The sequence below is a fragment of the Chelmon rostratus genome, chromosome 7, assembly GCF_017976325.1.
Source record: "Chelmon rostratus isolate fCheRos1 chromosome 7, fCheRos1.pri, whole genome shotgun sequence".
NCBI classification, from domain to species: domain Eukaryota; kingdom Metazoa; phylum Chordata; class Actinopteri; order Chaetodontiformes; family Chaetodontidae; genus Chelmon; species Chelmon rostratus.
Window position 1 is genome coordinate 6,181,388 of NC_055664.1, and position 71,863 is coordinate 6,253,250.

The 71,863-nt window shown below is 43.4% G+C and overlaps 3 protein-coding genes across 4 annotated transcripts; 2 read left to right on the forward strand and 1 right to left on the reverse strand.

Annotated features, from left to right (window-relative positions):
• The first annotated feature begins 24,234 nt into the window (after positions 1 to 24,234).
• On the forward strand, positions 24,235 to 26,233 carry LOC121609361 (retinol-binding protein 2-like). The gene is made up of 4 exons (XM_041940967.1): positions 24,235 to 24,349; positions 25,482 to 25,660; positions 25,765 to 25,866; positions 26,122 to 26,233. Exons 1-4 carry the CDS (start codon positions 24,277 to 24,279, stop codon positions 26,173 to 26,175), a joined length of 408 nt encoding a protein of 135 aa, XP_041796901.1. The 5' UTR covers positions 24,235 to 24,276; the 3' UTR covers positions 26,176 to 26,233.
• A 1,025-nt stretch (positions 26,234 to 27,258) lies between these two features.
• LOC121608889 (coatomer subunit beta'-like) lies at positions 27,259 to 40,562 on the forward strand. Of its 2 annotated transcripts, none has more exons than XM_041940309.1 (22): positions 27,259 to 27,358; positions 27,997 to 28,134; positions 28,280 to 28,366; positions 28,452 to 28,578; positions 28,714 to 28,862; positions 29,126 to 29,272; positions 31,053 to 31,152; positions 31,279 to 31,421; positions 32,133 to 32,332; positions 32,585 to 32,695; positions 33,059 to 33,147; positions 33,237 to 33,343; positions 33,425 to 33,568; positions 33,831 to 33,961; positions 34,073 to 34,280; positions 34,630 to 34,740; positions 35,590 to 35,804; positions 35,911 to 36,003; positions 36,268 to 36,448; positions 36,647 to 36,718; positions 38,054 to 39,094; positions 39,274 to 40,562. In XM_041940309.1, the coding sequence occupies exons 1-22, from the start codon at positions 27,356 to 27,358 to the stop codon at positions 39,361 to 39,363; spliced, it is 3,687 nt and encodes a 1,228-aa protein (XP_041796243.1). In that variant the 5' UTR covers positions 27,259 to 27,355; the 3' UTR covers positions 39,364 to 40,562. The 2 variants fall into 2 exon arrangements, with proteins under 2 accessions (XP_041796243.1, XP_041796244.1); XM_041940310.1 differs by having other exon boundaries at positions 38,078 to 39,094.
• Positions 40,563 to 40,617: 55 nt separating this feature from the next.
• Positions 40,618 to 44,456, reverse strand: mrps22 (mitochondrial ribosomal protein S22). The gene is made up of 8 exons (XM_041941231.1): positions 44,329 to 44,456; positions 43,631 to 43,788; positions 43,371 to 43,535; positions 42,856 to 42,999; positions 42,406 to 42,489; positions 41,999 to 42,144; positions 41,630 to 41,738; positions 40,618 to 41,029 (listed from the first exon to the last, which is right to left on the reverse strand). The coding sequence occupies exons 1-8, from the start codon at positions 44,453 to 44,455 to the stop codon at positions 40,937 to 40,939; spliced, it is 1,026 nt and encodes a 341-aa protein (XP_041797165.1). The 5' UTR covers position 44,456; the 3' UTR covers positions 40,618 to 40,936.
• Between the last annotated feature and the right edge of the window lie 27,407 nt (positions 44,457 to 71,863).

Below are 71,863 nucleotides of genomic sequence, written 5' to 3' on the forward strand. Positions count from 1 at the left end.
CTAAAAGCAAGGATGCTATTTTTCTGGGGCCTAATATTTAAGAAACTTGAGTGCTTCTCAAGACAGATAATCTTTGTTATTAGTGCTGCAGGTACAAACACAGCTTTAAAATGCTGGAGACGGACAGGGAGAGGCAGGCGTGTGGGTTTGTCTGTGTGTGGCAAGTTTTGTTGTTGTTTTTTTGATTCTTTGCCTTCTTATTTCTCTTCTGCTATTTTTTTCTTTTTCCATTTCATTTGGTCTGCCTGTTGGTTGTTCAGTTATCAGGACAAAATTAGGATTTCATAAAAAGAAAAATCAGTAAGAACAAAAGAGAAACAGGAAGCAATAATAACGGCTCACCCATCTGTGCAGTTGAGTCTCAGCAGCTCTAACCAACTCTAGGATAAAAACCTCAGTTCCCTGTCACTGCTCAAGCTGACAATAAGCTACCTGCTCAGCAAGAAGCACCACAGAGCCAAAGTTAAGGAGTGACCGCCGAGGAAATTTGAAAATCTAGGAGGATGTTTTTCTCATGAGTTGGTGGACCAAACTTTCACCAGTGAAACACCACTAAATAATGGACTAACATTCAACAGGTGGTGAGACACAGAAATCTAATGGAGCCTGTACTGAAGCCGTGCTTCCCCACAGTGGTCAAAAATGACTTGATGGGCTGACATTAAAGCCATTACAAATAAGGCACGTGAGTTAATTAATCAGTCATTTTGGGTAAATAGTGGCTCCCTACTCAAGTAGGTTTTAAAGCCTGCTACTGATTTTGATACTGGATGAAAATGGAAGGAAACCAATGAAAAAAATGTGAAGTATATTTGATTTGTGCAGTTAAGAAATAATAATGAATAGTTTTGTTGTAACAGAGGATCAAATGACTGCGTGATGTGAAAGGGGTCGCTTTAAGTGACAAATGCACAGAAAATTATACCCCAACTCTGCAGTTCCATGTACTCGCCCCACGTTTCAGGGTCTTTCAGGTCGTCGCTTTAGCTTTGTGCCCCCTACTTTAGTCTAACTGCTCTCATCGGCCTTGTTTCCAGGCGCAGGAGGCAGGTCAAATCAGACAGAAAAGAAAACTCTTTCTTTTTGGGTTCAAAACCCAGGGGGGTCCTACAAGTGCAACCCTTGTACCCACTGCACGACTGCACTGGAGACCAAGACATTTCTAGATTTTACATCTCAGAAGGAGTTCACCATTAATCACCTCATTAGCTGTAAAACCTTGTTTGTCATCTATAAGCTCTTTTTCAGGACAGGCTTCACAACACAAATATGTTGTTCGCTAAGGGAATGTAAACCGCCCAATGGTTACACACTATCTGGGCTTCCACAACAGTAACCCATCCACATTTTAAGCCTTTGGCAGTGACCACATCCCATATTCCATACAAAAAGTTGACAGAGGAAGGACACTTGGCCAATAGGAAGCCTTTTGGATTGACAAATTAGAGGCTATTAAACACTCAGTCCTAAATGAGGACCTACATTTGACTGCTTTTTGTACCAGAAGCTCTATTTGTTCCATGAGATTTGTTCAGCTCCCTGACAGAAGCTGCATGCTGAAGTACATCACAGTCTAACACGACCCTGCTCTGACAATAATACCATTTTAATTATTTAAAAAGAGAGTGCAATGGAGTTTTCTTGTGATGTTTATGGCAGCAGGCAGATGTTTCCAGCAAATAGTTCTGATAGTGCCCAGCAACAAACAACAGACAGACAAAGTTAGCAATTAAAGCCAATGAACTTAGTGGAGCATTTCCCTCAGGAGTTAGTGAAGATCAAAACAGAGCTAGAAGGAGAGTAAATATTGGACATCCATACATTCATCAGGTGGTCACAGACTCAAAACAAAATAAATGCTACTGAAGAAATAGATCCAGCAAACCTGTGGATTGGTACGTTGGTATTGAGCTTTGTTAAAGGCCCTACAGCTGAACTGCACATCGTATTTTGGAAACAGCTGCATTATGTTAGGGATTTTCTTGTTAAGCACTGAATTTTTCAGTCAATTTGATACGATTTCATTGGATATATGTGATGCGTTACACTCTATCATCTCTTCCACTCCTTAGTAGTGCTAAGTTGCCCTTGCTGGTGCCCCTTTTGCACGTTCAAGTTACCCATAGTTTCTTGCTGCTGCTCCCTTGCCCTCTCTCTGGGTCTAGGCCTGTTCTGTTGGCAGCAAGAAATCTTTTGCCTTTGTAGTATTTTACAGTTAGATTTTGTTTGTATGTGGCATTGCATTGCTGTTTTGTGATTGATTGCTCATGACTCAGTGCAGATCTACAGGCAGGTCCAATTAGATGCACCCTTCTTTTGAAGATGCATAAACAAACCTTGACCGGCGGCAACTTTTATTGTGACTCTATTTTTACGAGTCCTTTCAAATCAAAGTTTGACGTTTCAAGCCAAATCAAATCACTATCTAAATATTTGCAGGTTTGTATTGGGCCCCTCAGAGAGTGACTCAGCTCTTTGATTAAAGGACTAAACGCAGACGTGCCCTTCTGTGCAGTAACATGACAGAGAGAAGACAGGCAGTCAGAAAAAGAAAAGCAGTGAAAGATAAGTGGCTAAAAGCTGAGCAGGAATGAACAAGGTCAATGAGTTCTTTATTCACTTCTCCCTCTACGTGGCATGTGTACACACAAAGAGGGCTGGGGTTATTAGGGGAGAGGCTGACTGGAGTTGTTGCCTCTATCTCTAATGAAATCACTGGTCCATTTTTGGGCAGTGTGGATAGAGTGTCATTCTCCCGCACCAGGAAGGGTGAGGAGACAACCACTGCTGTGCCCACTTCATTAAAATTTCCATTTCTGCAACGGCAGGAGTCACAATGAGCCGTGCTCTCGTGGCCTGCAGAGCAAGTGTGTGTGTGTGTGCGCGCGTTCACGCCGGCATCAGTATGCAGCTGGCAGCCTGGAAATGACTGAACGGTGACCCATGGGGCCGTGGATGCATTTTTCCGTGTGTGCATGCAGCCAGATAGCAAGTGTTTGACAAGCCCAGATCGTTATGAATATGGGCAAATTAATTTTTCCCCTCGTCCTCTGCAGCTTCAATCAGGTAAATATCACCGTTGTAAACAAGCGGCAAGTCAATACGGCTGTCGAGCGTGAGGCCGCTTTCTGCCTGCCTGTCACTCTCTCTCTCCCCCCTGGCTGTTGAAGGCAGCATTGTGGAAGAGCCACAGATTTGAAAAGATTATATGCTTTTGATGATTTCTCTGCCATTACCAGCTGGGCCAAGGCAATTAACCCGCTTCATATGTTTCATCAGAGGCCAAAAAAAACAACAAGTTAATCTGTCCCAAGCTGCGGGGACCTCACTTTATTAGTCCCACGCAAAGAGAGGAAGTTGGAAATTCAAGCTCAAATGGTGCTTTATTGCCTTCCCTTTTCCAATTAGTGGCTGCCATCTTGAAAGTTAACAGGTTCTGAAAGTATGGGCTGATTACTTATGCAAATGAGTGGAAAGCTATAATAAAGCTGTCAACAGAAACAAACGAGTTTCACAGAGGAGAGCATTGCGGTCTCGAGCATTGCCCGCTGGGCTAAACAAAGAGCAACAGCACTCCTGAGAAACTTAAAAATGGAATGGGACAAAGTGACCCGTGTTCATGGTTGTAGCTTGTGCTGGAATCTGGCAAGACTCATAAGTGTCCTGAAACGTAGCCTGGTTTCTTCTCGTGGAAGTGGAGCAGGATCGGAGCCCAGTTTCCTCTTTGTGTCGATTCCTCAACCGATTATTTGAAGCAGCTCTTTCGCTTAAAAGAAGGAACAGGGTTGCATTAATAATTGATGTCACAATCGATCCATCACTTATGTAGGTGGCATGTGGGCCATAACTAATCACAGATTATGATATGAGTATTTATTGAGTGATTGTAATTACTGACAAAAAGCAAGAATATTAATAAAGAAACCAGCAGAACATTAAACCTGTAATTAAATTTGTTTTTTTTTTTACTCGCCTTTGGCTACTTGTGTTCAGTGGAAACAAGCTGTGAACACAACATCATCTCCTTTTAAAGCTGATGCGGGGAATTCGTTTGGAACAGTTGCTTTTTACACATCAAGCAGATCCAGAGATACATTATCATTAATTTATAAATTTAATTTGGATCAAATAATCACTCTCTTTGAGTTCTGGTTCTGGTTTTCAAAAAACTGACTGAGGGAAGTCTGGCTCTTTAGCTGCTACATGCTCCTCGGTGTTCACCAGCTAGCTGATAACTCTGGACAACCCTGATTCCACAGAATACAACCACAAGCTGTGTTCACCAACAACAGTTCCACGAAGTGTTCCTGAGTCCACGTAGTAACATCCTTCATACAATCATGTGTTCACGAAGTGGTGAACCTCTCTGCATCCTTGCTTGTGAACAACTGAGCCTTTCCTTTCATACCTAATCATGATACTATCACCTGTAACCAATCAACCTGTTCATCTGTGGAATGTTCCAAACAGGTGTATTTCCAGCAGCTGAAAACAATGCTTTGAGAATGAATGAAACATGAATGAAACATGAATGAAACATGAATGAAACATGAATGAAACATGAATGAAAACAGTAAAGTTGCAGCTGGATGACTACAGACTGAGCTGAAAGTCGCTATAAAGCACCATAAAGTCAAGAGGAGCTGCACTATCAGGTGATAATTCTACAGGAGACCCCTCTGATAGGGTCACATTGTTGACCTAATAATTTGTCTTGTAGTAAACAAATCCAAAAGAACAAAACCAACGATCTGATTCAAACCAAAATTGTCTATAGAGAAACATGCATACACTTAAAGTAAATAACTGTAGTAATTTGCGCAGTAACTGTAATAATAATTTACTAATTTAGCTATTAAGATGAAGGAATTCACCTGTATAGCAGCAGTATAGGTGCAAGTTGTGTTTAAGAGCCTTACTGATTATGATGACTATGCTGAATTCTGCCTTTTCCGGCCTTAAAGGTTGTTTATTGCCATATTATCTCCAGAATCAGATGTAAGAAGGATGTTACAGACCGGAACTGAAGTGCGTTCACGTTCTAACCTTTGCTCACAGTGACAGCAGAGACCCTTGTGTTAAAACAGGATGTTTATCACTTGCAGGGTTTGTGGTTTAACTCGCAGGTGGTTGACGTGTCCTTGAGCAAGCCCCGAACCGCTTTTGAAAAGCCGGCACTTTGCATGGCAGCTCTTCTGTCATTTCGCGTGGGTGAATGGGAGACGCTGCGAAGTTGCTTGTACGGCTTTCATGTTAAAAGCGCTATAAAAGTGCAGTCCGTTAATCTGGCCTACTTTTTCAACAATGAAAGGCTTGAGGAGGTGGGCCGCCCATTTTCTATTAACAAAATGAAATGATTTACTGTTGTGTAAATTACTTCCTTCAGTCAAGCTGAGCCAATCACAGAATCGCAGAGGACATGTTGCGAGAACACGAAGGAGAAAAATCGCTTCATATTCAAAAACCAAATAACCTTCTGCAGTCTGCCAGGGGGCAAAGCCTTTTACTTTGGTCTGAAAATTGAACTTATTCGATTAACATGTTTGCTTTCATCAGAAATTTCATTTCTTTCACGTTTGCCTGCCCGTGTGTTTCTGTGTGTGCGTCTGCACGTGCGCTCCGAGAGACACCGCGTCAGTTGATTTGCTGTCAGTGGGTGGCTCATATTAGCGTATTTGCACAGTACATCCACGCCTGCAAGGGAAGTGTTATGCTCAAAATCACATGTAGCTTGTGCCTCGAAGACGTTCAGAAATATGCACGCATAAAGACAAGCTGCACTCAGGCGAAGGCACAAAGCACTCACTTGTCCCTCTAATTTTTATTCCTGTAGGTTGTGCTTCAAAGGGGAGCTTTAATTGCTCACTATATGTAAATGGCTGCATTTGAATGGGTGTAAGCGATGCACCGTCCCTACCTACCTCCACCTGCTCTATTAGCTTCATGCAATTCCCAGAGATGGCAGCACTGTATCTAAAGCACGCCATGATGTGGACCAGCATGGTGCAAAAACAACGCAGCCTTAGCCTAGCAACGTTGTGAAGAGAGAAACAGGTGATGGAGAACAAGTGCAAGCTGAGAGGAGGCTGCTAATGAGAGGTGAGAGAAATTGCAACGCACGGAATAACAAACACAACAAGCGGAGAGAAAGTGAGCCTGGGCAGGTGAGAGGCATGGAGAGGTGGAAAGGTAGAGTGAAGAGAAGAAGACACAGGAGATGGAGAAAGAGAGAATCTTGTTTATCTGCTTGATGTGTCTGGGCCTCTTCGTTTCGCTGGTGTGTCCCGTGGTTTCAGATGAGCCCTGCAGAAAGTAAGAACGACAGCTTGTGTGTGTGTGTGTGTGTGCAGAAATGTTTCTGTCACTTTGTGGGGACTTGCCCTCATTATGCAGACAAAACACAAGTCCCCATAACATAACTCATTAAATTTTAGTATGAAGACTCAGGTTAGGGTTAGGGGTAGACAAGTAGTGGTTATGGTTATGGAAACATGACTGTGTGTGTGTGTGTGTTGGAGCATTGTTGGAATATAGTTCTGTTTTTTTGTTTTTTTTTCTGTTGGAGAGCATGAGTTTGCACGTTTCTGTGTTTGTGTGCATGCACATATGAATCATAATCAACACATGAGAATGACGTGGATGTGATCACACTGTTGGGTTTTACAGGATGAGGTCCTATGAGCTGATTTAAGTGGTGGCCACATTATCGATGGCAGCGGGTTGCAAACTGTGATTGTCATTTTAAAGCACCGTGAGGCAAGATGACTGTGACCCACAGCAGACTCATCTCCACAAAAAGAAAAAACACATGGTGCTGACAAGGTAAAAACAAAAAAGGTAATGAATTCCAGGCATATCCCAGTTTAATTCGACCATGGTTCTCTTTTCATAGTTTGGATGTATTATGAGAACTCAATACAGATGGTGCCCATTTCCAGTCTCCGTTCAAATTAACATATCAAAATGGATCAAACTGGTTTGGTTTTTTTTCAGTGTGAAAACATTTTGCCAATGCTTTGGACTTTCTGACCAACTACAGGAAGTTCTGGCAGGATATTGAGGAAGGAAAAGCAAGGCAACAAAACAAACGGTAGCACGTGGAGAGAGGAGGACAGCAGCTGTTTGATTGACTTTTGCTGCATCAACTTTTGAAAGAGTTGCAAAAATATCACAAAAATCTGACACCTTTCAATTATTTTTCAAGAGGACGAGAGAGAGACAAACTAATCATATAGGGAGACAGAGCTCTCGTAGGTGAGGACATCATTGTGGGATGTCATGTACAGTTCTTTAGTGTGCTTGCAAAACTAACCAGATCAAAACATACAAATAACTAAAGACACAAACCTTGCTCCAGACCTCAGTTCAACTTTCAAGTGTGAAAAGGACCTGAGAGTCACAGCATGCTAACATGACGTGCTCACAGCGACGATTCTAACATGTTGCTGTTTTATCAGATGAAACGCTCACCAGATCTCTCTTCAGCTCTTTGGGGGAAATGTTCTTTGGTCTGCAGAGGCTTTCTGTTGGTTGACAGCGAGGCTTTCATGCAGTTCACTAAATGACTTCCTTGTTCAACTTTGACTTGCCATACTTGTGTGCATGCACACTTTCCCATGTCAGAGTCACTTTACTTTCAATTTCAGATGAAATGGTTTAAGGCAATCAAGCTAAACTGCCAGTCTGTTCCAAAAAATTTAGGTAACTTTGTTTTTTATTGAAAATTTGTCCAATCATCTGACTGATGTGTTTCTTTGTCCATTGCCCTTTGTTGCAGCAACATTGCCAGACCTCAACAATTATTTTAATGCATATTGTGATTAGAACTGTCAGGAATGACAAGCCAAAGCTACAAACAAGACCCAAGTGGTAATAAATCACAGTTTTTCTTTAACACATGCATATGTAAACCCACTAACTTTGCAGCACATCTCCGCTGTGGAGAAAATATATTCAGCAGTGAACCAGCAACACCGAACCCTGGGCACTTTCTCCTCTGTTACTCACTTTCGCTCTCCCTTCCCATCACTCACATCAACACCTATTTAGATCCCACCCACAATACTGAAACAAAATACCCTCGCTGGCTTTGGCACGGTGTCTCTGCACCCCAACGCCTTCCATCCTCACTACTTTTATCAGTGACAGACCTGCTTCTTGGTAAAAGTGCAACACTGAAGGGAAAAAAAAATAATGTCAAGGTTGCCTTGGCATTTTCTCCCCTTCACATTCTCCTTGCCAAGCTTATGCTCTGCTCTGCCATTTCCATCCAAGCCGCCGACTCACAGCCCAGCCCACTACCATCTTCTGCACTGGCCAGGAAAAGTAGATTACAGAGAGAAAATGTCATAAACTCTATGGAGAGGAAGCACGGGTTGTCAATTATACATGCGCCACCGTGCTGCTATCTCCGACTCTCTCTTTCTCCGCCCACTCCAAGCGACTTGGCCGAGGCTGGCCCCCTTTCCTCTTCTCCTCTCCTCTCCTCCATGCTATCTCTGTTTGGGTCTGACATCTGCCTTTTATCGCGTTGCAGCATGCACGCACTCGCACTCAAACACGCGCGCACATACACCATCCCACATGGGTGCCGGAGAGGAGAGACGGTTGTCACAACCGAGCCCAAAATATTCTGACAGGTTGGAATCCAGCATGGTTGCAGCAGCGAGGGGATAGAGAGTCGTGTAGAAGAAGATGGAAGCATGTATGTCTACATGCAGATGGCTCTATAAATAAACAACCTCAGAGGGACCCACAGAAAAAGATGAAACTAGTGCAAAGAGCATGGATTTGCTTCTAATAAAAAGGCAGCTCTGGGTAGGATTTCCCTTCATGCCAAGCGTGTTTGGAGCGTTTTTCTTTTTTTTCCCACCCAAAATCTAGACTGTTTACTGCTTTGGTCTGGTATATCCGTACTGTACAGTCCTTTCAAGCCCACAGTGCTCAAAATAACCACAAGAATATAAAATATGGATCTTCAAATTGATAAGCTTCTCGTGAGTAAAATGAAAAGAATAAAAATGTTTGCACTGCACTTTCACTAAACATCCACTCCTATAAAACCCTGCCAAGGTTGTCGTTAGTGTCACTCCACTTAACAGCCAGCTCGGCCCACTCAGAGCCAACTAAGGGCCAGCTAAGCAAGCTTGAACACTTTAGCAGTGGCTAGGGAAATGGGTTAGCTTGCTGGCTGAATTAAGCGTATCACTGAAAGAGAAATTCATAATGGAAATTTGAAACAGCGGCTCGGTAAAGGAAATCTGTCACATTGTAGGTATGTCAGAAAAACAAAGGCTGTGTAATGGAAACATATTTCATAGGCTATAATAACAGAAATACAGAGAAACCCAGGCCAGACGCTATCATAGATGCAGGAGCATGCAGGTATATATGCCTCCATTTTCACCTAATTTACTTTTGAATAAGCAACTCTGTACCCGCAGCAGTATCACGCTCTTTACATACATATATAAAGAGCTAGAATGTGTACCGTAATTTCCGGACTATAAGCCACGACTTTTGTCACAAGCTTTCAACCCTGCGGCTTATGCAATGATGCAGCTAATTTATGCATTTTTTCTAACGGCCGCCAGGGGCGCCCGAGCAGTAAACATAAGAGTGAGACAGGTGGAATATATGTGTTGAGGAAGACGCAAGTTTAATGTAACTTCGCGCTTTGTGCATGAATAAAATTAGCATGAACAGACCCTCATCATGGAAAATGCAAGAAGAAATGCATATGACGCAGCTTTCAAGTTAAAATTCAATCGAGCTGGCCGATAAAGAAGGAAACAGAGCTGCTGCACGTAAACTTGGCATAAATGAATCGATGGTGAGATGCTGGAAACGGCAGCGGGGATGTTTTTGTAACCAGCCCTGTTAGTGAGTGCTAACGTGTTGCTGCTGTGTTACTGCCGTGTCTCAGTGATTTTAACCGGTATGTTTTTTTAAACCGGCCCTGTTAGTGCTGTGCTACCATGTTGCTGTTGTGTTATTGCCGCGTCACAGGCACTGTTTGGAAAGGAAAGTTAAGGTATATTATTAAAACTTTGAAAACTCTTTCTGTGTACCGTCTTTCTTTGCAAATATCTCATGTTTCAATGTGGGCACATGCGGCTTATAGACAGGTGCGGCTTATGTATGTACAAAATGGTTTTTCCTTTAAAAATGTACTGGGTGAGGCTTATAATCAGGTGCGCTCTATAGTCCGGAAATTACGGTACTTACACCTTCCAGGGGTGAGAAGATGACCGACGTCCATCGAGGATAAACATCCATAAATCCACTTGGAAATCAAATAGAAAGGGAGCTTCTTCGAACTTCAGGCTTGGTTCATAATCAGCGTTTTTTCTAAGGTAGCAAAAGTAATCCAGGTGATTGTTGTGTGTACAGTTCAAATACGAACTGCTAGCAGCAAACTTTGCCTGTGCAGATTTGCAGAAATGTAAACAAAGAGGAGAAAGGGTTAAAACAAATAACGAGGTGTGGAGAGAGTTTTAAGCAGGCAGGCAGAAAGAAGGCTGGCTGGAGGCAAAGACAAAAGCACAATAATGATGTGACAGGAGACACGGGGAAATTGGCCGGTACCTGAGGGGAATGACTTGCAGGTGTGTAGGAAGGTGGAGATCAGGTGACGGAGGAGTGGTGGGAGGAGCTGAGGACATGAGGGGACGGAGAGGTCGAAAGTGTCACGTGCACAGCTAATGGGCAAAATAAGAGTGGGACAGAAACCATGACAACAATTCAGTAAATCTGCACCAGATCTGTCGGTCAGCGCAGGATCAAGTTTGAGTTATGCTGCACAGGTGTTGTTTTGTTTGGTTTTGCTTTTTTTTACCTTACAACCCACTTCGAATTTGATTGTGAGGCTGAAGTTAGGGACTGACTTGGTGCACGCGAAAGGACATAGGCTGCACACAAAGTGAGCTTCTCGAGTTTTTGTTTTTAGTCCTATGCATTTATTTATTGCCATAAACATGTCAAACTTTATCTTTGTCAATGCATGCACAACCAACCTTGTTTGGTTATTTTTGTCAATAGCGTTGTAATCTTTTGTATCACAAACACTGACCAACAGCCTGGCCATCCTCCATTATATTGACTACATGACCTACAGTTTAAAAAAAAAATTGCAATATGCGCTCTACTCTGACTTGCATTTTATCACTGTCAGTACCTGATGCTCTATTTCCATCATTTATTTCACCCGGACCAGATCAGATCATGCATTATTTTGTGTTTATTGTGTGAGCAGCTAAAGCCTTACATGTAAGGAGAACGTAAATGTTTGCTTGAGTACATACAAATGCAACCAACTTGAATAAACTGAAGGTGCGATCACCACAAGAATAGATATTTTTTCTCTTCAAAATGCACAGCATGCAAATGAAGCTGCTTCGCCATATTCCCCTTTGTCTCTCAGAAAAGGTACCAGAGAGGTCTAGTAATTAGCCCTGGGCTCCGAGAAGTCACTTGAACAAGTTTCAGAACGGTGCGATGCTGAATGTGATAATCATTCTGACACCTGTGTAGGCAGGTCGATTGTTGGGAACTGGTACGGAATAAGAACGTGTACTTTTCCATGGCTGACTGTAGGAGTGCAGGGGGGGGATGTGAAAGTGTGTCATGTGAACATGGCGTACCCAAATGCACAGAAGATTCCCTCTCAGGGTTACACTCCAGTATGTTTTTGAATGCCTCTCTGCGCTGAGGCCAATAAACAGAACACCTTCAATTTCAAATTCCACTGACATTCAAGGATTCAGCATTTTCTGTACATTAATTGTTATCAGGCCTGTGTTGTTTACCTGGTAAGGGCTGGGTTGCTGTGAAAGTCACAGAAATAAAGTAAGTAAGTGAAATGTATAAAGCGCCTTTTGAAAGCACAGTTATAAGGTGCAGCACAATGCAAACACTGAAGAAGAAATAGAGTTACAGCAAGAAATAATGACATAAAAAAACAATAAAAACATAAAAACTACACAGACGGCAGACACAGAAGTGAAACACAAACACAATAAAAACTACACAGAAGGCAGACACAGACGTCAAACACAAAAACAATAAATCCAGCAAAAACTACACAGAAGGAAAGAAAACATCACGAAGCAAAGTGCTCAGAAAATAAGTGAGATTTTAACAGCGTCTCAAAACTATGGACTGACTCTGCCTTTTTAAAATCAATCCTGCACTCTCTGGGTGACCGACAGGGCCAGCACTGGTGTAATGTGTGACCTGCGTCATGTATTAGTGAAAGGTCTAGCAGCTGCATTTTGGACCAACTGCAGCCGAGAGACAGACGAGCCAAGAGACAAAAACATCGTTGATTTTTTCCAGATCTTCAAATAATAAGATAATTAAGATCGTCCATGCAGTCAGATACTTTGCACTTTGTAGATAATTTACTTTTTTGCACTTTGCATGTAGATGACCTCAAATGACAGCAAGTTTAACAGATGTGAGTAACCAGAAATCCTGTAACATGACATCAGTGAAGAGTCAGTTTGGGTTTTTCTGCATGGAAAATGTAAAAATGGATTTGGTTGCTGGTCAGAGCGGAAAACACTTTGGTTCTTAGGTTTTGATTTATTAACAGCTGTGGGAAGAAGTGTCTAAAAATCTAATCTAAGGCATTTGTCCAGTCCAGCGGTGTCCATGAACCGTAGTCTCTGCATCTTGTTCCAGCAATTTTCTATTTCACTTTTATAAAAATAATGAGACCAAAGCAGCAGATACCAATACAGCCTGACTTTTTGTCCCTAGTATGGGACAAGCTACAGAAACAACAAATCCTACATTTCTCATTGTGCAACTATAGTATATTTTTGTTAGAGCCTTTCTGTCTGGTCAAAGGCCACATTTTTAAAGTCCACAACTCCAATTTGTCTGTTAAATCAACCATAACAGCAGAAAAGAACATCTACAATGGTTGATTGTGCAAAATTTATTCTGTTATGTTTTTTCAATTCCAGTGTTTTTCAAATTTTCATTTTCTTCAATATCAGCATGTGGCATCTATGTTATGGTTAAGTTTAGGGATAAATTGTGATTATGGTTAGTAAAAAGGCAAATGTTAATGTCAGGTCTGTGTCAAGATGGAAAACATGGTCATCCATCACCCCATCCTCCACACCCGTACATTTAGCCTCTCCACAGTAAAGCACACACTACAAGCTGCACTGGCACTGAACATTGGCTTTGGACTTCAATCGTCAGGTGTGGGATTGTCAGATACGTGGCTGGTTTTACAAAGACTGGCTTTGACTATGGCTCAGATCATCTGATCGTCAGACTTCAGACGGACTGCACAAAACTGTCTATTTCTAGTACGACTAATTGTCTGTGAATTCTGGGTAAATCAATACTTTCTTTTAAACTAAAAGACACGGCGGACTGAGTAACCATGTCTAATTCAAGTCAGAAAATGAAAATATTCAGCTCTCACAAGGACATTTTACTGGGCGACTACAGCAAAGAGTGTGACAATATGAAATCTTGCATTGGCATTAAAATCTTAACCCAGTTCAGACCTGCAGCAGAGCTCAGATGCTGTGGCTGCTTAATGTGGCAGAGCTCAGTGCATCTGCTAACTCGTCAGCAGGCTCAGATACTTTAAAAACAGAAATGACCGGTTCCAGCAGGTTACTGCACTCTCTGAAAACTCCCTCCCTTCTTCTTGCTATCAGTTAAGTTTTTCTCTTTTTTTCAAGCCGACCAAGGTCTTAGCTCTGAGTAACTGTGGCTTTAAATAAGTTTTGATTTTCTTTAAACTGTCAGACTTGCATTAGACTAATCTAAGAGCAATATTAAGAATGGCCTAACACCACAGACCAGTCTGATGCCAGCCCCTGGACCTGATTCCTGCCCATACTGGGCTGGTTGATTCATAGTTTTTAAGCACGACATCATCAGGGTTATTTTCTCAGACTTTAACAAGCTCCACCAGAGCAACAGAAGACATTATACAAGTGTTTTTCACTTGACAAGTAAACTGCTTCGGATTTTTACCCACTATTATCATGATAATAGGGAAGACTCGAGTAGATTCCACTGTTCATGCTGTCCTTTACAACACCAAAGATATAAAGATAACAGCATAAAAACATGTAATGTGAATTTTATTTCTGAATGAAAAATGTGTTCTTGTACAGCGGTCGTGGCTCTGATTCTACAGAATGTGTTCTGCAAAGCAGAACAAAGCAGAGCACTGAAGTTCAGATAGATCTCCATATATTAAATCATTCTTGGGCACAGCCTTCCCTTTATTCGTTTCTCCAGCCTTTCATCTGTCTGCCCACTTCAAGCTACTTTTTTACAGCTCGCATATTACGTCTAAATGTACGGAAATCTTTGATGGAGAGATCTATTGCTGTTCAAGTGCCGGAGCAGGAGCACGAGTGGAGGAAAAACACAGCCAATGACGCAGACGATGAAGACAGACGAGAGGGGGGAAAAGAGGAAGTTAGACGGGGGAGATTGACAGGAGACTAACAAGAAGAGCAAGTCTCTGTATGTAACTCATCAGTGTAGCCATCTCTGTATTTACACCATAGTGTGAGTGCAGGATTCCAGCTGCTGGGGAGTGATACCGGCAGGTTTGCTTTACACAAAGCCCAAGCTCCTGAGCTCTGTCAGTGTGCCATCTTCTCTTCACATCACTCTTACATCTCACCGCTGAGCAAATGCCAGCGCAGCCGGAAGAGTGTACAGAAGCAGACAGTATTTGGCCAAAGTAACTTCTGCAGAAATACTCGATAGTGAGAGATTTCAAATGCTTGTGTTTTACTGAACCCATCCAGTGATTTCACAGTAGAAGGAGCAAGATAACTGCTACGACATGGGGTAAATTGCTCATTATGGCTGGTGCTAGAGTGAATCACACACCTACCTGTGTGTGTGTGTGTGTGTGTGTGTGTCCTACAGTCTATTGGATCCATAGCCTCTGTTCCGCCTGCAGCATGTACACAGTCTAATGATCAGCCATTCGGAAGTTGGATCCAGCCCGTTCAATGGCCTGAGCACGATGACACACTCATGTGGATGATGTACTGTACCTCTCCCCTCCAGCCACACAATACACACTTGTACACACATATGTCCGTGCACACACGTACTTAATAAATTGGACTGCCTCCACAGACACAAAGGCCCAATGTGATAAGCATTGATCGTGGTGTTCGGCTCATATCACTAATAGATGTTCTATGGTCCCGTGTCGTTGTTTCCAAATGATCTCCCTGGTTATGATACTAAAGGGCCAGTCCACCACAGAACCAAAGAGATAAATCCTTAGTCCGCTATCCACTATTGGCCAACGCTGGCATCATCCGTCATGGTGCTGCAGCTACGCCTCTATAATACCCTTCGTACCGTCTGGAATGATTCCAGTTCTTAAAATAGTGTCAGGGACTTGGACGAAGGTACAGCGCACTAAGAGAAAAGGAAACGGAGGGGAAGACAAGAGAGAATATGAGAGGCAGGAAAAATGACTGCGGTAGTGTGGGTAAAGAGGACTCCTATTAGGGCAGTGGAGGGAAAAATATTGGCCAGTGCAGCCCCGTACCATTTGTCCTCGTCAGGATCTTAAATAGAATCAGGATCAATTATTCATAGGGTCTATAACTGGCAATAAATGTTAGCTGAGACAGTGTGGCCTGGGCCAGGGAGAGACAGAAAAGTGAGGTTAGAAGCAGTTACAGAAGGCCAAGTTTAAAAGTCTGTACCGAACAGCTGAATAACCAATTCTAGTCCAGACCCACAAAGTGACACTTAAAAGCCCCTTTTGCTTGTCTGATGTGCCGCTTGAACCGCACGATAATCTATGGAAACACAATGCAGCCTTGAACCCAATAAACCACAACAACACAGAATCAGCCCTGCATGACTAATACTGCTTGAAGATAACAGTACCACGCATGGGCCTCGAAACTCATCGAGTCATTTGGCTCAGGAGCAATGAATCACACAAGGTTCAGATGTAGTCTTTCGTGATTCAATTATTGTGTCGCCTTTTTTATTGCAGCTTCATTTACCGATAAAGAAAAAGAGTACGGGCAGTATATGAGAAGGTACATGAGAAGGTGTCCTTGATGGATTAGCATGGAGTTTACTGTGCTAGCATCAAAGCATGCATGTTGAATGTAACCTCATCCCAGCATTGGCAGTACAGTGGGGTCAATCAGACGGATACTCTGGAATCACACCTAATGTCTTCTGTGCTTCTTCCTCTCTGCACAGACACGGGGAGATATAAACTGTCACCCTGTAAAGTATGGAACTTTGGTCATGTGATAACAGATGGTCATATCTGTACGGGAGATCTTAACGTATGTCTGTAACATGACAGATATATGTAAACAACACAATACAAGAGGTGTTTGCTGTTGGCCCATGGCCCACCATTAAGTCTCGGTTTTGGCCATCCTAGGGGAAAAAAATGGAAAAACCCCTGGATTAGAGAGATATCGTGTTTTTTAAGGATGCTGCAGAGTTTTTGTCAGTATTTCACTGAGACTTTCCCTAACCTCAACCCAGTGATGTGAACACCCAAACAGAACAATAATTATAATAATTAATTATAGTCATGCTTCGGTTACTACAACCGGATGTTGTATTGCCAGAGCAGATGTTGCAAGAAACAAATGGGAATCCACCGCCAATGACCGTTTTACTGATGCCTTCCGTATCAACACTTTGTGACCTGCCAGATACATTACCGTAATCAAGGTTTCCTCAGTATGTGGATAATAACCAAACATGATCCAGGTTGAATTACATTTCCTCCAGAATGCATCTGCTGCAAATTAGTACTATATGAATGCCATATCCAGGAGACAGAGGTTGGATGAATCTCCTTGGCATCCAATTTGTTTGGCAGTGCTGTATACACCAGTGGCTCTTCTCCTGCTGAATTTCTGACAGAGTACCAACTCAAGGAGCGTGTACCCATCGCATGATGCACTTTGTGTCATTTTGAATGGAACTCTGGGACTGCATAATTAATTAGCACTTGCCGTTGCCATTGCACAAATCTTGCCAAATCAACTAGGAGTGAGGTCCTGAGGATTATAACTTACAACCCCAATTTTGGGAGGAATGAATACGAACTGATACTAGCGCTAAAGCTAGTCTTAAAGGATGTGTCGAAGAGTGCCTGCTTAAAATTTGATCGGTTTTTCATTGAAGAATGAAAATACAGCACAATATAGGCCTCCTGCATGGAGGTATTTTATCAGGGGCTGCTACCTGGGAGACTGTGTGCAGCTACAAATCATTACGTAGCAAATAAAAATGTTGTTCTTCCCGGGAAGTAGCACAGCCAAGAAATACTGTAGTGGCTACAACCGTGGTGGGTTAATCTAATATTACCAGTTTGCAGGCTTCACATTTGTACACACATCCCAAATCCCATAAGCAATCTGAAATATCGTGGCACACACACATACACGCACACACAATACAATAACACGCACAAATCAACAGAATAGAAATTTTACTTCAAGTTTTATATGTTTTCTGTTTTTCTTTAAATAAAAAAATGTAGGCACTACAATTAAACCACTTCCTAACTCTGCATTACTTTTATCTTATTCTTTAAATAATGCTACTTGTGTTGTTTCGCCCAGGCTCAAGTGTGAGCGGAGCAGTATTGACTGCATCCCAGGCTGAGTTTTGAAATCTCTACTCAAAACCTCCATCAAAGTGTCCCTTGTATATCCATCCTGGCGCAGAGACACGAGCCTGAGGCGTGAATTATCACACAGAGGCAGTTCTGGAGATAATTGACTGAAGGAATGCCAGGCACTTACTGATGAACATGGAAACACTCCACTGTGAATCTCCAAATGACTTCAGCGGGCTAATGGTGGTGTGGGAAAAAATGAGCTCGCATAAGGCAGAGGAGGTAATGTAGCTTCCAGCTCAGCTCATTTTCTCCAAACGAAAGAGATAATCTGGACCCCCCGAAGGCTTCCGAGATTGAAAGCTTCACAAGCGGAAAGGCCAAATAACTAAGAGAAATTAGACGTGAACCTGGGCCAAAGTTTTCTCATTCCACTCCCACGCCTCACATCAGAGGCAGTGGCTATGCTCACAAGCCCTACAGTGAGGAAGACATGTGATGTAACAGCCTACCTTTTCCTTTATTTTCTTACCTTCATCCACTCTGCCTTCCCTCTCTCTTCTGTGGGAAGATTGCCTTTGCGTCACTTTTTTCCGCCCATTCTTGTCTTCTTTCTGTTTTTTTTCTCTGCATCAGTGTTTGCTGTGGAGGGCACGGGCAGAAATGCTCAGTGTTTGTGACAACTGGAGCGCTTTCCGTCTCTATCCAGATGGACTGGCAACCGACTGTCTCAGCAGAACAGGCGTTCATTCCCACCAACAGCTCGCTCCTCTCCTCGCCTCGCTCAAACCTGCACAACCAGTGTGCTGGAAAGGGTCGGAAAGCAGCAACAAACACAGAATGATACCATTGTACTGTTCAGTATTTGTTGAGAGATGCTAGCAAATACATAAGATTACATTAAATACAGTAGTGACATTATAATACTGTTTGCTGTCTTGATGGTAAAATGATACAACAGAAAACATACGTGTATAATAATGATGTTTAATACGACAGCAGGAGAACATGCACAGGAAAAGAAAATGTACAAACAACATGATAGATTATTACACCCGACCGAGGAGCCGCGCTCAGGTCACATGATAATACCTGAGCCGGCTGCATGCGCTGAAGATGACCGTGAACATCTGTGATGCTACAAGCTATTCTTCATTCCAAAAATGTATTCTACAGCAACACCACACTTCTGTCGAAAGCAGCAGGGTAGCAAAACCTCTGCTACTCAACCAGACCCAGGTACTTCCTGCAGGCGAGGTCGGACGCTTGTTTGTTTGATTCCCTCCTGCAAGAGAAGACAGTGAGGTTTGCCCACAGAGCCTATGTGCGTCTTGAAGCAACATTTCAGTCATTTCTGACTTTGGTTTCACTTATTTTCTTCAAGAAAAACGAAGATATAGCAATGTTGTCTTCGATTGTGTCACCCTGTTAGTGAAAAAATAGCTTGCTACTATCATAAATCATGAAAAACATGATTTTTAAGGCAGCAATATCGCCTAAAAGCTACTCTAGTACCCCTACATGTAGTGTTGCTACTCCCCAATACTGACCTTGAGATGTTGTTGAAAGCTCCACAAGGTAAGTAGATCTTTGAGTTTCTATTATTATTATTTGTCAGATGAATATGTGTAATTGGGAGCCGCAAACATGCCTGTGAAGCTCACACAAACCTCGACACTCCACCTCTAAAATCACCCACTAACAGGGGAAAATAATAGACTATACAACGTAAGTGCGCTTCGTCCTCCTGTTTTTATGAGCACTTTCAAGTTGTGCGTCAAAAAAAACCTGAGTGGGAACACAGGTAATTCAAAAACAATGTAATGAAATATCAGAAAATAGCTTTTACGCTTGGATGAGGTGGGAAAGATGGTATATTGGTAAAAGAAAGACGCGATAAAGTGCAGCAGGAAAAACACTGGCAAGCATGTGATGTAGACGTCCGCCGAAGCGTCCGCTCTATCTAGATAAAAAAAGAGCAGCAGATCTGTGAGGACACACTAACCTTCCTCACATTAATACATGAAGCGAACATAAACGCCGTATAACATAAATACATAAATACGCTGTTCACATTAGAAGACGGAAAGATGCACTCTGGTGAATTGTGCATCCTGTGTGTTAGTGTTTGCCTCTGATGTGCAGGAAAACCAGAATAAAAACAAGTTATAGGAGCATTACAGTAATCTGTACCACTAACACAGAAACACAGGCATGAGTACAGGGCGAAGTAATCTTTTTTCCTCCATCTCCTCTCATTCTTTGACGTGCCCGGCCGTACACTGCAGAATGAGAATGTGGACACCCTTTCCCAGGCTGATCCCTCAGGACCCACAGCCCTTTCCAGCTCCACATAGGAAGCCCCATGCATTATGCATCGCCATCCAGGCCTATTTCAGAGCAGAGAAGCAAAAAATAGAGAGAAACACAGAGCTTCCCGGGCTCCTGCAATCAGACCCACAGTTGCTTATGTTTCTGTGGAAAAACGAGGTCTCATTCCAACCATACGGAATTACCAAGAGGAAAACATGAAATATTTAGCACTGTCACCCCCTTCTTTCCCTTCTCTATTTTCTAGCTCCAACTTCCTGAGGGGAAAAAAAAGTCAAGAAAAAGTGAAGGATGGCAGAGAGACTACGGTATGTTTTCCTCCTATGATTATCTGCACGCTCTTTTCTGGGGGTGGATGGGTGAGGAAGCACCAACATGGATTGGTGGGGGTCAGGACTGCTGAAGGTTCCCCCTCAGGGGACGGGATGACACACGCAGAGGTGGAACATGGGATTTGATTTATGCTCCTCGGGAGTGGTGAGGAGAGTGGGCTCGGGCGCGGGCTGGTACAGGTCGGATCAAAGCGGGCGTGTAGCAGAGCGATGGCGGTCAGGCACAGGGAGGCATTTAGCATGCATAAACGGACAAACAACCACAGGCGAGTGCAAACTGTACATGCATACATTCATGACAGGGTAGAAACGCACACAACACTGAGCTTTTTTGCTTTTTTTTCTTTTTAAGGTCTGGCCGTTTGTATGAAGCAGCACACACCTACGCACAGGGTGACCTCACCACAGAATATGCCTCCACAGGTACCTTGCTCTGCGAATGCGTCTGTGGCACCTGAAAGGGCCTTCTCTATTGACACCAAGGCTGTTCAACCTGCAGACCTATTATTTTCTGCTCTCCAAAAGACTGCACACTATTTGCGAGTGTGTAGACACCATAAAATGCACTGGCAGTCACCTAGCTTTTGTCCTCTGTCTCAAATTGTCAGGTTTTTGGGTATGAAAATGTTCTGTGCATGCGTGTATGTGTGTAGGCACGCATTCCTTCTGTATGTGCAGTCTCCTCTTAACTTGGCTGCTTTTCATCTTGTAGTGATGCATGTAACACCACTGCTGAGCTTCGTCTTCTTTTTTTTTTCCAGAAAGGCTCCCATAAGGATGATAAAAGCAGAAATCATTCAATTGTGTGGGAACACTGGGGCCCTTTCAATTCTCTCTGGGACATCAAAGCACACAGCGAGACACTGCACTATTAGAGTCCATGGGTGGGATGGAAATATATTACAATATCTACTATGCTGAAATCCATGACGAGGGTTTCATAACAAAGAGCAGACTTCTCTCAGTCATTTGTCTCCTCTGAGGATTGTGATTAATCTAACCTTTGATGTTGTGAAACAACAGGGAGGAGGACGAGATGAGGGGGCCGCTGGGGGAGCTGCACGGGGATGTAAAGACTTAGTAATACACTGCTTTGAATGCCAGGCTAATGAAGCAAATTGAATTGAATCACACAGGATATTGAAACTGTATTGCGGAGAGTGACACAGCGTGCAAGCACAATGCACAACAGCTCACTGTTAAAAGATTAGGCTGAGATAGAAGGATGAAAAGCAACTCTCAGAGGGAGAGGGGAGAAATGAAGAGTGGTAGGAAATGGGAGTGCAGGATTACTTCACTACATGTGAGTTTGTGTGTTTAGAATGAGACGCAGCACGTATCATCGTCCACGTCTTCTGCTGTAATGCGCAGAGCTGACATGCTGAAAGGTGTGAATATCAGCCGAGTTGTGCGGAAACGTTGGAGCACGGTCAACACACAGCCGTGCACGGTCGACAGCGCAGGGCGCGCGTGTGCGGGTGTGTGTGCCTCCAAGGTTACGAGGCGCAGGAAGTGCCATTAGGTGTGAATTAGGCAGAATTAAAAATGAATCTGCTGTCATACATTATTAAAACTACCCTAATTGCATTTGCATACGTTTATGAGATGCTGTGTACGTGTGCGAGCATGTGTGTGCATGTGCAAGTGGATCCAGGCCTTTTTTTTTCTATGTTTTCTATGAGTCTTTGTCTGTTTTTCAAATCAGAAAAGTGCAGCTTTCAAATTAAAATTCAATTTTCGTTATCCTGATGTTTGCTGTAAGCCAGTTATTGCCTCTCTTTAACCTGTTCTTACAACTTACAAATTCCTTCCAACTCACCTGACAGAAGCGAAACAAACCACAGAGAACAGATTTCCACCAAGCCAGCCCACGGTTACCAGATGGCTCTGTGTCAGCTTAACTTTGATCACACAATAACATGTGGTACTATTTTGCACAGAGCATACGGCTAAACTAGCTCTTTTCATGAGGAGCTTTGACTCACACTTGTGTGTAGCAATATTGCCCCTGTGTGGCCAAAGGAACAAAATATCCATCCAACCCAGCATTGCATTTTAAGTTACAAATCACAGCAATAATACACTGAAATAATAACACTGAGCTGTGGCACACGAGAGAGTCAAAAGTAAGAAATCTGTGCATTCATGTTGTGCATTCATTGTTTATAGAAAGAAGCTGATAAAGAAAATACATTTTCATGCCCTTTAAAATATGCACAGTATGAAAAGCCTGCCTGCTCTTTTGACTCAGGCATTGTGACATTCAGCATGAACCAAAAATACTGAGGATCACCTCATTCAGCAGCATGTACACCTATAAACTGTTGCTATGCCAAAGAGGAAGAAGCAGTTTTACAGTTTATTTTCAGCACCTACACTGATGTACTACCCGTGGATTTTATTTGCAGGTGTATATTATTTTGCTAGGTTAAAGAAATAACACAGTATTCCTTGTAACTATGCAGTAGCGTGTGCTCATTAGGAGCAATAACCATTCACATGACCTTCTGTTGAGTGGATGACCACTCTGCCTCCTGAGGCACAGCCGTCCCGTTAGCATAGCACAATCAACACTAGCATGTTTCTGTCCAGCTGGAAAATGTAAGTCCAGCACTTCAGTGTCCAAACTTAACTGACATTAAGTTTATAGACAGCAGAAGAGAAAATCTTGCCCAGGGCCCCCTGTTGTCTTGACTGTCACCCACTGTATGTACGTTATGTTTTGGAAAATATGGACTATACCTTCTGCAAACTATACAGGTCATTGTTATAACGCAAAGAAAATGAGGTAAAATGAGGTGAAGGAGTGCCATTGGACGCTGCAATCTGGTTATTGCCGGTGGATGAGAGATAAATGTCACTATAAATCCAGACAACTTATCAGCTCTGATAAATGATGACACACACCGCCCGCCTCACCTTTGACCCTCCACATATTGTACAACCCCATCGCCCCAAGATCAGATTGGTGTCACCGTCAGATGGAGCACCGTGGTGCTGCAGTAAAACCACATCATGGCCATGGCATTCTGAAAGCACTTCAGCTCCTCTCAAACAGATCCAGAGAGCAAACTGTATTGATTATGGCTCCTGTCAAGAGGCAGCCTCTGTCACGTCTCAGATAAAGAACAGAAGGAGGTGTTGGAGAGCAAATCGCGATCAATTTCACATTTCTCACGCGTAAATAACGAGCCGTGGCCTTGCAATAAGACTGTGACCTTCACACAAACCAGGCCGTCACTTTGCATAAACCGATACAAAGACATTGGTATAAATATGTGCACTCATGCTCACACTCTCGTGTTAATAAAGTAGTTGATTCAAGGAGAGTTGTCTTATCTTGAATTAATTCTTAAAGACACCTTTAAGTCAAGACTGGAAAAAAAAAGTTTCAACTTCGGCCTGGTAAACACTGTTGTGGAGCTGCATTTGAGCCAACAAAATTTCTTCACTTGAACTTTGTCCTTTGATATGAAACCAGAGCAGAATCTTTCCACTGCAGGCTCAAAATGTAAAAAAAAAAAACACCCTCGAGACATGAACTCAGTCTTGAGGGTGCCCTCATCTCCGTCCCTGCTCCTATCCATTCGCCCTCCATGCCGCTGCATTAGAAAGTGTAGCTGCTAAAGCCGGCTTGCTGGGAGGAAATGGGGGATTGAAAAAGTGGAGCCGAATCTCTAAGTGCATCCAAGTCAGCGTGCGCACACTTAATGCACAGACGCACACGCATGTGCACAGGCACATGGTTGCATTACATACTGAAGGGGTGTGTTCTCAGTGCACACACGCACACACAATCTCTGTCCTGAGGGAATTATCAGGCGGACTATGTCCTTCGGTCCACACACACACACACACATACACACACACACACACACACACACACACACACACACAGTGTATATAAAGGGTTGAACTCTCTCTTGAAATCTCTCTCAGTGTGACAGACCAACCAGCAAGCAAACTGCTACGCCCACTACACACCAGCCAAAAATGCCTGCAGATTACAATGGACGCTGGGAGATGGTGAGCAATGAGAACTTCGAGGAAGTCATGAAGGCCCTCGGTAAGTTGCCCTCTTACTGCCTGCTTAATGCATAACGGCATCCAGTCGAAGGGGAGACTGTGGCTTGTAACGCTCATTAAAGATGCAGCCAAGTAGGGAGGGAGGCCTGAGCAGAAAATCTGGAGGGAGTGTGACAGGAAGAGTGAGAGACCAGCTATCTGTGTGTGTGTGTGTGTGTGTGTGTGTGTGTGTGTGTGTGTGTGTGTGTGTGTGTGTGTGTGCGTGTGTGTGTGTTGGGAGGTTACTCTGGCACTGCTTCATTTCCTCATTGAGCTGCTGTCGGGCCAGGTTAACCTCCACTCTGTGAGTGGTTGCCGTCTGTTACCACGCCAAATAAATATTGATTCACTCCTTTCTGCATTTTCATCCTCGCGATCCGCAGCAAAGGAAGACAGATTCAGACCCTGGATCAGGCAGCAGGCCAGACGTCATTTAAGAAATAAAAAAAAGAGAGACGGAGAGAGGGAGAGTGAGGGAGAGAGAGAGAGCCCAGCGCTGGGCTCTCCTTCTTTTGCCGTGTCATTGATCAGGCCCGGAAACACTTTCATTTTTCACAGCTCTATCTGCAATTCATAAAACAAGCCCGGTACACTCAGCTCACACAAAAATCCCAGAAATCTTGAGCGCCTGCACCTCATTTCCATCGAGCGGATAGGAAAATGACATCCTTATGGAAATGGGTCAAAAATATTATTTCGATGGGTAAATATAGGGGCCTCATCTGTAAGAGTGATGGGAGGAAATTGAATTCACTTTAAGGCAAATGGGATATGAATATCTAAATGGTCGGGGTGGGTGGTTCTCTTTGGCAGGGCCCGTTGCTGAACGGGGCGGAGGAATTCATTAAGGCCCATTCTGACTCGGAGCAAGGTCATTTTTAAAGGGTAAATGAGACTGTCAAAGCGACCAGCAGGAGAGGAATCATAATAAGTGGCCTGCGCTGTGCTGCCATGTGTGTCCGATGTGTGCTTTTGGTGTGTCTGTGCACATGAGGATTTAGATCATATAAACTACACATCGAACCAGGATGGAAAAATTATTTCCAGAGCTATAAAACTCCTGCCACCCGCATTAAATCCCATTCAATCTTGTGTGTGTGTGTGTGTGTGTGTGGGTGTGTCCGCGCTTGCAGACATTGACTTCGCCACCAGAAAGATAGCCGCCCACCTGCATCAGACAAAAGTGATTGTCCAGAACGGAGACAAGTTTGAGACAAAGACCCTGAGCACCTTCAGAAACTACGAGGTCAACTACACCATCGGAGAGGAGTTTGAGGAGTACACAAAGGGGCTGGACAACCGAAAGGTCAAGGTGAGGCAGCTCTCTGTGTCAAAGCAATGACACTGACAGCAGTTACAAAACACCAGTTTTGAATAACAACCAAGAAATGACTTTTGTGTGTGTGGTGATAATAGACACTGGTTACCTGGGATGGAGACAAGCTGGTGTGTGTCCAGAAGGGCGAGAAGGAAAACCGCGGCTGGAAACACTGGATTGAGGGAGACCTGCTACACCTGGTGAGGGACAAGACTCATTGTTGTTCCGTGATCGCAGCTGCAGCGGCCTGCAAATTCACTCTCTAAAGCTGGACACATTCAACAGCGGACGTAATTAGATCACGCTGATTGGTGTCATATCTCTCAAACAATAAAACAGATAATCAATCACTATCTGAAACACACAGATCTAAGCGCTGCCTGATTACGTAACAAAGAGATATTTGTTGCATCATGCTGGACCCGCAGTCTAAAAGTCTGTGCCTTCTCTTTCAGGAAATCACTGTGCTCGACAAAGTCTGCCACCAAGTATTCAAGAAGGCCCAGTAAGATGGGAAAGACTCTTACCTGCACAAAGCCATCTGTCACGTGTTGCACATTGCTGTCTATTTATAATGTAATTGTGTAGACCTGTAATAAATTGATTTAATACACCTTTTCTTTTCTTTTCTTGTGTTATCTATTAGACTTTGTGCTACAATTACGGAGAAAGCGGTCTTAAATATTTTTATAAATTCATGTGGAGGCTCTGATGACACTACAAAAAAATGTCAAAGCCTCATATCCAGCCTGACATTTTCTGAAAGATTTAAATGACACAAAAAGACCACATGAATGCATGGTCATATTTTGTTGCATATGCTCAGTAAAGTGCAGGGATTCAGTCTCACGACTAAACTTGGTGGGCTGTCTTAGTGTCGCCTGTGTTTTTTTTTTTTTTTTTACAGTGTAGCACAAGCTCGCAGGTACAACATGTTCTGCCGGATCTCCAGCTGCTCCTACAGGAAGCGCTGGAGGATCCACGTCGCCAAAAGAAGGCAATTAGTGTCTACCGGAAAGTGGGCGTGTTGTCTTCAAAATAAAAGCGTTCCATTTTAGTCAACGAAAATGTTCAGATATTAAAATGAAAACAGAGTCAACACTTATTCGTTTGTGGTCGCCGCAAAATTACAGCTTTGGGAGAGCACTACTTAAAAATTACGTATATTACAATTTAACATGCACATTTTGCAATAGCATGTTCTTATTATTGATTATTGTCAAATGCAAATCAAAGCAGGGTGTATATACTACATGTAGACAAGCATGCATGCATATACTCATATACATAAAGCACTAAGTTGCTTTTTACATTGCCAATACAACATTCAGTGCAGGGTTTCCATGCATGCTTGCAATATTTAGACCCCCTGTTATAGCTGTTTGTCCTTTATGTAGAAAACATATTTTTGTTTCTTTGTTTTTATTATATTTGGGCTATTAGATGACAAATTGTGTGCAGTCCTTCTGTATAGTTTTAGTTTTTATGCAGCTTGTTTCACTACTCTGAGAGCCCCGACAGCTTCGAGATTTATTATGAAAACCACTACCGGAAGTGGTTTTGTTTTAATTCCTGGACGCTTGCTTCCTAAACTTTGAGAGTGAGCTCCGCAGCAGAAGCGCGGCTCCAGCAGCAGGGAGGCCGGTCTCATCAGTGAACAGCGCCGCAGAGACTCACTGACGTGGAAACATGGTAGGCGGAACAGACAAACATACTTTTCCATTACTTTGTTGGTGCGTTTGTCGCTGTTGCGCTTCAGCATCAGAATCGGAAACATGCAAAACATACAGCAGACGCTCCGCAGCCGTATGCAACAAGTGAATCCAAAAATGGGAGCTTTACTTTATGGTCATCAAAGTAAGAGCCAGCACAGAAAAGTATCAATTTTATGTAGAATTAAGTTTTTACATTTGCTTAAAGGGACATTTTAAACATACATTCATCCCAATATTAGTAGATAAGTGAAAGGCTGCGAATCTTTATTGACATGACACGACTTGAAAGACTCGGCCAGCCTGGAGCGGTCATGCTTGTAAAATGTGGAATGGCAAGTAGCAACAGACACACCCCCTGCACAACCTCCTGCAGAAGCTGAAAGAATAGACCACGTGATGGAAAATGCTTCTGCCTCACAAGATGCAAGCCTCTGAATTAAAAGTGTCTGCAATGCATTACATGCCACGTATATAATATTCCAGATGCAGGCTGCTGATATTCTTCTGAATGAGTGTTTTTACAATCTGATGGCAGAGACCATCACCTGCTGTCAAGACAAGCTGATTAGTCGCCTTAGTTACCTTATCTTTCTTTTATTATACCATATGTTGTAGCCTCTGCGGTTGGACATCAAGCGGAAGCTGACAGCCCGGTCAGACCGGGTGAAGAGTGCGGATCTGCACCCCACTGAGCCGTGGATGATGGTCAGCCTCTACAGCGGCACCGTGGTGGTCTGGAATCACGAGACACAGGTCACTATCAGCCAGTCATGCTGTCCTCCAATCACTCAGATCGCCTTTGGGTCTTGCCTTCACATGCAATCCCTTCATATCTCTTCATCTGAGCTTTTGATTGAGTGTGTGTACTGATAATCAGGTTTGGATCCTGTGTGTGTAGATGATGGTGAAAACCTTCGAGCTGTGCGACCTGCCTGTCAGAGTGGCCAAGTTTGTAGCCAGGAAACACTGGGTCATTGCTGGAGCAGTAAGTATCTTAACTTACAGTACATTTGCAATTGTTTTTTTTTGTTTTTTTTGCTGCACTCGTGAAACTCTCGGTATGTCCCCAGGATGACATGGTGATCCGTGTGTTCAATTACAACACCCTGGAGCGCGTTCACATGTTTGAGGCTCACGCTGACTACATCCGCTGTATCGCTGTCCACCCTACGCAGCCCTACATCCTCACCAGCAGCGGTAGGGGAGAAGCACTCACACAAACACCCAGAGTTCACCTGTCACATGTTACACCAAACTAAAACTTACAAGTAGAAAAGTATGGCGTATTCAGCGCATACTCATCATCATTGTGGTTTATTTGCGTGCTTCCAGATGACATGCTGATCAAGTTGTGGGACTGGGACAGGAAGTGGTTGTGCAGTCAAGTGTTTGAGGGGCACACTCACTATGTCATGGCGATCGTCATCAACCCCAAAGACAACAACCAGTTTGCCAGCGCCTCCCTGGACAGAACCGTTAAGGTAAACAGAGGACCCAGATGAAGACACTAAGCCAAAAAACAGATAAATAAGTTGCAGAAAGTCTACCACTACCAACACCGCTTCTGCAAGATAGAGGCTTCCAGTCATCTGGAACAAGGCCGCAGTTGCTTATACTGTTTACAAAATGACAATGATATACTGATATTTACAAATCTCCACAAAATCTTAAAATCAGTCTGTTGTCGTTGTCTCCCATTCACACTCTCCTTCTGCATGTTTCAACTCTGCCTGTTGGTCTGCAGGTGTGGCAGCTGGGCTCCAAGACTCCCAACTTCACTCTGGAGGGCCACGAGAAGGGGGTCAACTGTGTTGATTACTACAAAGGAGGAGACAAGCCCTACCTCATATCAGGGGCTGACGACCGCCTGGTCAAGATCTGGGATTATCAGGTAGCAAAGTGAACTGCACGCCTAAAAGAGCTGCCACAAACCTGCAGTTTATCCTGATGAAGGGCTTTTTTTTCTCACCTCCCACACTTTCTCCAAGTAACTGTCTACTTGAAAGGTTTCAGAAATGAACAGCCAGCTCAGGCTGTGTGCTTCACCTATAGGTTATTATCTAGCTGAACAAGTATTGCACAGTTCCAGCCTGTTCTCATTCCCAGTGCCTCGAACACTGATGCTTTGTCACGCCTCTTGGCATCTCGTACACACACACACACACACACGCACACACACACCTTTAGCATCTGTAGGAGGTGCACCGGGCTTTCAGCGATGGCCGAAGCAGTTGCTCTGGGCACAAAGCCTTTCTGACACCTGGTTAATGTTGTGGAACGGTCGCACTTCGGTTTGCTTTAGGCACCGAAACTACTCGGTTTGGTTTAGGGAAAGATCGTTCACTGTCGGTTTCACTTTTGGTTTCTCACGCGATGCAAACCCTGGTCTCCTGGGTGGATGTCGTCTGTTTGTCTGACCCATCCAACCCCCCACCTTCCTCCATTTGCAAAACTCTCTTCCCCTTTATACTACGTCACCTTGCTCTGAGTGTGTAATATAGCACCGGATGGGTTTACAGTAGCATTGCTAGTTGATGCCCTGGGATGGGGGCAGGCTGACTATTGGCAGTAAAATGGAGAATAGAAAACATAATGGAACTCAAATAAATGAAATATGTAGCTTCTGGTCTTAACATGAAGTGGTAAAATAACAGCACATTAAGATCTTGTGCAAGTGACTAATGGGGGCACCAATTTTTGAAATTGATTCAGTATTCGGCAGTAATATCATCCCTCTGTGTGTTTTCCCACCTTCAATGTACGTCCACTAAAAGTGTTTGTTTTTTTGCCACTGACAGGCTCAGATTGTTATTCTAAGTGTCTGACAACATTATGGAAAGGATCCTGATTTGTTCAAGAGTAAGATCCTTTTTGTTTAACCAGAAACGGCTGCTATAGTGCTCTGTCCAAAGCCACCAGACTCCATTCACAGAAACGCTCATTTTATCATCATAAAACACACTTTGTTCAAGCTCCACAGAAACAAGATAAAACTCACCAAAACCTTTTTGGTTCGTCTTTTAGGTGTTGGTTGAAATAAAATCTTAATTCACTGAATTGGGAGATAAACGAGAGAAAGGACGGACATCAGAGAAGCCTCGGAAGAAAACAGCTAACGAGCCGGAATATTTTCACCAGACATTGTGACTGGAGAGACTTAAATATACTTATATATTACTTATATATGTACTTAGTACTTACGGGATAACAGAAACCCTGTCATGTATTTTGAACACATTATCCTGTAATTTAAATGGGTTTGATAAAAACATAATAATAGTAAGTCTGACCTACTATACTGTATATTTGGTCTCGAGGCGAGGCTAGCGAGGGTAGTAACGTTTAGTCGACTAGTCATCTAGATGCACGCTCCAGAATTCAATTACAGAGGGCCTCATCAAAGCCATAGTTGTAAAACAATGTACACGTATTTTGACCCAGAGCCAATAATTGGCTTATCTCAAATAGATGTCTTTCTTGGCAGCCTGCTTTCTTCAGTATTTAAGTAGATGTTCCCAAAACGAAGCTATACAGCGAACCTCACATGAGAACCATATACTGTATATAAGAGCTGCAGAAATGTATTGTTATATCTGAACATCCATGTATTTTGTATTGTCATGTGACATTATGTGATGAGTGTGTGTGTGCTGTGTGTTTTTATCTACCAGAACAAAACCTGTGTCCAGACCCTGGAGGGTCACGCCCAGAATGTGACCTGCGTCAGTTTCCATCCCGAGCTGCCAATCATCCTCACAGGCTCTGAGGATGGTAGGTTCTGTATTTTCATTTATATTATCATGTATCAGATATTCTGAACCATTTCACAGCTACACAAACGCAGCAAATAGAGAGTCCAAAACCTTGGTTCAGTTTGACCTCTTTTTCCTTCCTTAGGCACTGTTCGAGTGTGGCACTCCAACACCTACCGACTCGAAAACACACTCAACTATGGCATGGAGAGGGTGTGGTGCATATGTGGCCAGCCTGGCTCCAACAGTGTGGCCATGGGCTATGATGAAGGCAGCATCATCATCAAGGTATACTGAGCTGTTTCATATAAAGCTGTCAGAAGTTTGATGTTTTCATACATTACATTTTAAGCACCACCGACTAACTGTGGATTATGTGGATCACGTGGATTATTATTCCTAATGACAGATTCTAGAGGATATAAAGATTTTGCCATATTTAGAGGGAAATGACAAGTGTAAACATGTAGGATTGGGCTGGTATGAGCCACTCATCTCAGAAAATGCTCCAATTTAATGCATTTTTAGAGCAATTGTCATGTAGTTAGTACAGTTTTTCCCAGTATCAGTCCTCAGCCAAGGTCGAATTGGAGGGCTCCTGGAAGCCCCTCTTTGTCGATGGCGCCCTGACGACAGCGGCTGGGAACTACACAAGATAGGAAATAATGTCAGTAATCTCTTGTGAACGGAAAATTGAACATTAACATACATCGTAAACAACATCAGGTTCTTAAGACACACGAATCTCCAGAGAAAATAGAGGCTATGACCTGCGTATTCTCAACAGCAGCTATGGGCAGTCATATATTACACCCTTATGTGGAGTTTGTTATGTAGCAGATTGTGTAGGATGAAGGAACATTTGTTGATGTGTTGTTAATCTGAAAGTGATGCCTTCTCCTCTCCACCAGCAGTTTCCCATCACTGCATTCCTCTGCGCCCCTTTTCTTCTCTTTTTCCTTACTTTGCACCTCACCCTCCTCTCTCTCCGTGTCTCAGCTCGGTCGGGAGGAGCCAGCCATATCCATGGACTCCAGCGGGAAGGTCATGTGGGCTCGCCACTCCGAGGTGCAGCAGGCCAACCTGAAGGCCATGGGAGAGGCTGAGATCGGGGACGGAGAGAGGCTGCCGCTGGGTGTCAAAGACATGGGCAGCTGTGAGATTTACCCCCAGACCATCCAGCACAGCCCCAATGGGAGGTGAGGCGGCAGTACGCTGTAGGTGGAGAGGGCGGTGATGTTAAAATCTGAGGAGTACACAGTAAAAAATGTTTAAAAACAGGTTGTTTGACTGTGTTGAGACTGCACACATCAGCCCTATAACACTGTACATGCAAAGCAAATCATATTACTATTATTTTGACAGATGCAGACTGCAATTGCGCCATGACTAAAAAAGGTGGTGCGTCACTGCCTACCTACATGCTGAGTTGTGTCTTTGTGTATCTGCAGATTTGTTGTGGTGTGTGGAGATGGGGAGTATATCATCTACACGGCCATGGCCCTGAGGAACAAGAGCTTCGGCTCAGCCCTGGAGTTTGTCTGGGCGCATGACTCCTCGCAGTAAGTCCTGAACACCTGAAACGAGGAGTTCAGCATGTTGGGAAATACGCTTATTCACTTTCTCGCCAAGAGTTAGGTGAGAAGATCGATTCGACTCTAGGTCTGTATCCTGAATGTGATGCCGGAGCCAGTGGGCCATTAGCTTAGCTTAGCATAAAGACTGGAAACAGGAGGGAACAGCTAGCCTGGCTCAGTGCCACATAGCCAGGCCAGCTGTTAAGCTGTTAAGCTAAGATAACAGCTCTTAAGCGAATAATGTATATCCCAAAAAGCTGAGGTATTCCTTTCACTGATGTGGTCATGTACATTATATTTAAATATAATATATATACATACAATAATATATATACATTATTTCCATAGGTATGCCGTCAGGGAAGGCAACAGTATGGTCAAGATATTTAAGAACTTTAAAGAGAAGAAGGCTTTTAAACCAGACTTTGGGGCTGAAGGTGAGCTTCATTTCCTATTTTGTTTGACCTGACAGTTTTTGTGTGTGTATGTGTGTGTGTGTAATGCTCAGCATCCGTCTGTCCCGCAGGTATCTTTGGTGGTTTCTTACTGGGAGTGAGGTCAAACAGTGGTCTGGCCTTCTGTGACTGGGAGAGCACAGGACTGATCCGCCGTATCGAGATCCAGCCTAAACATGTGAGTCATGCGGCTGTGGCATGCACATGTCCAGCAGTCTTTCCATTGCCCTCTTGTAACGTCTCGTCTTCCTGCCGTCAGATCTTCTGGTCGGACTCCGGTGAGCTTGTGTGCATCGCTACAGATGAGTCTTTCTTCGTGCTGCGCTATCTGCCAGAGAGAGTTGCAGCAGCTCAGGAGTCCAAGGAAGAGATGACAGAAGACGGGATTGAGGACGCCTTCGAGGTCGGAAAACTTTCCCTCCACAGACACATGACGACAAGCAGAAAAAAAAGTTTATTAACTACTGCATGTTCATTTTTAGAGACATTTTGCCAGCTGCTAGTGTCTTTATTTTTAACAATTAGCAGTTGATTTTCAGTAACATGGAAAAGCTGTAAGAAAAGCCGTAAGATGCAGATAGTCTTATATTTTAAGAAATTAATACAGTTTAACTTGTAGCTTCAATGATTATTTGTGTCTTTCTCTTTATTTCCGGACCAACCAGGTGCTGGGGGAGATCCCAGAAGTGGTGAAGACAGGCGTTTGGGTGGGAGACTGCTTCATCTACACCAGCTCTCTTAACAGACTGAACTACTACGTTGGAGGGGAGATCATCACCATTGCTCACCTGGACAGGTACGGTGCATGCATGCATGTAAATGTACAAAGATGTACCAGCAAAGCTACAAATATGGCAGCAGGACAAAACAAATGTGACTCAGCGCAATTGGTCTTTCTCATGTGTAGGACCGCATATCTGCTGGGCTACATCCCAAAGGATGATCGTCTGTACCTGGGAGACAAGGAGCTGAATGTCATCAGCTACTCCCTGCTGCTTTCAGTGCTGGAATACCAGACGGCTGTCATGAGGAGGGACTTCAGCACGGCCGACAAGATCCTACCCACAATTCCCAAGGAGCAAAGGATCAGGGTAGCCCACTTTTTGGAGAAACAGGTAAGTTTGCTCTGCAACGTTTGCGCACCTCCTTGCTTTTCTTTCTGTTTGAACTGACGGTAAATTCAGGATTTGGATGAATGCATAATTTATAGAACATCAGGCCTCCAGATGGAGTAAACATCTGGGCAGAGTTCTTGTGTGTTTCTTTTAAAAGGTTTTTAGAATGGGAATGGCTTTGCTTCTCACGCAGCCTCTTTAACCATTTCACTTTTTCACATTCACATAGTTTCTCATATCCATTCTTCCACTGTTGGTCACTGTTTGTCTTTTACATTAAAAACAGATGACAGAGCAGGATATGTGGAATAAAACTGTTAATAACTGTTTTTTTGTGTGTGTTGCGCAGGGCTTCAGACAGCAGGCCCTGGCTGTCTCCACTGACCCAGAACACAGGTTTGACCTGGCCCTGCAGCTGGGAGAGGTCAACGTAGCCTACCAACTGGCCTTGGAGGCAGAGGTCAGAGCACACACACATACACACACAAACGATCTGAATCCAGACACGTTATCTGAATAGGGAGAAACAGAAATGCGTAAATGCATGATAAACACAATCCATACAACATGCTGGCACCAGTAGACTACACAACATACAGATATTTGTTTTAGCCAACAAATGATGTTGTTCAAATTTAGAGAGCCTCTAATAACTGATTATACATCTATTCAACAGAAATGTGTGGAAACTGAAGGCATTACAGGTGAGAAATGAATGAAATACAGTAAGAAATAACTGTGTTTGCAACTCAGTGCAGCTGATCTGCTGTTAACAAGGAATATAATTTATCTGGTCACAGACACACCAAGACAAACTGACAAAATATTTTTTATACAAAGAAAAGATTAACTTATTGTATTACATTTGCAGAATTTACAAGAGGGAACAAATGTTAAGAATTTCTCATAGACAGTATATCACAAAGTTTATAAAGTTTCCCCTAACTCAGCAACTCACAAAACTCTGTGATTTCACGAGGAAGACTGGGGCTGATCTCCCACCACCTCAAATTAGTCACACGCACGTTCTGCTCTGAAGGACAGAGATCTGATCTCAATGAGGACAATGAGAAGGAGTTACAAATACTGATTGTAAACACTAAGGCAAGATCAGATCACTTATTATCCAGATAATGTATCTGGATACAGATCCCATTTTAATACCAGGTGTAACTGGGGTGTGTGAGTCACAACCCTGGCCTCCCAGACCCAGTAAGTGCTTCTCACTGTATTGTTGAGGTTCATGCTTTTCCTCCTGTGATAATCCTCTCTCCTGTCTCTTTGGCACCTTGGCGTGGGGGGGCTCCAGTCAGAGCAGAAATGGAAGCAGTTGGCAGAGCTCGCGACGACAAAGTGCCAGTTTAGCTTGGCCCAGGAGTGTCTGCACCAAGCTCAGGATTATGGGGGATTATTGCTGTTGGCCACCGCCTCGGGCAACGCCGACATGGTGGGCAGATTGGCTGAGGGTGCAGAGAGGGATGGCAAGACCAATGTGGCCTTTCTCACCTACTTCCTGCAGGGAAGGTGAGGGGGAGAGGGGAGAGAGCTATGTTTGAATCCAAATTTCATGAAACTTGTTTATATATATTTATTTTATTTGTGTCGTCCCCACTTTTTTGTGTTTGCCCAGATTGGAAAAATGTCTGGACCTTCTCATCAAAACAGATCGGTTGCCAGAAGCTGCATTTCTGGCAAGAACATATCTGCCCAGCCATGTGTCAAGGTAAAGTTGTTTCTTTTGAGTGCACAGCATACGCCTCAGTGTTGCGCTCCAGTGTGCTGGCTGTGACTGTGTGCATACATTAATCTTTATATCCATACACGTCCCGCAGAACATTGCATATACCAGTATGCCTGTAATTTATAATAAATTGGTGTTTTTGCTTCCCATAGGGCAAAAAAATTTACAAAGTTCAATATAGGAATAAGAACAAGTCTATATCTGTGTGTATCTTTACGTGAGCTGCATATGCTTTCCTTCCTCCAGGGTGGTGAGGCTGTGGAAGGAGAGTTTGTCCAAGGTCAACCAGAAGGCAGCAGATGCTCTGGCTGACCCCACCCAGTACAGCAACCTGTTCCCTGGCCTCCAGCAAGCCCTGCTGGCTGAGCAGTACCTGAAGGAGACTCACACCAGGGTCAGGCCTGCCGCAGAATACCCACTCATCATGGTCAGTGGAGGAAAACTACTCGATCGAGGAGTGATTTTATCCTAAAAGTTGCACTGAACCAGGTCCATGGTTGCAAACGTTGTAAAATGTTCAGTGTTTCAGTCAGTTGTTAAATTGGTTTTGTTAATTCATCATTATTGAATTGTATTTTGAGCATCATGCCTGAGATTTCATTTTGCCTGTCTCTTAACTCTTCAGCCCAATGAGGACCGCAATGTTCTGGAGGAATCTGCAGGTTTTGGGCCTAAAGGAGAGCTCAGTGAGCCAGAGGTGAGGACCAGGACTTGCATCTATACATGATTTGTTATATCAAGATATCACTTAACTTACCCTGTGAGCAAATATATCTATATGACAGCCCTGAATGAATATCTGAATGAAAAACAGCTACTGGGAGCTTTTTTTCTGCTTTCAATGGCAGCTGGAAAAAAGTCTCATATCTACATTCCAACAATTCTCAGTCACGGTTGTTGTTCCTGGAGTCCGCACTGGCTTTGAAGGGATCCCTTCCGAGCATGGTTATATTGTGCAAAGATGGGAGACAAAAGAAGAGTTCAGCCAAAGCTAATATGAGGCCTCAGCAGTCTGAGCTAGACAAATGAAGTGGGGATCTATCTGAAGTTTTAGTCTGTTCATTCCTGTGCTGCGGCTACATCTCACCAGGGCGGTACCGTCTGGGAAAACACATAGAAGGCATTTTGCTGGAAAAAGGCTGTTACTGTGGAAGCTCCCCTTTTGATTTTTCTACCTCAGACTGCTGAAGCATCATATTAGTTACTGCTGAACTTCAGAATGAATGTTTGCATGAAAAGAGGACTGTGGATTTTTGTCTCCCAAAACTTAATGTTTGGGAGAAATTGTTTAGAACTTTATCTCCTCACACCCAAAATGGTCAGGAGGAATACTTCTGTACTTTTACTTGACCTGTAAAACCAGTTTGCAAGATCTAGGCAGAATATGGCAGACATAGAACATCAACAAGAAGAATCATTTTCTTTTTGTTACCATAGAATGAGCTCTTTATTTCTACAGAGGGAGCTTTTCTATGTTTTTTGAGTTTCGCTGCCATTGTAGGTTCTCCTGCACACTTGGAAAGGGAGGAGTGAGGCGAAGGGTGTTCAGTTGGTTGCAATGTGCAACCTCACCACGAGATGCCACAAAACCCTACACAGTGGTCCTCTAAGTGGAATTTGCAGGACTGTTGCTTCACTCAAAAAATCACTGGGTTAAAAATTGGATGGATCAGGATGGATCAACATAGCACATGACACAATGATGGGTTAACTTTACCTAGTATCCACCCAAGAAAGGGGTTGTTTGATACAGTGAAACACCTAACATTGGGTCAAAACAACAAACTCAGCAATACTGTTGCTGAGGGTACTAAGTAACCCAGTATTGCACCAGTGCTATGTTGACCTGTGCTGGTTCCATTTTTAACCCAGATTTTTAGTGTGTAGTGATGAAGCATTTTTCCATTCTTGTACGTGTACTTTTACTGAAGTAAAATATCCAAATGCTGCTTCCACCATTGGCAGTGTCAGTCTACATGTGGGCGTATGAGTGTTGGTAAAGATAGACCTCTGAATTTGTCCTTTAAAACAGAATATAATCCTGCTTGGTCTACAGGAAGTGATGAAGAGCATGGATGAACCAGTCATAGGAGCAGCAGTGACAGAGGCTGTATCTGCAGCGACAGTGGTGGAAGAACTCATTCCAGTAAATCAGATTAGTGATCCTGTTTCAGCAATAGAAGAAGAACTCATCCCAGCAGCAGCATCCCCTCTGCCTGCCACAGTAACACAAGTGCATGTTGAAGCAGACTCAGTGTCTTCTGAGGAGGACACCATCACTAAAGCTGAGGAGGCTTCAGTCTCTGTAGAGGAAGACATTTTGGAGTCCACCACAAAGATCTCCCCCACAGAGTCAGGGATGGTACAGTCCAGTCCCTTGGAAGATGTCGGATCATCAGCTGAGACAGATGTTCTGGACAGTTCTCCAGCAACTGATGCTGTACCTGCTGCTTCTGAAACATCCCCAAGTGAGACAACCACCACGGCAACAGAGGAAACACCAAGTGAGACAAAAACCATAGCAACAGAGGATGTCATAGTCAGCACTGGTCTGACAGTTGATACAGATATAACAGAATCTATAACAACTGGGGAAATTCCTGTTTATGAAGAAGTGGAGGCAGGTATCATCTCCTCAGAAGCACCAACCATCATAGATACAGCAGCAGAGGAGACTCGTGTTATTGAGGAACTTGTATCAGAAACAGCACCTTTACCTGTTGCAGTGGAGGAGCTCATCTCATTTGAAGACACAGCCAGTCCAGCACTGGATGTGCCTGTTCAGGTCCAGGCTTTTCCAGATATGGTCCTTGATCCACTGCTAGACCCACTTGGAGATGCAGAGCCAGTATTGACACCAGTAACAGTACAAGCACCAGAACAAGGGGAACAAACCACGGCTCTCCCAGTAAAGCCCGACGACACCCTGGAGCCTGCTGTGGCTCTGCAGGCTGAGCCAGAGGTTTTATCCCCAGCAGCAGCTCCTGCAGAGGGCACTGTAGCAGAGCAGGAGGCAGGTCCTGGGGGAGCTGAGGAGCCAGCAGAGGACCTGGAGGCAGAGCTGAATGACGAGGTAAACATCAGTTTTTAATCCATCGGCAGAAAAATATCTTAATCACTAAAAAAATAATGATGCATGATTATGGACTCAGATTTATTGTGTAATAAAGTAAATAATTGTATGTAGTCAAGAATTCTTCCTTTAATGCAACACCTTTTGTTTTTCACCCACACATTTTTTTCTACATGCAGGTCCTGAATGATCTGGACCTGGACAGTTTCGACCTGGAAGATATCGACACCACAGATGTCAACCTGGATGAGGATTTCTTGAATGAATAGGAAGAGAAATCTTTCACAAGCCAAACTTTTCAGTTTTTTCTTGGACCAAAGAACACAAAGGGCTGTTTCCCAGGACAGTGATAAGCTGCAAGTGCCTTGTCTGCTTTGTGTACTTTTGCGGTAGTGTAGGAATAAATAGACTAATGGTGTATCTCCAGGAAAGCAGGTTTAACCTCAACTTCAGCCACAGCCTTGATCAACAGGCTGCGTGTAAGCCCTACCAGACCAAACCCACGGCCCAGTGGCCTTCTGTGGTTAATCAAGGGTAGATTCAAAGGACAAAAATATGTTAAAGGGGAAACTGGGATAAGACATAAAGTAGCATGTGAGTGCAGGGTACACTCCAGCCAAAGTATCCAGCTCAGACTATTGTCGATGAACGTTTGCTATTCAATCATTACTGCAACAGTCACGACAGTTTGTGTTTTTGAGTTCTTTCACATCGCTAATTTAAGTGTCATCAGTCTACAGTAAAAATCCATGTAGTGGTGCAGTGCTTCACCAGCTGACTGCTATATGCAGAAGGGTTGCAATAGTATGAGATTTCCACGGTACGATAGTCACAGAAAACATCAGTTTCACAGTATACAGTATATCAGTTATAATGTCTCTTAAAGGAGTGAAAACAGTTGGTTTTTCACACAATATGTCCTGACAGACGTGAAACTCAATGTAAACTAATACTAATGTACACGGTATTGTAATACCATGTTACAACATTACACTGTCATACCGCTGCAACCCTAATGTGCACTGTCATGGGAAATAATGAAGAATTACTCTCAGTACCTCTTCTTCCTCATACCTCGTAACACCACTGTAGATCAGGGTGTTATCCAAACCACTGAGAAATGCTCTAAGATTAAACATTGCTTTGATTCTTGAAGTGAAATTTAACCATTCATTTAACATTCCTGCTCCGTCTTACCTCATTGGAACAATAGTTTTGAATTTCTATGGAGGACTGAGGAGGAGTGTCTTTATTACCTGTCTCTTGTTGATGTTGTTATAGTTTGGCGCGTATTTACTTCTCAAAGCTTGTATCAACTCATCCTGCTGCTTTTCGTTTATAAGATAAACTGATAGGAAATCTACAGCATGTTTCTGTTAGAGGTGTCACATGTATGTTTTTTAAGATTGAGTTTGGGTGGTACTGTGTGTCTGGACTTGAAAAGTGCATTATATCAATAAAGTCTTCCATGTTACCCAGGCCTCCAGTCATTCTACTCCAACAACACGTCACAAGTACAAAGATCTTTATTTTGTTTTGTACATTACATGACTTCCATCAGGTTTGACTCAAATAAAATACACATAGACAATAAGAGCATTTTACTAGAATTTCTCCCCATGGATAAATAACAAACCTTGTACATCTTACAAGCCGTTTTAAGGTTAACTCTTCAAGTCCATGGCCGTGAAATGTACACTATGTCTTCCCTTTCAGTTGAGGAGAACATATTACTCTTCAACCGAAAAGAAAGAACAGAAAGCTGTTGTTCTATTTTCAGTCTGTTCCTCTGGTTTCCTCATTGTGGATGAATTTGAATACTTCTATCTAGGAGTGATACAGTCAGACAGCAGAGCTCTTAGCAGCCATCTGCTCATACGCCTGCAGGGCCAGCTCGATGTAGCCCGCCCTCTGGGACTCCTTCTGGGCATAGATCTGCAGGGACAAAGGTCAGAGGTCAGCATAATAGAGGAGAGAAAGGTCACCCCAATTACTTAGAGGTCGGGGCTATGTGGGGAAAAAAAGATGTTCTAGAGGTACAATGGCAGCATTAATTTTTTTGGTGGCAGACTAATAAAATACAGCTAAGTATGTGCTCCACAATCAAGCGTGACTAAATGAGAGGCCTTGCATGATAATGACTGCAACAGACAGACACACACCCGTGTCTCCTGCCGCTAACTTTTCACATTAAATGGCTGTCATTCTCAATGTCCCTCCCCACTGCTTCAAGGCTGAGGGGACGCGAGGGCTAATAAGACCTGATGTGTCCCGGACTTGGCCCCACAGTTCCCACGCTGGAGACATACCCAAACCTCTCACACGGGAAACCTTAGATGAGTTACCCTTGACTTGACCTCTCAAGAGCTACACTGACTCCTGATTTACTCAAATACCTGAGGGACACAATTTATATGACCTGGACAATATCTGGATCAAATGGCAATACATAACATACACAGAGCAAAGTGAATAGAAGTGTAAAATAGAGGCAAGAGTCAGCAGATATTTCCTGTCAAGGTTGAGTGTTCTGACCTTCAGCAGGTCGGTGCCAGTGGCCTGCTGGCCGGCAGCTTCCTGGGCTGACTCACTGTGTGGGTGGACCATGTGGAACAGAGACACTAGGCTCACAGCATCATGGAACCTGGAAACACACACACACACACACACACACACACACACACACACACACACACACACACACACACACACACACACACACACACACACACACACACACAGAGGGTTTGGGTCACAGCTCTTTGCTGGCAGGTATAGTGGCCGGTGTGACCTAATTTAAAATCGGGCTAAAGTACCAACAAAGATAGATATTCATAGATTAAATAAAGTAGTGTCTCATTTCTTGATTAACCACACATACATTCACCACACACACAAACTCACAGCTCTTTCTTCAGCATGTCCACTATGAGCCCATCCACCCTGCGAGCGTTGAGCAGGTACCAGGCCATGCCTCCAAAATGTCTGGTGGAGCGCAGCAGCTCATATTTTTCTTGCTTGTCCAGGTCCTCATAGGTGGCTGCATGTACCTAAACACAAGGCGCACACCGTGGATATGATCCTAATGTCACTGGATGCTGTAGATACTCAGCACAACGCTCTTCACATTAAATTCAGAAACTTCCAATCAACACTCTCGTTCCCATTTTTCACTCCACATCAAGTAACCGAAGGAAAATACAGAAACTGACTGTGGAAATTTCATGGTTTAACAGGATATATACAGTCTGCAGAGTTCAGCGCAGTTGGTGAGCAGGTCAAAATAACAGCAAAAATCAATGCCATCTTACTCTGATGTATTCTGAAGAGTCTGGTTCAAACTGGACCAGACACAGGTCCAACACATCCTCATGACGGTCCTGGGAAAACACCATCTAACAGAGAGACACGTATAAATGAGAAAAGCCTCTACACGCTCACTGGACACCCCCCACAGGTGTTTTCACTTAATTTGACTGATTAGACTTTTCTGCACTTTCTAAAACTACTTGGCAGGTACTTGGTTGAACCGTCTTTTTATCACCATTTATCACAAGCCAACTCCAACCAATCTGAGCAATGAAGAGCGAAGAGTGAGTCTTGCTGCATGATCTTGCGAATCCAGCTGCCTCCAAGGTCATATTTTACCTCCAAATATAGGCATCGGTATCAACTCCACAAATCATCTGGGCTCTAGGTCTTCTCTCAGATCTGCTCAGTATAAATGAAGGAGGAGATAGCAGGGATGAGACTTTTCCCACCTTGAGGTTCTCCTCCTTGAAGATGAGAGGTGGTGAGATTTTGCGTCCATCCTTGGGGAAGTAGACCTGAATTAACCGGTCTCTCTCGTCCCAGGTAGCCTTCCTAAGGGTCCCGTTGGGCTCCCGTATCACAATGAACCTCTCCTAGAGGAAAAACAGGCAAATACAGGGTAAATAAGGACATATATGAGCACAGTCACAAGTCTCAAGTCCACTAACTTGATTTTCCAATTATTTTGTAATAAAATCCTAAAATTACTCTCCAACTGACTGTTTTTACTTGACTCAGAACAAGTAAACAATGCAAGATATATAAGGGGCTACAAAGCTTTATAACAACATTAAGTGTTGAGCGTGAACTGTCATTATTCGGCAAACATCTTTTAGTCTTGTAATCTTTGGCTTATGTTAATGCTATTAAAGCTACACCTATTCATTAATTGTACTGAGGCATGTGACAAGAAATATCCCATTCAAGCCTCAGTTACGCACAAAACAAAACACCATGCGCCTACCCTGTGTGGGGTGCTGTAGGTGATGTCTGTGAAGACGTATTTGGCGGTGTCCATGCCATCCAGGATCTTGTCCTCAGCCAGAACATCGCTGATGGGCTTCCTCTCCGGCAGGACGGGGGGCATCTGAAGCAGCTTCTTAGCCTGCTGCTTGGCTAACTCTGTCGCCTGGCAACACACACATGAGATTCGATAAGAAACAGGTGTTGTGTGTGTGTGTGTGTGTGTGTTTGAGATGTTATTATGGTCTGTTCAAAGGGTACCTCCTCCAGTTGTTCATCAGTCATGAGTGTATATGTGGGCGGCTTCAGCTCCTGTTTAAGGGGTCGGAACACCTTCTGCAGGTCCAGGCCTGTTATCCTGCTGAGGATGTCCTGAACAGCTGGATCTGTGAACTGGGGCTGTGCTTTGTCCGAGAGAGCTGGATAACAAGTTACACTAGTTAATCACAAAGTACAGGTCCATAAACAAAAGCACTCAAAGCTACCTACCTAACGTTAGTTACCTACAGTGTATGGTCATACTATAATTATAACAAGTTAGCTTTACAAAAGATCTAATACATCTTTGTTTCTTTCCTATTTTCCAGTAAAAGTGCGCAGGCCAGACTCGTGGTTTATAATTGCACCTTTTAATACTGATACAGCGTTTGCCTTCAATGCGACATGCAATCTATACTTGCACCTTTCAAAGATGGAGACACTTCATTAGCTACCCTAACTACTGTTGCCGGAATGCCGAATTTATACAACTAAACCATTTTTTTTAAAAATGTATAAAACATTCTTCTATATGATCTATACATTTGTCAGTAGGTAAGGCAATCTTAAACTGGACGATTTGTTCACAGAGTTTGACACCAGCACGGGAAGTGTCGAGGCTAGCGAAACATGGTACAAGGTCAGCTTTGTAGTTAAGAAGTTAAGACAATAACAACGAAATGCCTCGCATAAAAACATACCGTCATTTTGTGCTCCACTACAAAGCGTCCTGACGCTACATCTGACCAACATTTGCTGGCTCTTTTGAACATTTTTCACCCGAGAGTAGCTCCGAAATAAGCACCGTGCTGTACCGAGCGCCGCCATGTTTGTTATTACCTCAGCGAGGCGACCTGACCTTTGAACTTACAGCCGAGCGGTCATGGGATATGTAGTGTGTTTTCGTGTGCACGCACAGCCAATACATTTCATTTACTTATTTTCCTTTGCCACGGCCTGTCACGGGACATTTTACCAACACAGTCACATACAAAACAAGCAGAGCAAAAAGCAAAAGATGTTGGGTTTTCAGTGCTGCTTTGCTGTCTTAACTGCAGCCTTTTTTAAGACAAGGCACTTTAAAAACATAAGAACATTTTTTTCTTATGTAATGAAATAAAAGAAATTATACAACGACACTTAACACAGAAGAAGAACAGATGGTAACTGCAAAATAACATAAAACAACAGAAATGTATTATGAAATGTAATTGTATGTATTATGACATTTGATCTTTCAAAACTACTTTATTTGTTTAAGTGTGATCCTGGACGGGTTCCTGTACTGTTTGATATTTGCAACTCACTTAAACTGAGATAATAGTTTGGTATAACAATTTAAAATTGCAAAAGCTGAAACGTGGTTTTGATCACCAGGTGGCACTATACTACCAAATATCCTGACAGCCTGCAATGTCTGCAAAGGAGGCTCACCAGAGAGGCTATTGACTCTTGCTCTGGGTGAGGACAGTTTGAGATAATGTTCATTTCTACATATTGTGTGTTCATATCGGGGTCTGACAGCCTCTTTTGTCTATCTCCTCCCTGGCTCAGCTCTGCGTAGCCTACACACATTACTTGTCATTACATCGTGTTCTAGAATCGGCTGATAACTTTAAAAACTGTCTGGACGATAAAAGAACTGTGCTGCGAAGTCAAACACTCCAGAAACACTCAACATGCACTCAGAAATGTACCCTCTCGACCTAAACAGCTCTAGCTGCCCTCTTATTTATTCTAAACTCTGATCTGATTTATTTGCGTAAAATAATGTTGTACAATTATCCATCATCATAGCAATCTGTAGATCATTTATGTTGTGTAGCTTCTAATATATTTTAATGATGGGTGAATTTTGCATTTTAACAACAGAGTCATTCAGAAAAACATATTTTATTTGGTTAAAATAATCAATAGATTTTTCTACTGATTTATAAAATAAAGACATGCTTTTAAATAATGAGGACATAAGAAGGATGCAAACATGCATGTTTGCACACATGCACACACACACACACTGTTTGGTCTGGTCTGACCTGACAGCATTGCAGGTAAAGCAAAATAAAATGTCCCTGCTTTGCTGTAGTGCTTCATGTAGTCCAGCAAGTCCCTTGAACAGTAGAGATGCTGCCAACTGCTTTGCAGCTTTGTGGTCATTATGTGCTCTCAAAGCTTCAGTAGTGAGTCAGTCATTGACTCATAAAACTGAAATATGCTTTATAGTCACATCCAGCCTTGACTAAAAACCAAGCGATGTTCATCAGCAGATGAAGCAAAGCTGAGGATTTGATTTTGTTGCTGAAGCAGATTTTTCTCATTAATACAGAGAGGTTCATATACCGAGCATCAAAGTGGAAGAAAAGTACGTTTCAAACCTTGTTTGTCTTAACGTTAGCATTAAAGTCGTAACACTAAATGACAGCAGCGGCTCCACATCTCCCTCTCAGCTAACTGCTGGAGATGCAAACAGTGGTTGAAACTTTTTTCTGGCTTTAAGCATTAAAAGACATCTGTCAACCAGAGTTGGTGGAATTTCGGCACAGCGTGATTTTAGAAGAGCAATTTTAGTTTAGATTTACCCCCCAAAAATGATTTTTTATTTGTCTTAGAAATCAAATCATTACCTATCAGTATGTTTTTAATTCAACTAAGGGGAAATTATGGTGAAACTGTTTTGTGAAGTACTATTATTATTATTTATATATATAGATGTAGACATTCACAGGAGGGTCAACACGACTAAAATTTACTCTTCCAGTGACATTTAAATAAGTGGTCAAATAGTCAAATTAGTGGGATCATCTGTTACATATGGTCACAGTGGAGGGAACAAAAAAATCTACTTCAGTCAAAGCAAACATGATTTTACTTTGGTCTTGCATGTTCTAAAATGTAATCTAGCAATATTACATATTTTATTATTGAATATCATTAATTATTATACAATATGATATACAGTATAATATACTTTAGTCCAGAAGTCCCATGAAAGCCAACACCAACAGACTGTCTGACTTCCAGAGACAGTCTGTAGCTCTGTGCCCCAAACCCATTTAAAAAGGGGTCTGAAAAAATATACACTTTACGTTTTACCTTTTTAAAAAACTCAGTCATTTTCTACAACAGCTGCTTTATTTCTCAAAGAGGACTGACTTCTGTATTTATCAGGGACTATTTTCAGTCATGATTTGGTGTGCTGGCATTTACAACAGCAGGACAGTGTGTGTGTTCATAGTGATGAGACACAGGTCAGCAAAGGCAGCGCTGTGACTTGCTGATTTTTTTTTTTTTTTTTTTTTTTGCTCCCCGGCACAGAACAGTAAAATATGTTGGGCTTTGATACACAGAGAACTTGTATGTAGGATTGACTCATTGTTGGTTTTTGTCTTTTCAATGGGATTTATTGACAGTATGACTGAAAATATATGTCACCAGACTTCAAAAGGGGAAAAAAAGCATGCATGAAGACAAGCATGTAGAGGAGTATTCCCAAGCAGCTGACCTTCACTAATGTTGTGAAGATGAGAAACTTTAGAATAAAGCCTTTTTCTCGTTTTAGGTCATCACAGAGGGATTATGAGCTCACATGACGCCATCTCTCTCTGTTCCTGTCTGGTCTCGCTCTCTCTCCCTCAGCACACATGCACACAGTACAGTAACGGTCACGAGCCCCCAACATGCGACCGCCATCCGCAAACCCAAAAAGCAGCCGTCACCACACAAGCCTAGAGATCATTAATAAAACCTCACGCACAAACCCTTCCTCCAGGATCCTGTTTCCCCTCTCCACCAACCTCCCCTCTCCTCCTCCTCCTCCTCCTCCCCCACTAAACTGCAGTAGGATTTAGATATTAAGCGGACAGATGGAGGTGTGGCTCTGTTGGTAATGAGGTGAGCAGTGGCAGCGAGTCCGGAGGCCCAGACACCGGCGAAACGACGTGTGGATTGAGCTGTAAGAGGCCCCTGCACAACCAGATGTACACAGCTGTCACACTGCTGACAGAAAGTAATCCTGCGACCCCAACCCACTGCCAGAGAGAGAGAGGGCCGGGATTGGTATCTCTCCTGCAGAGGTTTGAATGACTGCAAGTAGATTTTGTTTCTAGATTAAAGGAGAAAAGATGAATCCATCTATCCGTCTATCCGTCTACCTATCTATCTATGAAAGGTTTTGCAGGAGGGGGAACATAAACCTTCAGTGTGACTCTAAGTGATCCTAAAGTGGCACTTAGCTTCAGCTCTCAGGTATGAAATGAGAAATGCTCGCTGCTGAATTGGAATTTCCGTTCACCTCCTGAACCGAGATTGAATTGACCCTGAAATAGAAGGCATGGAGTGGATCCACATGGACGTGGCCGCTTTTGCACACACACACACACACGCACACACACACTGCAAAAAAATGCTGCTCACTTCACACTGACACCGGTACCGGCTCACAAAGTCAGACAAAAACAGTAAGAAAAAAAAGACAATCATGGTTATATTATTTGACTCCTAATTTATGGGAGTTTGCATTAGAAAATTTGCACTTACTTGCTTAAAAAACATCCCGAGACTTTTAAAGACTGAAGAACCGTCTGGAAACGGGAGAGTAACTGAAAACATTTCAGATGGAAACTTTTTACTCCACTATATTTATCTGACAGCGACATTTTCATCATCGTTTTCAAACATTTCATACTGTCATCTTATAGAACATGATGCACTGTTACAGATGAAAATGTCCATCATTTTATGAAGTCATTAAAATGCAATTTACATGTTAAAGCATCAATGATTATCACGATGTAATAAAATAATACACAATAAGATAAACCTCTCAAAAGGATAACTGTGCATATGAGTATTTTCACTGTTTTGCAGCCAATACTCTAGTACTTTTACTTAAGTAGAATTTTGAATGCAGGAATTTTACTTGTAATAAATTTTCAAATATGTTTTTTAAAGTATCGCTACTGTTACTTGAGTGAAGAATAATAGTACTTCCACCATTGCTGCTATGACAGACCAGACAGTCCAATGGCTTGACTGTAAGAGTGAGTGTCAGCGTGACTGGGAGCAGCAGGAAGCTGAGAGGTGAAACCTGAGTGTAGAAGAGGGACTGGATGTGGGTGGGGGGAGATCATGGAAAGTGGATGCAGGGGGTGCAAAGGGTGGTGGGCCGGTAGGTGGGCGAGTGGCGGTGGTGGCGGGGCACTCTGGGAATGACTCGCCGCATATGTTTATTAAGCTTTCTGCACAGTGGACGGAGAACGGGTTCACAGCAGGGTGAAGCGGAAAGGTGTGTGTGTGTGTGTGTGTGTGTGTGTGTGCGCGCAGAGAGCGAGAGAGAAAATGTGAAGAGGATGTCTATCCTCAAACAACTGAAGCGTGAAATATGTGGGACTCTGAAAGGAGATGATGGAACAAATAGCTTCATCCGAAACTTCATTGTCATCGTGGATGTGGCACATTGTTTCCAGTTCTGACATATGGGATTTATGACACAATGGCCGACATGTGCGTCTCTGTCGAGTGGTTTGCAAAGAGGGCACAGTCAGTAGTTCATTAGAACACTGAAACTGCTCTCAGCTTATAATATTAGTACTACGTACGAGTCTTATTTTTGCTCCTATTTTGCTGACATTTGCTTTATTTCTTCTTTCATTGTTTGGGGTCCCTCAGTCCTCACTGCTGTATGTGTGATAAAAGCCACTAATTTGATTCTTTAAAATATGTTTTGTATTTCCTTCTGACCTTATTGAAAATCAAAGTGTACACAGGTATTGAAGCCTTAACCCTTCCCTTGGCCTATAAACTGGGTCTACATATTTGATTATGGTGACAGAATAGAGAAATGACCATAAAGTGTTGCTATTACACCAAAAAAGGAAATAGTTCATGTTTAATATGTTATATGGACTATGCATGAACAGACATATAGAGACAAAAAAAATGTACATTATCCATTATCCTACACTGACGTGACCCTCTGTATGTTTGGGGTCAGTTAGACCCCAGAGAGGTCAAACTGCTGTAAAACTCCAAAAACAGAAATCTAAAAAAGCTGCTAACAAGTTTGTTAAAAGACCTTGTAAAAAGTACAGAAATTGAATAAATCCACTCTAATTGATCACGTTTTACAGCTGCAGTCTCTGACAGCAACATGTCATGTCATCAGTTGAAAATCATATTGATGAGCAATTAGTAAGTCATGAAGCACGAAGCTGACGAGACGATGTTAAGAGTGAAACCTGTGACTTTAGCCATATGTGTTTTATCTTCAGTTTAGGTAGTTTGATCGTTGCACATTCTTTCTATTTTGACTGTAGGCTGACGATATTGTGGCTTGGCAGTGAGCACTCAAGGCCAGTCTTCTTCTCCTTCTCCTCTTCCTCCTCCTGTTCTTTGAAGAGGAATGAGGATGGGAGAGAGGGCAGATTGAAGGCCAGGGGAGACACACTGATAGAAGCAGTGAGGGGGAGACAGAAGGGAGGAGAGAGGGAGGGGGGCAGAGGGCATAGTGACATTACCTCCTCTGACCTCCCTCTGAAGCTGATTTAATCATTCATTGACTGAGAGATTCAGACACAAGAAGAAAGTGTGTGTGTTTGTTCATTAATTAACTCAGACTACGGCTTTTTTCACCCAAACTAACACATATGCTGCATTTTACTCTTCTTCCTCTTCTTCTTCTCTTATTCTCTCCCTGTTTCAGGACTAAAGCTTACTCATCTTGATACACATAAAGTAAAATACATGAAATAGTTTCATGATGCTGCAGTGTCAAGCAATAATGAGTGCTGGAATAAAGTAGCACTGGCATTTTCACAGTATTTGAAAGTGACAGTAGAGATGGAACCAGGAAATGAGAGGAGAGAGAGAGATGGGCATGACAGGCAATGAAGGGCCCCCTGCTGGAACCGAAGCGGGGACATTGCGGTCATATGGTATGTGTCTTAACCGCCATGCCACCAGGACATCTCAAGTGGAATAATTTTAACCAGCTGACTAAATGTTTCTCTTGTTTTGGAAGGAAAAAATATGATAGGGCTTCTGACTTTGACATTCACTGCCGTTTGAGACGCAGAAATGGAGAATAAAAGTCAGAGAGAGTGCGGACATTGAGTATTTGTGTGTGAGAAAGAGTGTGTGTGCGTGTGTTTCAGAGAGGGGCTGTGAAGAGGGTCAAAGTCAGGGATGCAGGAGGTATGAGCGCTGATGGCAGCAGAGTTCACTCTGTTCAATGACCTTCTCTGACCTCCATCCATCTGTTTATATTCAGTGATTCCATGCCTCCCAGAAAACACACACACACACACACACACACATACACACACACACACACACACACACACACACACACACACGCATATTATTACATTTGATGAAGCAGGTGACATTTGGCCTATAATTCTGGTTATTAAGCTCAACTAACTTCATACTCGTATATTGCCACATTTCTTTCATTTGTTAAAAACAGAATTAAGCTTTATGTGTGCCGTTGACTCCAACTAGATTTTTATGGTGTCGGTTGAATATATTTATTACATATTTTTGCCCATATTTTTCCACAATAAAGTGAAACAGAACAGATATATCAGTTCACAGAGAGAGGAAACATAAAGGGGAAAAACACATGTACAGAGGTTATTCATCATTCTGTTATGCATACGCTCCATTTCTTCATCAGAAAGTACAGAGTTGGTTCGGTAACTTGGTTTCCAGGTAGTGCATAAAGCGCGTCTGTAGCTGGCCTTTAGTTGCATGCATCAGCTTTTATAAGAAACACAAAATAAACTTATCAGGAAGAGAGATTTCAGCTTTGATCAAGCGTACCGCAGCTGTGCATGTACGCAGGTCTGCGCAATTATTACTTTCGGTTTCACCTCCAAAGAAAGTGGCCCAACGGCTGGTTTAAAACCTGTCCGATTGCATGTGGTTGTTGCCTTGTGTTGTCATGCTGTCACACTCCCAGATCTCAGTAATCACTTCTCTGAGTATGTTGTGATAGTCAGCAGTAATTATCTTTTCAGTTAGTGCTGGTAGGAGGGGCTTAATACATGTGTGCATTGTTACACACATAAAAACATGCATATGCGCGCACTAACCTGACTTCAGTCTCACCTTCATCCCCCGAAACCCCCCGCCAGCTCGAGCTGAAAGGCAAACCGACAGCGACACACACACACACACCTCCATAGGACCTCAGCACTGCATTTGTTTCCAACTAAACCCCCGGCCGGCCGGGTTTACGGGGTTTACATGCAATGCGAGAAGCAGCAAATGCTCCTGCACCCCCCCACCCCCCCTCACTTGTACTTTGTTATTTTTATAATTCAAGATCGGGGTGGGTAAGAGATGGGGTGACAGGGGGAGCGTGGCACTGATAAGGTAGCTAATACCCAGCTTTTTAAAAGGTCAAAGGTCACCTCTGCTTGACTGGGTGGTGGTTGGGGTGTTTTCTGCGTATGGGAGGGGGGCTGGGATTTTGGGGAATCAGTGAATGGATGTCAGAGGAAGTGGGGGTTGTCTTTTATCGTTTGATATTTAGCAAGAAACGAGCATAAAGCTGCAGAAGGAGAAGGAGAGTGGTTTTCCTTGGCGATGGTGAGCAGAGTCAGTGTCCCACAGGAACAGGAAATCCAGTGGGATCAGTCTTCTGATCTGCCCCGGCACTCAGACAACACACACACACACTCACACTCCCACACTTGCTACCATTAAATCAGGCTGTTGATTGAGCCGGCCTCTAAATTTAGCCGCAGACCCCCGGCTTCCAACCAGCAGCCCTTCGCGTCCCAGGTCCGGTTGGGAAGAGGCGGAAGAAAAGGCGATTAATAACTGTCATGTCTGTCACGGCAGAGTGGCGCACGAGAGGGGAGGGTCCGAGGCGCTGACGCTGTGGGGGGAAATGGAGTTACACGCGAGATGCTAACAGCTGCTGTTGTTGTTGCCTGGGGAGGAGAATGAGTGTCTGCGTGTTTCTGCGTTTGTCGCAGTACAGCCATGCACAAAACCCTCACTCAAACAGGTTTCTGTTTATGCAACATACAGAAGATATGACAGACGATTTAGATTACTGTAGTTGCTCAGATTAGACTTCAGTGAGTCAACTGATCATTGTAGCAACAGGGTGAAGCTCATTGATAGATAAGATTAGAACCATCATGAATTTGGAGAGTTTAGAAATATTTGGATACAAACTCACAAGATAAATCCTTGCTTTCGTGATGACACATTTGCACTTGATCAGTAATCAGAGTATTCTCTTTGTATTTATGTATTTATTACTCTCATGTCCTTTTACCTGCCTCTTTTTATCTCACTGCTCTATTCCAACTTTAACTTTTAAGCTTGACACACCAAACGACCATGTTTAAAAACAGCTCCACAGTGACAGCAAGCAGCGCTCACTAGGTCATATAGAGGACGGACCACTAGAGGGCGATAGGTCAGAGCACTGCTGTGATAACAGCACCAACATCAGATTCCCTCCAATACTCAAAACCTGTACAGGCCACAGACATATTATGGAATGTAAGTGTGTGTGTATTATTCCTCCAAAGTCAGTTAAAGGTATATAACTTCATAGACCCATGAGCTGCAAAGGTTTATCCAATTAAGTCCTTCTACCACTTGATCACCAGTTGTGATCCAGTATGTCCTACTGTCATAGTGCCTGTGACCAGTTCAAGCAAAGACTGATCTGATTGATTTATCTGGATAATTTTCAGGAAACAAAACAAAGATCTTACAGGTGAATAAATGTTACTGTCACAGCTTTAGAAAGAAATGCAACATTTGCAATAATCATCGTGAGGAAGGCTGTGACTGGACACTGCCAGGAGCAGCGTGTTTGAAGGTTTTCTACATGAAAGTACTAAATGTTTAAGATGTTCCATGGCTGAGTCTTGATGTTAAAGTGTAATGTCACAGGATATTTCACACTCTTTCACTCTGACCTCTGAAGCACACATTGTGCACTCTTTCTCTCTCTCACACACACACTTGCACACACGCACCCAGACACACTACACCCTTATAGTATATTGCCCGTCAGTGCCGCGTAGAAGGGTTTAATCTTAATTAGCAGCCAACATTAGAGATGTTTAGACGTGTCTGTCGGCACCAATCACTTAGAGCCGAGCTGGTTTCGGACAAATCAGCTGTGGTTGACCTTGCTCCTTTGATGATTACCCAGTTAGCACCTGTTCTGTCTGCCACAGGTAAACTCTTGCCTTGACTGTATCTGATGAGCGTGGAGAAAATGTTGCAGAGTCACAGAATGGTACTGCAGGAGTGTAAACTTTGAAATGTGCATATCAGAACAAGGCTAAAACATTTGGCAAGCTGAGCCGCGGTGCACAGTGTGCATGCACTGAAGCATGCACGTGGGTGTGTGTGTCCATCTGTGTGAGTGACCTCAGTCCGTCCACCATACTTATCTCCGGCCCTGCAGACTGCGTATCCCCTCGTGAGTGGGAGGCTCCAGGCGTTTGATGTGGCTGACGGTCGCCTCCTCTTTCCCTCTGGCCTCAGATCAGTGGCCCGGGCCCGCGTGGGCAGGCCCGGTTGAGATGACCGCAGCGGTGACGGTCAGCTGCCAAACCCACTGGTTAGGTCCTCCTCGGTCACATGACCCTGGTCACGTGACCCGGTGGGGGCAGCCAATAGTGTTGCTGCCCTTGCCTTTTCATGCAGTGGGAAAACATTCCAACAGCTGGCCTCGGACGGTTCCAGAAACATCTGCAACGTCCGCCGCTGGTGAGAATCTCCCCCCCTGCAGCTTCAGAACATAACCTTATGATAATAGAGTCGGTGGATTAGGAATTATATTGAAATGGTGTTATTTTTTTCTTCGGTACCCCTTGCTCTTGTGTCCCATGGTGCATTTTGCGAGGCTGTGGGAGAGCATCAAGTTTTTCAGAGCCCCTCATCATATCAGCCTGACACAGAGTGGACCTATCTGTAGAGGTGGTGGGGTTATTCCTTATCACAAAGCAGATCTGAGTGTGTGTGCGCATGTGTGTGTGTCGGAGAGCACTCCATAGCCTTTGACATATTGTTAATTTGAAGAATGTTTGAAGTATGATGCAACATCAGCTGCTCTCACTTAGCTTTGAGCCGCTTTCCTCTGAAAAGTCCCCTCCGGTCTCAAATTACCACCGAGACAGCACTAGTACCACACTGAGCGTGTGTGTGTGTGTGTGTGTGTGTGTGTGAATTGTTGAAAGAACAATACTTTAAATGCCTTGTTAATGGGGTTAATACTGTAACGTGCATTCCATATGAGATTAATTTGACTTTTTTTTAAGTCGTTTCCTCAAACTGACAAAAATTTTGGGGCATTCCAAATTTCTAAATCCATAATGTGGAATAGATAAGATCCATATCTGTTTTGGAAATTTGTGCTTGGCCCGTGCACAGCTGAAGCACAGTCTCCAGTTAGGGACTGTTATGAATAATATTCAGCTGAGTTTTGTGCATAGCTTCTTTGTTGTGATGTGGATGTTAGCGAAAGTGGGTTGAGTAAAACAGTGTTTTCCAAATTTTTCCAAAATCTGCCGGTGGAAGTGTGCGGTAGAGATAATTTTGTTTCCATTGGGTTCCATTTGTTTCTGTTCCTTGTAACCTGGAGGATGGTGTTTGACCAAACCTCGTCTTCCTCTTGTCATGATGTAATTTTAAAGGTTTCTGTTATCTCTGACTGCAACCAGTGCCCCTTGTTAAGATGAAGTCATGATAGCCAGGCACAGAAATGTGTTTGTGCTCGCTCAAAACTTGACATTATTTGACCCACGGTAGACATTTCTTCCTCATTCACTCTCTCTTCCCTCTACATGCTGCACACATGAGCTCATTTGTTCATTTACCTTTTGGATTGGCCTCTCCACATCCTTATCTTCCCAACAGTTCCTGCTGGTGCGCTGCCAGGGCTTTTACACAGGTCCCATGGATTGGTACTTTAGGATCAGTGGGAATTTCAACTACTGTTGATGCTGGAGTTTGACAAACAAGAGAGGACAGGACTTGCAGCGGCTCGCTAACCTGGCAACAGCTGTGAATAACACTCACCTGGATACTGATTTTTAAAAGGTGATTTTGCATCAAACTAACTCCATACATGTCCATGTTAACTGACGGCATCTGTTAAAATAGCAAGACGAACTTGATGTGTCAGTTAATAAGAATAAGAAAAAGAAAAATGAGAATAATAGTGTATAGTAGTAGTAGTAGTAGTAATAATAATAATAATAATAATAATAATAATAATAATAATTCGTCCTAATACTGAGCATTAGTGAGTGAGAACAGTTACACAAAGATAATGTACATTTTTGCAGCTCTGTACGTGCCCATAATATCAGGCAGCATCAGATAATTAATGTAAAAAATAACTTGCATGAATAGCTGTGGGTTATAAAGATGAATAATTTAAGTTTGTTTTTTTATAAAGATTTGATGACAAAATGTAGTAACCGTATTATTTTTCCAGTCACATCTTGTCTCCATGGCACCCAGAATTAGCTGATATGCTGCTTGACTTTTACATGTGATGGCGGATGCATCACCACGCATCTGTCTGCTGCATCAAGCAATGTACAACACACCAGTACAGCTATAATTTACACCGGCGTCGTCTTTGACCTCTCACCTACATGAAGTAACCTCAGGGTCTGCCCTTGTCTTTCAACTGTGAGCGCAGGCGCGGGCCCTCGAGCTGCTAGCCTCTAGGTCAGCGTGGATAAAAGCTGTCCATTATAGGAAAAGGAAGCAGCACATGTTGAGTTTGTTTTACATGGGGCTTAATGGATTCCCGCTTATGCATGCATGTGTGAACGTCCGCTTCCCCTCACCGCTGGCCCGGCAGCGCAGACACACGTGACCACGCACACGCATCACGCCTGGGGACAGGATGGGCACCCACACATGCGCCCACGTCGTCGGGGCTCGGGAGGCACGACGCAGGGGCAGACGGTTGCCAAGGCGGGTAAGGCGGGCACAATGGAAGGATGTGGCGTATTGTTTTAGCCCGAGGGGCAGCGGGGCGAGGGCTGCCAGAGGCGAATGTCACGGCTTGACACATGTGATGAGGCCGATGACTGATGGTAGTAAGAGCCGAACCAGCGCACGTGGAAATAGACCCAAACCGTGAACTTGAACTTTTCACTGCGGTCGATATAATGGAGGTAATCTGTGACATAACAAGGTCAGGAAGGGAAGGAGAAAAGGCTGTGAAAATGACTAATATTGAGCAGGTGCTGCCAAAATATGTTTAACCAAGGTGCTTTTTTTGCCAGCTTTGCAGCCACACAGTTTGTAAGCCAGAGCGTTAAAACAAATTTAGCACATCAACTGCCTTTAGCAGCCATGTACAGTTTGATCGGGCGACATCAATGGGAATGTAAATTGGAGTGGGTTAGAATGAGGAATGTGCCACAGCCAATCAGGCGCCTCAATCTCAGGCTGACAGCCAATCAGGTCATGGCACTTCAGGTCCCCGAGAGACCACTGAACTCCACGCAGACATTTCTGAGGAGATCATGAACTTTTCGCTCCAGGAGATCTCTGCTTCCTTTCTCCATCCATAAATTGCATTTTTTTCTGTCTTAGAGAAGAATGACTCTCTGGTATTTGTATTTTGCCTCATGCCAAAAAAATGTTTCCTCTCTCACCACTCCTGATCTCTCTCTCTTTAATTCTGTCTCTCTGTCCGTCTCCTCAAGCCCCCCCCCCCAACCTCCCCCACCTCCCCGTCTCACTCGAGTGATGGGAAAAGAGCCCGAGCAGGAATTTTTGTGTCTGTGAGTGCTGTTTGGTTAGACAGAGTCATATAACACGGCTATGGCGCGTTCACATGTGCCTGAGCGTTGGGGCAGCAACAGCTATTTACATTAAAGAGCCCAGAGCGGGCAGCACTGGGGCTCCCAGCCCTCCATGGTTACATTAAGTGAAATAGAATCAGTCTAACCCTCAACACTCTCTGTCTCTGTCTTCTATTCTGTCTCAGCACTTTGTCTCTTTCTCTCGCACTCTTTCCACGATCAGACTTCATCAAGCTCTCCGAGGTATCCTGGTCACTTTAGCGCTGCTCTTTTCTTGGCGGATGCTAGCAATGTCATCGCCCTCAACGCCCGGGCAGAGCAGCAGCATTGGGCCGCTGTGCAAACTTTTGGGTCCATGTGGAGCCAGCTTTCAAAACAATGGAAGTGTTTTAGACACCATCACATCTGTCACTGGTAAGATCGGCGGCCATTCTCTGGCACATTGCCACCTTCCCCTGTAGTTTGCGCCCCGTACTGCAACATCTGGCACCTCAGCTCTACCTTTACTTCCTCACCTCCGCTATCTGGCCGTGTTGGTGGAAAACAAATCAGTGGGCACATAACTCCTGTGTTCACTTTCCAACTCACGTGCACTGATGTAGGCGATCCTGTTTTCACACACACTTTAAAGAACTAGTTCATTTAGAGAGAAGCTGTTCACTTTCTAGCTGAGAGTGAGATCAGAAGACTGATGTGACGCTGTGAATTCTGTGGTTATTGTGCTTGTTAAATGCAGATTGTCAGTAAAGCGCAGCCTGTCTACAAGTGTTAAATAGAGAATATGCGAGGCGTCAGTCTGGAGGCTCAACCAATGCTGTTCTGCGTTGTACACATTCCTGCCATGGATGATTGGCCCTCATCCTGTCACGTCTTCCTCAGAGTTTGTCTTTTGATCATTTCATTTCTGTGTTTACACCTCCACTGATTCCCATGATCTGGAGAAGCAGACAGGTATTGGCTTTGGCTGCTCTTGAAGGAGGCTAAGCTGCAGCCAAATATCTCCCTCACACACACACACACACAAACACACACACACACACACACACACACACACACACACACACAAGCGCACCTTATATTCACTTGCACTCATACACACCAAGTTGCCATGACTAATATCGTTCCTCTTGGCAGGCACAGGCCGGGTTCAAAGGTCAGCTCTGTGTCAATAAACAGGGGGCCATGTGATTGGCTCTGCAGTAATTCTGGAAAGATATCTCACTGAGTGATATTTAGAAAGAAGTCTTATGTTTCGATTTGATTCGATCGGTTTGCTAATTTGCCCAAGCGATGGAGGTGTATATCACTAAGACACACACTCGCATAATTGATGAGAGGAATAAGTAGATGAAGGTGAATCAAATTAAGCAGCATCTGAAGCAGCTAATAACAATCTGTCTCAGAAACTTCCAGATTGATCGAGTGCTGAATATTTTCCAGTGTTACTCAGATTTGTCCCCTGATGTGAGTTGAGTCTTGACTTTGACCCTCCTGAGATCCAGTCCTTCAGTTTTTAACCTGTCGATGGCTCTACCTCCAGCCTGCTCCAAAGAGACAGGTATAGTGTTTCTCCCTGAGCTTTACACTCTACTTGACCCCACCGCATAGAAAACATGTTAGATAATGGGCCCGGGCCGGCCGGCGGGGCCAACTCACAGCGTTTGATCAGGAAATCCTGCATGCGGCTGTTACTGGATGGAAATCTGATTAGTAACCTTGGTGATGAAGCGATGGGATCCACGAGGCTTTGCCTCAATCAGATGTGACAGGTCAGGTTTTTGTCCACGGCTCTAGCGCAGCGGGATCACCTCCGCCTGCAGAGGTGAGCTAGAGCATTAGAAAAAGTGCCTAAATGAATGCATCAGCCGGGGGCAGTTGACGGGCCTCTGATTGTGCGCTGATAACCCGCACCATTTACCTGATTTAACTGCTCCCAGTGCCCTACATGCCATGTAACGCCTCATTTTTACAAAAGCACTGGACGGTTCTCTGGCTCCAGATATCAAACAAGAGTTCTCGAGCTGTTTGTGTACCTTTCAAGGGTCTAGAAGGAGCAGGGCCAAGACGATGCAGTGGCCAGGAAAAATCAGCAACCTGAAGGGTGAAAGTAGATTCCAGTAGTCAGGAATTTCTAAGCATAACAAACATGTCAGACCTATTTAGCAGGCAACGGCAGGTCACTAGCCGGAGCTGTGAGGTGTATATTGTTTCTGATTAAGCTTTTCTGTGCTCATGTTGCTGCACTTTGTAACAATTTACTTTAAATTCATTAGCGCTTCAAACATTTTGCTTTGCCATATCCACAGAAAATAAATCAGCCGTGCGGAAGGAATGAAGCTGCGTGCTGATTAGCAGCAGCGTTCTCTGATCTGTCCTCCATTTTCCGCAGCAGAGGTGAATTTCCCTGGATCCGGAAAGCATGCAGATAAAAAAAAGTGTTCTTTTCACTTTTGCCAAAATTATACTCTCTGCAAGCCATCCAATTTACTATTTCCTTTTCTATCTATACATTGATCAAACACAGATTCCTATCGCTGTTTCTTAATACTCAGACACTCAAAATAAATCATCTCCTGGAGTTCTCGATCTATTTTTTCCCCCGAGGTCATGGATACTGATATCAAACGGGAACATTTCACACCAAAACACCTCATCCGCTCTCTCTGCGCGTGTCCCCCGGGGATGTTGAACAAAAGGGATGAATGGGGGGTGACCATAAAAAGCCAGCGCTGATAATTTCCCAGACATCTGCGAAAAATGTAACCTTTCCGTCGCTCTCATGATGTCAGCGGGCCGCTGTGTTCAGCGGGGGATTGGGCTAAAACGCTTGCGACGGAGCCAAGGTAAACCGTTCCAAATGGAGCGCGGCGCGGGAAAAGGGACACCATCGCAACAAAAGGAGTTAGATATGGATCGTTGGGTCTGCGCACCGGCCCCAGCTTGAGCCAATTATTGGTGTCATCTTGATCCAATTTAATCAATCTGAGGGGGGACTGAGGGAGGAGGGGTGGGGAGTGTGGGCGGGTGCAAACGTTGGTCAAATATCCTGAGCTGACTGAGGAGCTGTCGACCCCCCCACCCACCCACCAACATACACACAAAAAAAAACCTTCCACCCTCACACTATAACAGATATTTTTCTCCAAATCATTTGACTTGGGACCAATATTTGATCGATTCCATGTAGCTCGCTTCAATTTGCATTGACCACAGTCTACAAACACTGCTTTTAGCTCCAGAGAGTGGATTACGAGGAAATGAATATAAACATAACGTACGAGGGAGGATTTCATAATATTCAAATTTTAGGTAAATGCGTCCACACCGACTTTTCCTCCGTGTGCCAGCAAGATCGACTCACCCCGTTTCTTCCTCTGACAGTGTAACAGGAGATACGACTTAGCGCTCACTGCCTTCAGGCATTGGATCCCTCTGCTTAGCGTGGCTTTCCTGTTTTCTAAGGTGGTCCAGCTACACTGTTGTTTCAACACTTTTTTATAAATCTTTCTTTTCCCTGTATTTGCCACGAGTAAAGCATGAATACTGAGCATGTTTGCTCTTAGCAGAAATGCCCTTGCTCACACTTTGAAGCAGCCCAATATAAACAAACAGCCATAGGAACTTACCTGTGTTTCAACCGGAGTAACCAAGACCTAAATTTAGCTCCTCAGGCACGGATCCTGGTGCCAAAGCAGACCTGGTCTGAGGGTAGTATTTTCCAAAGGTTTAGGAACTATCGCTGCAGATTTTGCTGTGCTGAACACTCCACACCCGTGTACAGCTTCATTTCACTCAGTAAGCAAGTTCTGGTTGCCACCAGCCAAACGCATTTCTGGAGATTCATATTTAAAACAAATAATGACCGAGCCAGATAAAGGGAGAGATGAGTAAAGAGCACGAGCGAACAAGCAAGAGAGGGAAGTGTGATTAAGAGCTACTGAGCGACTAACGGCACAAACCTTACAGCTGCCTGTGGCGTACCCTTCTAACCAAACACAACTCAACAAAACACATTGCAACACGCAGGCTGAGTGCATTTCCTTCCTCACAAAATATTCGCAAAGACGACTTTAAAAATATTCCAAATTGTACATTATTTACATCCATGTTTACCTGCTGGCAGATTTCCTCTTCGCGGTCTTCTCCAATTTATACGACAAAACACACTGTTTGCCCATCGCCACCACAAAGACTCATAAAAGCAGTTCCTGACTTGACCTTCCCGGTGTCTGTGCCTTACAAAACGATAACAAATCACTGTTGAGGGATAATTCCATCCTATGATGTGACGACTTAAAGGTTTGTTAGCTTTAGGCACCAAAAATGTCTTATTTTATGTTTAGGGAAACATCGTGGTTTGGGTTCAAGTGAAACAGCAGTTTCCCACATTAAAGTCAGATATTTTGTTGACCCATCCGTTCCTCGCTCTATAACAGCATCGTCACGAGAGGTCTCTGTCGCTTGAACGTAAACATGTTGTTGTTGGGGGCGCTTGCTGAAAAGACTAATGCTGCTGTTCTTCTCTGGAGGACAGTGTCTGCCACCAACTGTTGATCAGCAGAATACAATGAGGCCAACAGCAGGAATGGTTTTATGAGTAGCACCCATTCATAACAGCATTGCTCCATAGTGCTGCTAGTGGTCAAAAACTCGATAGGATGCCTTTAACTTGCTGAAAGTTTCCAATGCACCAAAGCAGAAATGAATAACCACAGAACGGTCAGCAGATCGCTGCTACATTTTCTACTCTTGATGGGAGCTTTGTAAAATGTTCAGCCACTGAGCAGCCGCACCGCAGCAGTTAAGGGCCAAACGCCTTGCTCGAGAGCATCTCATGCACAAATGCTTACAGATATGAGCATATACTCAACCGACCGACACACACACACACACACGCAGTGTGTAACAGCTCTCATCTAATCAGTCTTTCAATCTCCAGAAGTCTGTTGAAATAATTAAGGCTTGAGTAAAACAATACACATGACTGGCTGTTATTTTTCATCTAAAGCCAGGTCACGTTCCCAATTACTTTAAAATGTTGTGATGACATGCTCTCTGTTTTCACTGATAATATTGATATTATTCCGGGTAATGTGTCTCGGTATGGGCAGTGGAGGAGATGGCCACTCTTTACAGGAGTTTACATTTTTGACACAACCAAACCAAAACCTATGTAGGAAACGTTTGATTTGTTTAGTCCCTCTAATATTCTCCTCATCATGCAGGATCCCTGACGCTTGAGCCAAAACGCTCTATGATTCGTTCTTTCCATTTTTGATTCTTTCTGTTCTATTCACACGTTGTTGTTTCATTCAAGCTTCTGATTAATTCTACATTTTGTGCGTGTATTTCTGTTGATGTCAGTCTCTCGGTCTTTGTCACAGTTGTCACAGTAATTTGCTTCACATCAGCCCTGTGATGTTGTGGCAACCCTGGAAGCCAGTCAGTGCATCCACAGGATGGTAGCCAATTATTTGGAGCCCGCTTCAGTTTTCCAAATTAAAAATGGCCTCCTTCCACTGTTGACCTTGGATCAGCTTTCCGTTTCTTATTATTATTAGGTTATTAACACAAACCCCTGAAAGTATCTTTTTAAAGTCTAAAACAAATTCGATTAGGCCTCTTTACTCGCACCGGTGCAGACATATCGCTGTCTAACTCCTGTCTGCTCCCTATTACCTTCGACACTGAAGTCAGTGAGAGAGTCCGGACCTGAAAGCCTATATCCCCCTGCTCACTGGTCAAGGCAGGGGGGTGCCGGGTTTGCAGCACATTACCGCTTTATTGAATTAATTACGATAAGGATCATAACTTTAAACGCGGGGTGAGGCGCGGGGCGTTTTTCGGCGCAGATCGCTCGGAGCAATTTCTCCCCTGAACGACGGTGGAGGGGTTATTGGATCTGTCAGGCCTGAACTCTGTGGCATCGTAACGAGCTCCATAAGGTAAGCTGAGGTTGGGCACAGTTCGCCGCACTGATCCCTATATGCCTGCAACACGGGGAAATTTGTACTACATACTGAACAAATAACAAGAGAAGAGAGAGAGGAGAGAAGCGACTGGTGAGGCCTTGTTTTGATGGCGCCTCAGTCCGAAGGCCCAGAGGGTCATGCGGGGTTATCCTGAGGTCTCGTTCCATATACAGTTCCAGTAGATGCAATGAAGTGTGTCATTGTGTTATGATGTTGCTTGGATGTTGCAAAGACTCTGTTTTTTTTCCTGCATACTGAGCTCTCACTGCTCCCAGAGGGCTGTGTGTTCGTGGTTTATACGAGATTTATATTTTTTTATTCTTCCGTGGGGTCCAAGCATCCCCATGAACTAGAAAGTGGTCAATTATGGTGAATTTTGGTGAGACCACACCAGTAAAGGAGCTATTTTTAGGAATTGCAGACAAATTTAGGTTAAAATAGAGGGCAAAAGAAAGGGTTAAGGTCAGCGCTGGCATGTTGTCATGTCAAATTTAGGGGCTAAAGAGACAATATATGCCAACAGACGGTCCTTACATGTCTAACAATTCAAGGATGTGTGCCTGTGTCTGTGTGTGTGTGTGTGTGCGTGTGCACTTCAAAGAATCCCTGGCTCACTGGTCTCTTCTTGTTTCCACCATTCGTACCCGCCAGCAACACTGAGAGTGGTATTGGACGCTGAGCGAGAAACATTTGTCGTTTTGTTTTGGGATAACAAAAGGCTTCAACGCGCGTGTGTGTGCGAGGAGGAAAGGCTGAGTCGAGGAAGGAAGGAAATCACCACGGGTTAGTCCGTTTCGGATTAACCACCGTATTGATCAACAGGCCTCCCCTGTGGGCTGACGGGCCGCTGATGATGTGCAGATAGGGTTTTTATTGCTTCGAGCCCCCACCAATATTTGAGCACATCTGACCGCTCTCAAAGGCCTCCGCTCTTTGACTTTTCAGAGGTGTGTTTTTTGATGTTGGGGTGTGTGTGTGTGTTCTACGTCTGCACAGGTTTGCGTCTGTGTGAGTGTGTGTATAACTGCGAGCTAAATATGTGCAGATGTATCATAATATTTTCACTGTAAGAAAGCGTCTTTGAGGGACAATAACCTGCAGCTGAATCAGCGTGCTGCCCCGCCACGCGAGTGCCTTTCATATGAGCCACCCAGCTATCTGGAGAATGTGTTAGCTCGTTCGGGGTGAAAGTTGGCGCTCTCTTTTTCTCTTTCATGCACTATTATGGCCTGTGTGTGTGTGTGCAGTGAGCCGCTCTGACATCAGCCTGCATCTCTGCTGTGTGTCTTTCTTTATCTCAACACACACCCATGCTTTGACCGCACCACCCTCTCTGCACACCGTTTCGTCCGAAAATATGGTTTTTGGCACCCGCACACAAGCGCTACTGATATCACACACACCTATGCAGCTCAGAAAGCAAACCGAGACACCACTGTTTGAGTGCACACAGACCCGTTCACATTTGCTGATGAAGGGAGTAACAGGTCTGCTGCGGGGGGTATTTGGGGCAAACAGTGGGGAGATGGGATGTAATCACAGGCTTGTACAGCTGGGTCTTGTTTAGCTGGTGGACACTGTCGAAGGGGGAGGAAAACTAATTCCCAATCAAAATACATCAGCATCAAAGAGCCTCCAATGTAAGTGTAAGTCTGGGTGATCTCTACATACGGAGCTGAATTAAGTCTGAAAAGACTTTTTTGTGATCTGTGAATTTTCATTTTTGCCTTCTTGTGATTGACAGCGTGCATCACACTGATATGTCAAATAAATGAGCATACGTAGTGAAACCATAGCAGCAGCCTGTAGAGCTGTGGAGCTTGTGGATTTGCTTTGGTGGTGTGTGGGAAAAAAGTGCAGCTTCATGAACAATGCCAGCCACAAGTCATTTTGGTTTCTCCACAAGCGACTGATTTTCTCACTAACATCTCTGCGAACACTGTCCTGTTACCATAGTTCAGATGAGAGAAGATCTGAGCTGATAAAATATATTGATTTACCCATTTGAGTCAAGTCAAAAACAAGTGCTTTCCAGGCTTTTTTTGACCTGGATTTTGCCTCTCAGGTTACATAGAGACTGCCCTAGTTTATTGGTGAAGGCTGCTGGGGCTGAATGCAGCCTGAAAGGAATACCACTGACACTACGTGAACAAGAACAAATGGAAAGAAAAAGGTACTGCAAATGTCATTTTCTGTGTTAAAAAATCATATAATGTTGTCCTAAATATGCTAGAATTAAACATTAGCTAAAAACAACAGTTAAATACAGAGCTTTTTGTTTTAGTTTGCATTAAACTTATCACAAATACATCACTTTATATAGCTTTTTTGTTGTTTCACTGGCATTATTATGCACTGCAATCAACTTCATCATAATTTGTTGTTTGCTCAATTTATGTTTTATTGTAAAAAAAAAAAAAGTATGTTATAGGGACAGAGGAATGACTGCAGACACACCTCAAAGAGACATAATGCCCCTGGATGCTTTCCCATTCAACAGTTTCTTTTTTTTCCATCTTTTGCTCTTTATCTTGCAAAGTAGGAGAAAAAGGAAGACAGCAGTTATATTTTACTTTCTCTGCCAAAAGAGCAAATGTACAGAATACTGAACCCTTGGCAGTCATGCTCATATTCAGACACCCAGACAGCAAGTAGAAGGAAGAAACCGTGCATCGCACCCTCTCTCCTCCAACCCGCTATATCTTCAGGGCACAACATGTGCTCACACCGTGCCCGCTGATGCACAGTGTAACCACAACTTCTGCACAGGCAATATCCAAAAAAATGAACATGAGTATTTGCATTCTGTATTTTCTGTGCAGTTATTTCTGTATTGAGGTTTTGTATTGGTACATATACACAGGTGGAAGCGTTCACTTGAATATTCCACGTAAGCATGCTGAAGGATTGCATTAACTAGGATTGCTGTAACCACAACCGCAGGTTGTTTTTCTACTCATTCCCCGACCCGAATCTCCTAAACCCCTCACACATCCTCAGTGCAGAGCCAAACAAATAATAACAATAAATATATGCATGTACTGTATCTCCCAGAATCCACAGATTTACCCACACTTAAACTTAAAGACTTATATACAGTATGCCTACAGAGGTGCATGCACCGAAGCACTCATGAGGACCTACGCATGATGCTGTACATCCACGTATTTATGGTGTCTGTTGACAAGAAAATAGCTAGAGGTAACTCTCTTTGCATGCATGCATGGAAAGCAACCGCAAAGTCCACAGTGTCCACAAATACAATACAAAACAGTGCCTTACAAAAATAGGGACATAAATAAATAAGTCAATAAATATAAGCAAAGACAGACACGTTGTATAGTGTATTTATAATGATTTTTGAGGTTTGCTATACTGTGAAAATCATTGTAGTAATGATTGATAATACAAGTGGCACAACTCCAGATAATTGCACCTTACTTTGTGTCTTACTTTTGAGTTTTTGAACATTAAGTTTAGTTTTATTAGTTGAGAAAACACTGTTACAAGTTAATAGCTAAGATGCAGCTTTGCTGGGCAATGAGGATATTATTACCAACTCTAAAACCTCACTTTAGTTTTACTTTAGTTTACCCTAAATGAAGTGGTTTGGATAACACTGACTTGTTTACAACCAGTCTTATCACTTGGCTGCGTGTGTTTTCCGTCCCTGCAGGTGAAACAATGTCGCAGTGTTCCCAGATCTCTGCAGCAACTTTGGTGTGTACAATAACATATTTTCACCGCTGATAGAAATGATGGCCATAGCTACACAAGTAAGACCCAAGCTGGAATAAACGGGAATTTTGATCTGATGTGTGCACATGTGCAAATGCTTTATACCCAGAATGTAGACACGAGGGCCCATACGCTTTTATCAGTATGCCAAATGTCAACTCCATCCTCACACTCATTTGAAAAACATAAGACACGTAGGTAAACTTAAATGAAGGTTTTTATTCCAGCTTTTATTGTGAAACAACCACAAGCACTGACATACAAAAATTAAACAAGATATTGCTTCAATAAAGCTGATCTGAAATGGAGATTTTTGTATTTTTTATCAACAGGTGGGACGGAGGTTCCCATAAATTATGCAGAATATTATCATCTATAAACTTGAAATTTTCCTTATATTGTGCAGCCCTCACATACATATATATATGGAAGTTTCCCTCTATCCGCGCAGTCCATCCCTCCTCTCTCCCCTCCCTCGTTTTATTCTATTTGCTGAATAAATATTCTGTTGGATCGCGGTCTCCTCTGGATTGACAGCCTCTCTGAACTCCACAGAAAAGCCTCTTTCTTTCGCACTCTGGACCTTATTGGCTGAGCTATCTCTCCATCTCTGGCCCAGCCGAACCTCTCCACTTTCTGGCCTGCTCTCTATCTTTACATCTCCGTCTCTTTGCCTCTCTTTCTCCCCTGTCCGCATGTGTCTGTCCTCATCTATCCCCTCCGCTTTTTTTTCTTTACAAGAAACGTCTCGTTTTATTACCTTTTCCTACATTTCTCTCTCGGCCAAAACACATATTTGCACAAAATTATTTAGCCGCGGAGCTATGAGGGCTCATGGGAAAGACATATTTTCCTCAGCTGATCTCTTTATTGCTGTGTTGGCCTGCTTTTGCATCATTTTTCTTTTGTCTCCCTCTCTTTGTCTTCTTTGTGGGTCCACAGCAGCATTATTTATGTTTTACTCACTTGTCACCTCATTATTTGTTGTGCCACGGTACAGTAAATGTTTCTGATAGAGATAGGAGCCGCTGGAAAAGCACTCCTTCGTTTGTTTCGTGTTTATTTTGTTATCCTTCCCTCACTCTCTTTCTCTTCATCTCGGGGAGGCGAGCAGGGCCCAGTCTTTATCTGGTAGCCAAGTTTACACACTGGAAGGGGAGAAAGGCTTCAAACAAACAGCTTCGCTACTCTTAACGTAAACACCAGCACTTTAACTAGACCAAATATTTACCTTTCGCCCCCGTTCATCCCTCTGTTCAGCTTCTCTTTCACCTCGCAGTGCCACACGCCGGCAGATGGATATCACACACGCCATAATTTGGCTTGAATATAAGGAGCTCCTAGTGTTTTGGATTGTGCTTTAGTGTGTGAGCATGTGTGAGCGAATGGATGAATGACTTGCGCTTTTATTTTTACTGCAAACAGGAAGTATTGAAAGTATGTAAAAACATGTATGACAAATAGGCACACACGCAGCAGGGGTGGGCAGTAACGCATGCACATGGGTAAAAACGCAGCTTTTTGAAGGAACGAGTGCTTTTCATGTTCCTTTTGTGAAACGGTACTTCTCCTCTTTACTGAGCCAGTAATCGACTTTTTACTTTGCTACATTTGCTGTTCATACCTTCGTTACCACAAATCTGCATCAAGCTGCGGGGATTGAGTGTCGGGGGGGGGGGGCACCGCATGAGGAGCACCAGCTGCCTGGCAGAAAAAGAAGCACCACCTGTCTCTTGACCAATGTGATGATGACGGTACACAACCCGGAACAAGCGACAACCCCTGGCCACATCTGGCCACATTCTTCATCCAAAATCTAAAAAAGGCAACAGCTCCATGATGAAGTGCTTGCTGTCTTTTAACCTGCACAAGCACACTGACGTGAGTAGCTGCAGGTGTAGTTATGTTATGTTAGCTATTCGACTTTTTCTCGGATTCATTTATTTATTTTTTGTTATGGTAATCTTTGGTCTTTTTGATAATGACTTTAACTTGTCTTAAAGCTCCGGGTCTGCTGGGCTTAAAAATTGGTGTCCTTTACAATTTTTTTCTAAAAGACATGAAAATGGGAAGTACCTTGTTCTTTGAGTAATTTGTGAACCAATTACCTTTTCACTTTTACGTGACATTTTTTAACCCGAATAGTTGTACTTCTTTTGTATAGATTAGATTAGATATAGATTTCCCAGACTCTGCTCTAAAGTTTGTTTTCATATTTATTGTCAAAATAATGAATCAGCTACTCTCTTTCTCTCTCTCTCTCTCTCTCTCTCTCTCTCTCTCTCACACACACACACACACACACACACTGCACACATGCTTTCATAATGGCCTTGGCTATTATAACAAACACACCCACACACACATCAAGCACTTGATTGTTTGTTTTCATACTCGTTTCAAAAATAATAAAACATAACTGTCTCTCTCACTCTCTCTCATGCACACGCACACACACACACACAAACGCACACACACGCACACACACACACTTGCTTTTGAGAAGCAGTTGGAAGAAGGAAGGATACGGTTTGGGTTTAAATGCCCTAATGCACAGATTCACACATAAACACAGTTTTGCAGATAAGCTGACTTTACACTGGAGCTATTTATAGCGCTGTTACATGTCTGGGGGTATGTGTGTTCAGCTCTCTCAATGCTCATTGTGTTTGCATGTTTGTTTAGGGGCACGGCTTTTGTTTGCTCCCGTCAGACACCTCATCACTCTCTTCCTGTGCCTCATGTGTATGTATAGCTGTATGCATGCGTGTCTGTTTATGTGGGCGTGACGTGTATTTCTGGATTTGGTTTTCTTGAGTCAGGTGAGCTGTGCGTGAATGCTCACTTTGGTAATCATTGCTGGGGGTGTGTATGGGGCTGATGTGAGTCCAGAGTGGGTGTGTCACAGGGTTTGGGTAGGGGCTGTCAAGGACTGACAGTTTGGTGGAGGGGAGCGTCAGAACAATCCATGCAGCTCTCCATGCATCCTTACAGACTGCTCTGAGCAGGTGAATGGTGCAATATACTGTGAATCCTGAAAATGCAATAGGGTTGCGCAGATATGGCACCCGCATCTAAAATTATTGACAACATTGCACCCACAAAAAACAAACGGTATCTGCAACATCAAAAGCTCACATGGCAGGAATAAGGATCCTGAAGAGAGCCTCCTGGAAGTGGCAGGAGACCAAGCTGCTGGTTTTATCTTCAAAAATCCTCTTCAGAGCTATAATAAAGAACTCCAACTTAAACTAGACAATCTTACATTTCTCATATAGTACATAATAATATTCTCCACTATTGATACACTGCTAACAAGATCTCTCTCTTTGGGTATGTGTGGGTGGGTGTGTTTATGTTGGAGAGTGTGCATTTTTCCTTTTTTTGTATTTCAGATGTTTTCATGTTTATTTTGTTTTGTTCATATTTATTGTGTGTGACACACCTTGAGCCTACTTTATATTAAATGAGTATTTTAAATCAGTTTGATTTGATTTGGTTTTGCTTTGTGTTAGTGGAAAACGTTCTGCAGTCTGCGGGAAAAAAATTAAGTCGACATAAATTCTTTTATACGCGTACATGTTACAATAAGATCAATTGGATATGCACAGGAGCACTTCATGTAAAATCATGTCACGTTAAACTAGGCCCTACCCATGGTCTGAGCAGGTGAGCGCTAAACAGCACAAACTGTGGTTCATCTTGACCCACCAGAGTTGACAGTGAGGCTACTATTCTTACTGTGACCCGAAGAAAATCTCCAAAATGCCCAACAGGCACAGTCGAGTGACCAAACCTCACTCCGCCTCAATAAAATCACCTCACATTCTTTGCTTAGCTATATATGACCTTGCAACATTTTCATGAGCATGCACAGGGCTTATGCGTGTGTGTATGTTGTTGAACAGCTGCAAGCAACCGCAATTAAACTGAGAGTTAGCACTGAATGTCACTTCACACTGGAGCTCAGAGCCAAAGTCTGCTGTTTTTTCCACCCTGTCACTACTGACACCTGCTGCAGCACACACACGCACACACGCACACACACACACACACACACACACACACACACACACACACAGCAAAAAAATAAAGATCCTTCATTCATTTGGTCATTCTTTGAGCCTATAATTGTCTGCATGGTGTAGGGTAGTAGAAGAAACACAGCCATTTTCTCTGAGCCCATGTAAGTCTGATGCTGAACTGTGTTGACGCGTGCAGCACACAACACCTAACAGAGCCTCAGAAAATCCCATGGACACACAGCACTTTCGCAGTGTTTCACACAAAAAGCTGGTTTGGATCACGATAAGGAAATTCATACAAGTGGTCATTTTCATTGAATGACAAGTTATGTTGTATTGTTTCACCTGTCATATTCTTGTGACAGAATATTTAGGACTTTCACACATCCTGACGTTTGCCATGTCAAAGTTTTTCAGTGCAGAAAGCAGGTCAGGTTTAGCTGTCGGGAGTCATTGTTGGGACGTTGGTAACAGATGTTTCTTCTTCCCTTTCTTCCCTCTACAGTAACAACAAGTGTTTCTTTCACCCTGCCGCTAATACATTCACATTGTGCGTGTGTGTGTGTGTTACAGCATTTATTAAGACATGTGTATACCATATTGCACCATCAGAATATGCCAAAAGTCAGAGAGGCTACCCTCTCCATATAGCCTATATAGTCCATGTAGTTTGAACTGCATGCCAAACTC

Bases quoted from the DNA above. Each gene is read 5' to 3' on its own strand.
- mrps22 (XM_041941231.1), bottom strand. From the start codon at position 44,455: ATGGCGGCGCTCGGTACAGCACGGTGCTTATTTCGGAGCTACTCTCGG. The intron at 43,789-44,328 runs GTATGTTTTTAT...CTTGTTATCCAG, and splicing joins TAGTGGAGCACAAAATGACG to CTCTCTCGGACAAAGCACAG. The intron at 42,490-42,855 runs GTGGGAAAAGTC...TCTCTCTGTTAG, and splicing joins TCAAGGAGGAGAACCTCAAG to ATGGTGTTTTCCCAGGACCG.
- LOC121608889 (XM_041940309.1), top strand. The intron at 28,135-28,279 runs GTCACTATCAGC...CTGTGTGTGTAG, and splicing joins TCTGGAATCACGAGACACAG to ATGATGGTGAAAACCTTCGA. The intron at 34,281-34,629 runs GTAAGTTTGCTC...TGTGTTGCGCAG, and splicing joins CCCACTTTTTGGAGAAACAG to GGCTTCAGACAGCAGGCCCT.
- LOC121609361 (XM_041940967.1), top strand. From the start codon at position 24,277: ATGCCTGCAGATTACAATGGACGCTGGGAGATGGTGAGCAATGAGAAC. The intron at 24,350-25,481 runs GTAAGTTGCCCT...CCGCGCTTGCAG, and splicing joins GGAAGTCATGAAGGCCCTCG to ACATTGACTTCGCCACCAGA. The intron at 25,661-25,764 runs GTGAGGCAGCTC...TGGTGATAATAG, and splicing joins TGGACAACCGAAAGGTCAAG to ACACTGGTTACCTGGGATGG.